General features: G+C 36.4%; 3 protein-coding genes and 1 long non-coding RNA gene across 11 annotated transcripts; 3 read left to right on the top strand and 1 right to left on the bottom strand.

Moving 5' to 3' along the window:
• Positions 1-24,851: 24,851 nt before the first annotated feature.
• LOC145074040 (uncharacterized) lies at positions 24,852-27,437 on the top strand. The gene is made up of 8 exons (XM_079020484.1): positions 24,852-25,864; positions 25,961-26,037; positions 26,107-26,275; positions 26,372-26,460; positions 26,524-26,688; positions 26,771-26,848; positions 26,935-27,038; positions 27,114-27,437. The coding sequence occupies exons 1-8, from the start codon at positions 25,252-25,254 to the stop codon at positions 27,217-27,219; spliced, it is 1,401 nt and encodes a 466-aa protein (XP_078876610.1). The 5' UTR covers positions 24,852-25,251; the 3' UTR covers positions 27,220-27,437.
• A 525-nt stretch (positions 27,438-27,962) lies between these two features.
• On the bottom strand, positions 27,963-28,974 carry LOC145075883 (uncharacterized). Its single transcript, XM_079021965.1, has 2 exons — positions 28,417-28,974; positions 27,963-27,971 (listed from the first exon to the last, which is right to left on the bottom strand). The coding sequence occupies exons 1-2, from the start codon at positions 28,972-28,974 to the stop codon at positions 27,963-27,965; spliced, it is 567 nt and encodes a 188-aa protein (XP_078878091.1).
• A 2,966-nt stretch (positions 28,975-31,940) lies between these two features.
• Positions 31,941-35,050, top strand: LOC145074659 (uncharacterized). 8 transcript variants are annotated; one of them, XR_013691970.1, is made up of 6 exons: positions 31,944-32,555; positions 32,740-32,958; positions 33,175-33,511; positions 33,656-33,691; positions 33,789-33,963; positions 34,687-35,050. It is a non-coding gene; the product is annotated as an uncharacterized LOC145074659 (long non-coding RNA). The 8 variants fall into 8 exon arrangements; XR_013691967.1 differs by having other exon boundaries at positions 31,941-32,555; positions 33,175-33,281; positions 33,432-33,963; XR_013691969.1 differs by having other exon boundaries at positions 31,942-32,555; positions 33,175-33,833; positions 33,912-33,963.
• A 17,793-nt stretch (positions 35,051-52,843) lies between these two features.
• Positions 52,844-55,016, top strand: LOC145075084 (alpha/beta-Hydrolases superfamily protein). Its single transcript, XM_079021395.1, has 6 exons — positions 52,844-53,165; positions 53,307-53,793; positions 53,896-54,202; positions 54,301-54,399; positions 54,492-54,612; positions 54,729-55,016. Exons 1-6 carry the CDS (start codon positions 52,982-52,984, stop codon positions 54,941-54,943), a joined length of 1,413 nt encoding a protein of 470 aa, XP_078877521.1. The 5' UTR covers positions 52,844-52,981; the 3' UTR covers positions 54,944-55,016.
• The last annotated feature ends 17,073 nt before the right edge of the window (positions 55,017-72,089 follow it).

The raw sequence follows: 72,089 nt of genomic DNA, 5'->3' as shown, positions 1-72,089 counted from the left end.
AGTGGATTTTACCTGAAGCACAACCACACTCTTTGACTCTCCCATCTTCTGGACTTTTCAGGCTCTTAGGGCATACTTGTGTCCAATGCCATTTCTTTTGGCAGCAAACGTAGGTCGGTTCTCCTAGAACGTCCTCGGAAGCATGGTCGGTTGACCTTCCCAACAAATATGCTCCATTGCTTTGCCAAATCATTTCTGATTCGGCAACAATGAGCATGTAAGTTAGGTCAATGAGGTTTGCATCATGATCCATCATATAATACTTTCTTTTGAACTCATTATATGATTCAGGGAGTGACTGCAAAACCCAGCCTATAGCCAACTCATCAAGGAATGACACACCCAACATTATCAACCTATCGATGTGTGATTTCATTCCTAGAACGTGGGCATACACGGGTTTACCATCTTCATGTTTCATTTCCAATAGGGCTTTAGTGACATTGAACCTTTCAATTCTTTGATCTTGTGGGTTAGGGAGAACAACGGGAGGAGGAGGAGGAAGTGAAGCATGATTTTCTTGTTCCTCGATCGAATCGTGGAATATCATCTTCATGTGGAATGCTTGTTCCACGGGATTTGGGAAGACCAGGATTGTCGTATTTTGACATCTACAAAATGGGAGAAAACAAAGTTCAAGTTAGTTGATTTATTGAGTCCTTAGTAAATCACCCAAATGATATACTAAGGCTAGGACCCAACACAATATGCTACAACCTAGAAAAGGGATGCCGTGATCTAGTTGCAAAATATTTGAAGGTAAGTGAATGACGATTCACTAATTTCCACCATAAAAAAACGAAAAATAGATTAAGTTTTAAATGTATTGAAAACTCCTAGATCCTATGAGATTCATTGAACTTTTCAATGGCATGTTTAAATCTCGATATGTCCCTCTAGTCTGTGACTGGGATGCCGAGGATCACAAAGCGGGTGTGAATAACCATGCAAATTTACATGGTGCCCTCACATGTTACAGTCACCTATTTGATGTGCCGGTAAACCACACACGCTCCACCGAACTATGATAAACATTGAGTCACCCTTTGCTACCTTTGCTTAGAACCATTTAGTGTGCCGGTTAACCACACACGCTCCACTAACGTCTTCGCAAGGGCACAAAGTGTAATTTCATGGAATTGCATCAATTCACTTTTGCCTAAAGTAACTAAGATTGGGAATTTTTTATGAAAAAATTTAGTTACTTGTATACTTCATTATACTTATAACGGAAGGTTTCTGTCCTATCCTACCCGTTCGGCTAACGACCCTCCACTAGTCAAGAGTGCGGTGGGTAAGAGTGGATGCCCATTCAATCGCCATTTTATAGGCAATTTCCTTAAACACCCCTTATAGACCAGCTTCGTGAATGAGGCCTACTAACGGTAAGACTGACTTTTACTCATACATATATATAATGTTAGGCTTTTAATGTTATATATAGTATAGGGTGTATTTTATACTTTTAAAATACTAGGTGTTCAAATTTAATAATTATACTTTTAATTTAATTAAATTGTAAACCAAAACTTTATGGATTTACTAAATCTCTTTTAATTATACACCTTGATTAATTAATAAAACCATAAGGGGGTGATTTGAACTTTTCAAAACAATACTAGTGTTTTAGAATTTAACATTTCAAAATTAAACTTTTAATCAACTTTTAAATTCCAAAACTTGAGGGCAAGTTTTGAAACATTTCAAAACATTAGGGGTTAGAATTTAAATATTTCAAAATCAACCTTTTAATCAAAAATTTAATTTCCAAAACTTGAGGGCAAGTTTTGAAACTATTCAAAACATTAGGGTTTTAACTATTTAAATTTCAAAACAAAACTTTTGAGTTCAAATTTAAACTATAAAACCTAAAGGGGAAAATTTGAAACTTTTCACAAGATAATTCAAATCTAAATTACAAATAATCAAATTTTATCTAATAAAACAAGTGATTATCTAAATTTTGACAATTATCTTCTATTTAGGTAAGGATAATCACCAAATATTGATAAAATTCGGATTTTATAACAAAAATATGTTAATGGTAATTATCCAAAGCTAAAACAGGAAGAAAATCGCGAAAATTAGTTGTGAAACGTTTCGACTCGTCGAGTCTGGACTTGGACTCGTCGAGTACACCTGACTCGGCGAGTGCACTAAGTGACTCGGCGAGTCAAACACTCAGAACCCAAAAAGTTTCGATTTTCAGTGCTGATTTCGATCAAATATGCATCAATACAATAGAAACCAATCTAGGCTCTGATACCACTGATGGGTTTTAGCCAAAAGACATCCTATGTGCTCATGCAAACCCTAAAGCTCGGATCTAGGTTTCTCTATTGTACATGCTTTTAATCCAAGATTTAAAACCCTAGATCTAATCAATATAAAATATGAATAAGGGTTTAGATCATACCTTGATTGTTATATAGTAATAACAATCTCAATTCCTTCTTGTATTGACTTTAGAAAGCTTAGAGTCACAAATGTCACTCCTCTAATGGCTCACAAACACCAAGAGCAAGAGGATGAAGAAGAGAAGAGAAGGAGGCTGCCCAAAACGTGTGGAAACCCTAACCAATTAGTTCACCACGTTTTTGGGGCTTAAGGGTTCCTTAAATAGTGAGGCTATTAGGGTTATCTAACAAGGAAACCCTAATTTGGATGCTTAGGCCCTAAGCAACCCATGTACTCCTTTCTTAAAGGCCATTGGACGATTTCTAATGGGTTTCCCCATAGAATTCGTCCACCCCTTTAATATGGAGTCCATTAGCCTAATTTTCAACTATCACACAATTGACAGTTCTAGTCCCTTAAGTTTAATTAATGTCTTTTAGCCACAAACTTAATTCTTATTAATTCTTGACTAATATTAATTAAACAATATGATTTCTCATTTAATATATTATTCGCATAATATTAATAAATCATAATTAATCCTTTCTCTCCATAATTCATCCTATCAAGTTGCTTTGGTGAAGGCAACCCAAAAGGACCATGCACCATCGGGTCAAGTACATACCAAAATAGTTATGGATTTAGACACTAATCCAACAGTTGCTTGCTTTGTGCTTATAGGGGTTCTAACTAACTTCAGCTAATTAGTGGACAAATACGCCAAGTTACATGTTATACGAATCAAATAATTTAGAAGGTTAGGTTTGGCTCTACTGCGCAACTCTTGTTTAAGTCCAACCGTTTTAAAGTAAGACCTATAATTCGAATAATTATCTAGTTAATTTTCGTAATATGTAACTGTATTCATGCCCTAGTTAAAGGAAGTTTGTGGAAGACATTTTGGCAGCTGAGGGCAGTAAGTGGGTAGAGTTGTGTCCTAGAGGGTGTCTAGGAAGAGATTAGTGCCAGGAGCCTTATCTGGTTTCAATTGTATGTTTGGATAGGAAGTGACCTAGAAGATTCAAAGGAATCCTCGAGGAAAAAACGAATAGATGTGGAAGGTAATATGGGCCCATACTACTAAAAGCAGAGGATCTGTACTCGATCTGGGGAGTGTCACGAGGAAACCAGGAGAGCTTGAAGACTGTGAAATCTCGCAATTTGTATGCATGATCATGATGGTTGTATGGGTTGTTTGAGAATGGTGATGACACGTCAGGGAGCAGGAGGTTATGACTCTGGGTCTGGTTCGGGTTCCGAGTCGTTTGATGATGGTCTGCAGGAGTTCATTGCATCTGAGATTACTAGAGGCATCCTTGACGTGACCCCGATGATTTTCAGGTCGGTCAAGGAGGGTATTATCGAGTTGATGGAGGATCACCTTAGGGCTTTCAGGAGTGATATGACACATGGCCAGTCTTGGACTCGCACTCTCTCCTTCAAGGATTTCTGGGGGTGTAGAGCACCAGAATTCTCCAGGGTGAAAGACTCCATTGTAGCTAGATGGTGGATAGCAGACATCAAGTCGGCTCAGCTGACCAGCTTCTGCCCGGAGGGGTCGAAGGTCAAATTTTTTGCAGGTTGTTTGAGGGAGCGGGCTAGGGACTGGTGGGAGGAGGTTAGTTATGCTTTGGGAGGTCCGCCCATTGAGGCCATGACCTGACATGATTTTATGACCAGATTCCGAGTAGAGTTCACTCCAATAGTGGAGATACAACACTTGGCCATAGAGTTTTTGGACATGAGACTGATGACAGAGACTATGGAGGAGATTACCGCCAAGTTCAGGAAGAGGGCCTTGTTGATGCCCTAGTATGCAGCTGATGAGGAGATGAAGAAAACTCAATATAATGACATGTTGAGAGCATACATCAGGGAGTTTGTTAGTTATTCGACATACCCAACCCTGGATGATACGATTGCCAGGACGCGGGAGCGAGAGATCGATATGGAGCACATTAGGAAGAGAAATACAGAGCCTGGTTAGACTGTTGGGGTTTCAGCAAAGAAACCCAAGGGATTCGACTAGAGGTCGAAGGGCCAGCAGGGCTAGGGCCGCTGTGGGAAATGCGGCAAGCCACATGAGGGAGCTTGTAGGTCAGGGGGCTCAGGCTGCTACAAGTGCGGAAATACTAGACACTTTAGCAGGGATTATACTACCCCTAGTCCCACCAATCATACATCAAACCTGATTTGCTTTCATTGTAATCAGAGGGTCCACAAGAAGGGCCACTGCCCGAGTCTAACATCAAGAGCATCAGTGATGGAGCCAGCTCCAACAACTCTGCGGATCACAGATGGCCGTCAGGGCAAGATGGATGCTCCAGTGGCGAGGAGTCGAGCCTTTCAATTCACCACCAAGGAAGCATGGGCCGCACCAGATGTGGTAACGGGTATGTTTCTTTCCCTTATCTTTTATTTTATGTCAATTTCGATACTTATATTTTATGTGTTTTGTTCTAGGATCGTTCCATGTGAATGATATTCCTGTTTTGGTGTTGTGCGTCTTGGGGGCCACCTGATCTTTCGTATCTCTCTCACTCAGCAAGAGGTTTGTCGAATGTCTGAGTATGTTCAACTACCCATTAGAGGTTGAGATTACAGATGAGCGGTCCATCCGAGCATTGAGGGTCCATCAAGGTTGTGTTTTAAGGTTGTGTGGAGAGTGTTACTTTATTGACTTGGTTCCATCCATCTGTGTGGGAACAAGGTCATAGTAAGGATGGATTCGTTAAGCCCTAATGGAGGAGTGATTGATTGTGAGCACCAGCTAGTGCGTGTGCGGACCACAAGTGGGGGAGAGTTGGTGGTCCAGGTAGAGGGAGCTCAGCGCGACCCCGTTTTATGTTCAGTTGCTAGGGCTAGACGCTATCTCCATCATCGTTGCTTTGGATTTGTCGCTTACGTTATGGATACTTGGGAGCAAGATAGAGCGACGATTGATGGGTGCCAGTTATTCGAGAGTACCCGGACGTGTTTTCAGAGGATTTACCCGGAGTGCCTTCGGAGAGGCAAGTGGAGTTTCGGATTGTTCTGGTTCCTGGTGCAGCCCCAATAGCCAAGGCACCATATCGATTAGCCCCATCAGAGATGCAGGAGTTGTCTATACAACTACAAGAGCTGTTAGACAAGGGATTTATCCGGCCGAGTAGCTCGCCTTGGGGTGCACCGATCCTATTTGTGAAGAAGAAGGATGGGTCGCACCGGATCTGTATTGACTATCGGGAGTTGAACAAGCTAACAGTGAAGAACTGTTATCCACTCCTAAGGATTGATGACTTATTTGACGTGCTTCAGGGGCCATCTTGGTTTTCCAAGATTGATATGCGCTCGAGATACCACCAGATGAGGGTCTGGTAGGATGATGTGTAGAAGACAGCCTTTCAGACTCGTTATGGTCGTTACGCGTTTGTGGTGATGCCTTTTGGGCTCACCAATGCTCCAGCCGCATTCATGGACCTCATAAACCGCGTGTGTAGGCCGATGTTGGATCGGTTGATGATAGTATTTATCAATGATATCCTGATCTATTCCAAATGTAACACCGTAAATATTCAAACAAAATTTTCATTTTTAAAAATCACATAATTCTCATAAACATAGTTCACAAATCTCCCAAATTTCAATTTATCAAAAACACATGTTCATAAATTGTTTAAACACAATCCAGGATCCTCAAAACATAACTCCGCCTCATGTGTACAATCAAGCTGACACCTTCCCGTGATCCTGAGAAGTACCTGAAACACATAACACATAACATGATAAGCACGAATCTTAGTGAGTTCCCCAAAATACTACACACATCTCATTAGCCTCTCATGGTCATACTCAAATAAGACCCTCCGGTCAATGTGTCTCAGTGGAACCCTCCGGTCCCACAACTCAGGTGGACCCTCCGGTCCTAACTCAATAAGCTCAGAATAATACACAACATAAATCACAAAGACATAATGCAGGATATCACAATACTCAATATAAGCACATAAGACCCTCCGATCACACAAAGATTACCACTCTAGGTAAGTATAATGAGAAGACTCACCTCGTAAGCAAGCAAATAAACCTTGTACACGAATCACTGATCTAACCTCCGCCTAACACATATGATAATTATCTCTAATTAACACTCCATTCACAACTCTAAATAACCAAAGGCTATTCCATCTCTCTCTTTCTTTCTCTCTCTCTCTCTCTAACTCTTGGAATGGGTAAAAGACCATTCTACCCCTCCATGATCTTCGTACTCCCTATCTTGACCAAACCCTAAAGCTAACTGAAGTCAACAATCCATGTTGACCCAACTCGTCGAGTGCATCTATGTGACTCGTCGAGTCCCCTTGTTCCTTCAGAAAAGTAGCGAAAACCCAACTTAACTCGTTGAGTTGTCTCATCAACTCGCCGAGTTTCTCATGTCCAGACTCATCGGGAAAAACCCTAGCCGACTCGTCGAGTCAGCTCATCGACTCGTCGAGTCCCTCCAGACCCTTTTCTCATTCAGACGTTTTAAGGCAGATTAACAACCCCAAACTCTAGATCTAGCCTCCCAAGGCTGATATATCATGTAAAGCTGCAAGCTTTACGTCCATGCATGGCACATAGGGCTTGAAATGCCAAAACAACTTCCATTAAGGGTCTTAATCATGAAAAATCTTCTATTAGTTGGATAAAGCTGGGAACTTTGCACTCCAGGGACCTCACAAGGTCCAAATCTGAAATCTTAATCACTTGATAAGCTCAACACACTTAAAAGCTCAAGGAAAGATGGAATAACCCCTAAAACTCCATGAAAACGAGATCTAATCATAACAATGAGCAAGGTGAAGAATTTTTACCTTCAACAGAAGCTATATATGAAATAACACCAGATCCAACAACCTCTTGTCGTTCCTTGCCTTGATACTCTCCTCTTCACTTCAAAAGGTGAACTAAAATGCCCAAAGATTAGCTCTGTTTCTCTCTTAGCTCAATATAGGCGATTAAGGTTTCACATAGGGGAGTAAGGTGGCTGGTGAGGCGAAAATGAGGGCTTAAGGTCCTTTAAATATGACCCAACCCCAAAGAATTAGGGTTTCCTCTCATAGCGCCAACTCGCCGAGTTGCTCTCTCCGACTCGTCGAGTTGGTTATAAAACCCACATGGTCAATCCGCCTCTACTTGACGAGTTGGGGCATCCAACTCGTCGATTTTCTCAAACAACTCAAAAATAAATGTATAAATGTTATAACTGGGAGTCGGTATATCACACCAAGACCCAGGAGCAGCATGAGGAGCACTTGCGAGATTTGTTGGATATCCTGAGGAGGAAGAGGCTTTACGCGAAGTTCTCCACGTGTGAGTCTTGAGGTATTTGATGGATGAGCCAAATCTGAACATGAGGTAACGTCGATGGTTGGACATGGTGAAGGACTATGATTGTGAGATCTTTTACTACCCAGGGAAGGCCAATGTGGTGGCTGATGCTCTTAGCCGCAAGGCAATCGCGCCTCTGATCAGGGATATCTGTATGTAGATGATAGTGGTGACTTTGCTTCTGGAGCGGATTCGAGAGGCTCAGCTGGAGGCTATGAAGGAGGAGCACCGGAAGAGTGAGCACATCGTGGGTCAGATTTTCACCTTCGATTATGATAGTCGTAGGTTATTGACACTTCACCGTAGATTGTGGTTTCCATACTCAAGCGGCGTACGCCAAATCCTAATGGAGGAGGCGTACAAATCCAGATTTTCCCTCCATCCAGGGGCGACGAAGATGTAAAGAGATCTTTATCCTGATTACTAGTGGCCCTGCATGAAGCGGGATGTAGCTTGTTACGTCGAGAGGTGCTTAACCTGCAGGAAAGTCAAGGCCGAACACCAGAGACCTCACGACAAGATGCAGCAGTTGGACATCCCCGTGTGGAAGTGGGAGGTGATTACCATGGATTTCATCACTAAGTTGTCGTGGACGGTGCGAGAAGTCGATGAAATATGGGTCTGTTGGATATAGTGTCTAAGTCCATAACTTTATTTGGTATGTACTTGACCCGACCCAGCATGGTCCATTTGGGTTGCATGGCATTGTAATACTTGGATAGACTAAATGAGAGAATAAGGCACTTATGATTATTAATATATTATAAGTTCTAATATATTAATAATAATGTTATTTAATTAGTATTGATCAAGTATTAATTTGGTGATCAAAGTGAGACTAATTAAATATATAGGGTTGATTATGACAATCATTAATTCTTTTATGGTGGATTAATGATCCATGGTTTATGGGTTATGGATGTAACCATTTGGAGCTCCATGGATACTCCATGGGAGTTACAAGAAATGAAGAGTCATGACAATTATGGGTCTTCTTAATGAAACCCTAATTGTGACACCACTATAAAAGGGACCCTTTGGCTAGCAAAATCGGTACTAGTGTTACTAGAGAGGGCATAACCGATTTTTGAGTGTAAGAAATATTCTCTCAAGTTATTCCAAGTTTTGTGGTGTTGTGTGAAGCATTTGAGGCACAACATTTGGGGTGCTAGGCTCATAAAGTCTTGAAGGAATCCAAGCAACAACAAGGTATGTGTTTCTACTAGTTTTTATATTTTATTTATTCCCCATGCCATGCTAGTTAGGAAATAACCTTGAAAAAGAAATTTGCATGTATATAGAGAAAACATAGATTCAAGGTTATTAGGGTTGCATGTACACTTAGGAAGTGTTAGAATGCTCAAAACCCATCAATGGTATCAGAGCCTAGGATTGTTTTCTGTGCAAAACTGCTTGAAAATCGAAAATTCTGCTCACTGTCGACTGGACTCGCCGAGTTCATGGGGAGGACTCGCCGAGTCCATGAACAAATTCATCCTACTCGTCGAGTAGGATAATGAACTCGATGAGTAAGAGCGTGTTGGGCAGCTTTTTCGTGTTTTGTTGCTAGAAATGGATTAAAATCATTATCCCAATCTGTTTTGGACTTGTAAAATCTGTTTTTCAAAATGATAATGATTATGTTAACCCATTTTTGCATGACTTTTATCAATTTTCAAGTATTGTATATGTTAATATGATTCTTGAAATTGCTTGACATGAATTTGTGTTCTTATGAGTTTTTAGAAGATCATAGGAATTATGTGTAACCTCCATGTATGTTTAATTCATGATCTTAATGACATTGATGGTGTCCATAACTTGTCCTCAAGTTATGGATAACCAAAAGTCACTTCTTTAAAAGTTGAAATTAAAGAATAGTAGGTTTCATAAAATGAAGAGTCTTCAACTTTATGAACCATTAAAACTCATAAGTTACAAATTGAAGAGACTTGGAATCGTTTCAATTCGTGCCCTCAAGTTTTGGAATTTGTAAAGTCTTACACTTTAATTCCAAATTATTATTTTTTTTTTAAAAAAAAATCAAACTTTATGGACTTCATTAAATTAATTAAAGTGTTTAATTAAAAGAGTTAATAATTCCATAAAGACATGATTTAAGTTTAATTAATAGATTAAACCACCAAGTATTTTAAATGTTTAAAATACACCCTTATACTATTATTATAATTTTATTATATAGATATGTATAAGAATAAGTCATTCTTACCGTTAGTAGGCATCATTCACGAAGCAGGTCTATAAGGGGGGTATAAGGTTGTTGCCTATAAAATGGTGACTTAATGGGTTGTCCACTCTCACCCATCGCTTCCTTGATCGGTGGAGGGTCGTTAGCCGAACGGGTAGGATACGACTTTAAATACTCATTAAAAGTATAATGAATTATAAAGTAACTATACATTATAAATTCCCAATCTTAGTTACTTTAGGAAAATGTGAAATTGGTGCTAGCCCATAAAATTACACTTTGTACCTTACCAAGTCGTTAGTGGAGCATGTGTGGTTAACCGGCACACTAACATGGACTAGTAAGAGTGGCAAAGGGTAACTTGACTTTATTATAGATCGGTGGAGCGTGTGTGGTTAACCGGCACATCGATTAGGTAATATTGTTGAGGGTACCAAGTAAATTTGTATGGTTATTCACACCTTGTTTGTGATCCTCGGCATCCCAGTCACAAACTTGAGAGGGCACAATCGAGATTCAAACATGCCATTGAAAGTTCAATGTATCTCAAAAGATCTAGGAGTTTGAAATCCAATTAAAACTTAATTATATTTCGTTTTTCATGGTGGAAATTGGTAAATCGTCATTTACCTACCTTTAACTATTTTATAATTTGGATTACGTCATCCCTCTTCCAATTATAAATAGGTTATTGGGTCCTAGCCTTAATATTTCATATTGGGTGTTATATTAAGGACTTTAAATCAACTAACTTGAATTTCTCCCATTATAGATGTCTAGTTTAGACAGTTATGGTCTTCCCAAATCCTTAGTAAGAAGCTTCCTAATGAAGATGATATCCCAAATGGCAATCAAGGTGAAAGATCAATCCCTTTGTTGTGCATTAGTGAGACTGAAAATCATACTTCACTTCCTTCAACTACTCCAATAAATATCCCTATCCCACAAGTTTCAAGACATGATAAGTTCTAAGTCACTCAATCCCTATTGGCAAACAAAGTCTATATGTGCTTAGGTCTTGGAGATTAAGTCACATATTGACAAGCCGGGAGAGTCGTGTGTCGAAGTCTCAAGGTAGCTGGCTGTTGACTTGGTCACTCCTTGATGACTGATCACGACATGACCCTTAATGATCTTACCTATTTGCTTGATGATGCTGAATCAGCAATGATTTGGAGCATTGGTAAAGCAAAATTTAATTGGAAGATCAACTTCCCACACTTCCATGGACATTGACAATGGTAACACTGGAAGTCCAGAAAAACTTTCTCTTCCCACTTGAAAGGGATTGGTCATAGTTAACTCGGTTGACCAAATGGTAAAGAGAAAGGCTAAGTCTGTGATAGTCCCGTGTACCGTTTCCAAAGAGTCCATATGTTTCTGTTACCAAAGGAAGGGCATTGGTTGCGAAGCTGCCTAATTTACCTAAAAGTCCATAAGGATAGTAAAGTCAAATGTTTGACTCTACTTCAGGTAAAGTCCATCGTCTAACTCTATTAAGTTTCTACTATGAGATTTTATTGCATGATGTGACTAGGTCACATGTTGATGTTTTAAGTATCAAAGAAGAGTGAAGAAACTTAAAGGAAGTATATGCTGATTTTGGTCGTGAAGATGGATTTCGATCGCATGGTTCGGTGATCAGAATTTTGAGTTGTTACTTAAGAGTTATGATATATTGCTTAGGAATAGATAACAACAAGTTTTCCATATGGATTGTAAGGATAAGTTTTCCGCAAAGTTTTAAAATAAAAGAAAATGGTTTTGATTTTATTTATTTTAAGTATCCTTACAATGGCATTTGTGAAAAAGGTTGTTGCTTATATGTTTCCATTGATAAGCAATATGGGTAAATGGATTTGATTCTTTCATAAGTGGTAGTGTCATAATTTACCAAATAAGGAAAGATTCTCATCACCCAAGTTTCAGTTGGATAGAAACTTGGAATCATGCAACTTGTATTGTATAATGAATGTGAAGTTTTCATCTTTGGTAAATTAAGACTAATTCCTTGTTCACATTCGCATGTGAGTCAAGCGAAGGACTAAGAGATTGGGTACACTTGGTTGTGTGCTGGTCAGGTCCACCACAAAGGTTGATAAGATCATTCATTATGATTTACTAAAGTTTAGTAAATATGGTTATGCTTACGAGTTTAAGTGTATATCTGAAACATTGGAAAAGTTTCAATGTATGGTAGAATGAATAAGAAGAATCAAATATGGCAGAAAGATAAAAGTTTCTCCAATCTAAAGAGATGGGAGAGTACTTGTATATTTTGTTTTATGATTATCTTAGTGATTATGGAACCATATCACAATTGATCCTCTAAGGACATCTTAGTGTGTTTGTTGCCTGAGGAGAGGAATCGTGAATTGTTGAAATGGTTAAAGCAAAAATAATTCATACTTCGTGCCAAAAACAAATCCTGGAGTTATACTCCAAGATTATAACTTGAGTGACATAGTCTTTAGAAAGTTCATAACACTTATCAAATATAGAGTAAGATGTGTCCTACTCTTGTACATTTGAGGTTGGTTAGTTGTGATGTTTTGGATAAAACAAAGACCAACTAAGTCCAATTATGGGAAGTGTTTAACTTGATAAGAATCTGCACTAGCTCTTGAATATTTGTATTGTCAAGGAATGGTTCTTGACAAGAGAAGTCTTATATGTCAAGAGGATAGTGGGAAGGATATAGCCTGATCAACTATATTTGTCCGAGAGCCGACTAACGTGTGCCGAGGAGTGTCTGCAGTGGACAACAAATTTAAAACTTACCAACAAACTATACAAAGAAAACTTTAACATACAAATTTAAAATACTATAGCAGTATTTTGCGTTACAATAGAACCACACACTTAGATTCTTCATATGCTTCTTACCCCTACTCTCGCATAGGCATATCAGCTAGACTTCATCTCCACATAGACCCCTACTAACCTGCCACCGAAGCCAATAGATGGATCAAGAAGGATCCAGAAGAAGATTTCGAAGAGTACCAATAGATGAAATACGAGGAAGAAGATTTCTGAGAAGGGACCAGGTGGAGAAAGAAGTTCGGGAGATACCATCAATAAACCTTACCCTATCAAGAGGAGTGTGAGAACCTCCACCTCTCATTTCAGGAAGCAACCCGCAATTAACAACCTAGCCACACATATAGATTGGAGAGGACAACCGATGATCCATAACCGACATAAACTCACTACACCATACTTCGGGCCATAGCACCCATAGACCGGCAAGCCGATCAAGAGAACATTACGGATCACCTACACTCCTTAGAAAAGGAGATAGTCGTTATAGGACAAAGAACCCTTACAGCTACAACCTGGACAGTCATCACAGAACTGAGAGCAGAGGAGACCACTCGCAAAATAGAATCATGCTGACACATGAAGGTAATCAGCATACTGGTGCAACACTAGTTCTATAAATAGACCCTATAACATTTCAAATTGCGGTAACAGCCGCCGTGACAGCAGTCATGGCACACCTCGGCGCTAACAACACAAACAAAAGCGGGAACAGCGCCGAAAGTTCCAATCGTAATAACAACCAGGGACACCTCGAGTATGTTCCTGCCACGACGCCCCAAATCAAGGACCTACCAAAAGACAACAAATAGTGAAATTCCATACCACCACCATCCCTACTACCTCAGTGCCGACAAGACCATATGTTGGAAACCTGCCAAAATGCACCAAGTGTAGCTTTCATCACAAAGGAAAGTGCAGGGAAATGCACTGCAAGAACTGTAATGAAAAGGGGCATACCACAAATTTATGTAGGGTGCCGGCTCAACAGACCGCCCAGAACACAAAAGCTGGGATGACTCGGACTTGCTACAGATGTGGAGAAGTAGGACATTTCATAAAGGAGTTCCCGAAGACTAAAAACAAAGACGTCAGGAGCGTCGGAAGTGTTTTAGCAACAGAGCGTGGGAAAGAAGTAATAGACCCCGCTGAGATTCCGGTACGTTCATTCCCGATAGCACATATGCATGGATATTATATAATAGCAACGCGGAGAGGAGTATTGTGAGTCGTAGATTTAATCAATTTCTCAACCAAAAACCTCAAAAACTTAAACGAAATATTTATAGCAGAATTGGAATAATCAAAAGCACTAGAGGCGCGTACATAGGGTGCACTCTAACACTAAATCAACCAATTCGTTCAAATCATCCTAACACCGGTCACAATAAAATTTACAACATTTTCATTTTAACAACGTATTAGTTAGTTTCCTCACCATACCGATATCATATATTAAGAAAAGGCCATTTGCCTAAACCCATCGAGTAATAGAACCCTCGTTGTCTATGGCGACAAACCGGACACAAACCCCCGACTCACCTTTTACAACAAGGCTCAGAAGTACTTACACAGGAGGTACCACGCCGTCCTAGCCCGTGCTGTGGATAAGAAACAAGAAGAGAAAAACATCATGGATGTTGAAAAAGCCCGTAACCTTCTCGATATATTCCGAGAAGATCTCCTGGGAATATCATCCGTACGACAACCCGAGTTCAAAAATCAACCTAAGTGCAGTAGTTGTGGAAAAGGGTTGTTGTAAATGCCATCTCACCCAAGTTAATCACCCCACTCAAGTAGAGACTATGGACCCATACTAGTGAATCTATGATTACTAAGTGTATATATTGGAGCCCTATATAATTAAGATTCTACGGACTTAGGGTTGGTAATTTCGCTTTAAATCCTTTTCCTTGTTTGGATGTGGGTTTAGAATAGAATCACCGATTCGACTGTCTTTTCATTCTTAATTATATATGACTTATAAATACAAAGAGATGATAGATGAATCAGTTATGAGTCATACCATGAACTCCATGACAAGTTACCCAAGACAGCGGATGGACACGCTACCACTTGAGCGAGCGTAGACAAATCAAACAAACCCACACACTTTCTACCAACCAAGGCTACAAAGAAAAATAGAAAAGCTGATAGGAGCATATCACAAGAAGATTGCGAGACTGCATAGTATACCACTATCTATCATTTTGGATAAGAGACAGGCGATTCGCATCGTGTTTTCAATAGTCATTAAAGAAGTCCTTAATATCACCCTCAAACTGATAGACAAAACGGAAGAACCATTCATCTAATCCTTATACAACAACTATTACATTAACATCAAAGTCGCGTCATTCGAAGCTCTCTACAGAAGCAAGTGTAGATCACCTCTGTGTTGGGCTGAGGTAGGTAATACGCAACTCGCTAAGGGACAAGTTCCTAACAACACTCTCACCAGCCCCCAGATCATACGAGAAACTACAGAGAAGATTATTCAAACCCGTGAACGATTTAATGCATCCCAGGATCAGAAGAAGAGCTTATCTGATGAGACTCTTGTTATTCCACCGGATGAAATTGAAATCAACGGGAGTCTAAACTTCATCTAAGAACCGGTGGAAATCATGGATCAGAAGGTCAAAAGGACAAAACAAAGTCGCATGCCCATAGTGAAGGCTCGTTGGAACGCCAAGCGAGGACCGAAATTCACTAAGAAGTGCGAGGATAAAAAAAAAAACCCAATTGTTTAGTGATATCCCGTCTACAAGTTGAATTTCGGGGCGAAATTCTTTTAACGGGGGGAGAATGTAACAATTGGTAAAAATAGGAACGATCGTACGATGCTATGTTTTGATTATTACGCAATATGAGTATTTCATCAAGAATGGTTGAAGGAATTTAACCTCTTTTATTTAAATAAGTTATTGTGAAATATAAAACAAGTAGCTATTGATAAATTTCGTTATGATGTATGGCTACGAACCATCACCGGTTTGTGAAATTAGCATATAACATCATTTGAACGCAACAAACTTAATTTTTGTAATAACATGTATCTAGTCGATAATTAAGTTAGGTTCTATGTAAAACGTGTGCTTAATAGTTGTGTAGGATCTAAATTCGACAAATATACGAACCAAAGTGACAAAAAGTGTTTAACGATATGGTTAACCGGTTAAATGTCACGAAATTATACATTGGTCAATAAATTTTATATTTAAATAAATTAAAATATAAAATGAATTATTATAAGGTATAATTAAAATGTATCCAAGTGTTTTTGAATAAAAAGAATAAAACATAAACATTAAAGTTCAAATACACAAAAACTACATTGTTATTTTATACTAAGTATACATGTATGCATTTGTACATATGTATTATTATCTAGTGAATGACTAGTTATGGGTCATTACCTAAAGTGATTTCATGTAAGGAATATGATTTCTAAATCAGTTAAGATAAGAGAATTGGTGGAGATAAGTGCCAACTTAACTAATAAGTGCTTAATCACTTAAGACATTTTACTAAGAATGCTTCTTAATCCCTCTTCTAATTTTCAAGATTAAGACCTTCCCTCTCCTTACCTAGAACTCCTAACTAACTAAATATCTAGTAGTTAGTTAGTTAACTAACTCTATCTCTAAGCAACCACCCAAGCAAGTGGCTAGACAATATCACATCACTTAAACTCACATCCCATCACAAGCTAGTCTAGGTTTTGTCCCCTTATCCTCTTCCACTCTTTCCTCCTTCATATCCACGAAATTTACTCTTCATTTTACCCTCATTTGACCAGCCAATACTCCATGGAATTACTCTCAACCTTCATCTCATTTTCAAGAACAAGAACTTCCTTCCAAAGCCATCAAAACCATGAACAAAAGGGTTGTTGTCCCTTTTGTGTTTCAGCCACCATTTCACCCATCTACACCTTCCTTTTTGCTTGATATTTTACCACAAAATACCCCTGGAAGTTACTTGTTATGATACTCAAAATTATTGATTCAAAACAGTGAGTAAACTACCCTTTTTCTTGCTCTTTTGCTGTGAAATTTTCGTGACAGCAACATAGCCAAAAGAGTGGCTGTTTTGGAGCATCAAACCAACAACCAAAAGTTCATCTTCAACCTTCCATTCTTCAAGTATTCACATAAGGTGAGTTCATACCCCTACATTTTCATGTTTTATTCAAGTTTTAAGGGGGGGAATACAAGTTAGAACACTAAACATAACTTAAATTTATATGACAGCTTTCTACAGAAAAGTTGAGTCCTGTTCACGGACTGTTTTGACCATCTTAAACATAATATCATTCAAAACTGTACAATATGCAAATAGTTCAAGTTTATACCTTTCTAATGACTACTCGCATGCGTTCATACGATTTTTCTACAATTTATGGCGATTTTTATAAAACTGCCTGTCATTTCAGAAGTGATTTCGGACCAGTCTGTGAATATGTTCATTTTCACACTAGTTTGAGACCACTAAAAATCATAATAAAAATTGGGAACAAAGTAGACTCATTTTATAAACTCTCAGTGGTGACGGATTCAGTTTTTGACTTACGATGATTTTTCTATGAGTTTTCTAAAAACAGGGACAGTAAAGGGTAAAACTGTCAAAAGTGGTTTATAGATTTATTAACACCTTCTAACATTTTTGAGCAATGTTTATACATTAAGGAAGTTAAAACACAATCATTTAAATATGTTTAATTACCATTTTTACAAAAGTGATAAGTACAAAAAGGTCTTTAGTATCAAACTTAAGGATTATTTCATGCAAAGTTTCTAATAAAAACGTAAGAATATGAACAACAATTACGAAACATACCAAATCATCTTTTAAAACTTATACATATATATATATATATATATATATATATATATATATATATATATAACACCATATACATATATATATGTTTTGTTTACAAACTTGTCTTCTACATCAAAAATTTCACTTTACTCGTTTTTATCAAATGAATCACTTGTGATTTATTACTACTATGTGAAAACTCTTGTCATACTTTGCATGCACTAGATTTATACAAAGTATTTAGAAATTCCAAAGTATCCTTCGTTGTTAAACCGTTTTAATGCATTTTAAAAACTTATGATTTATGCATTGTCAAAACATTGTGAGAAAGGATGATCTTTGCATACAAAACTATTACTTTAATACAGACTTAGTTGAGAATCCATGAGACATGTACATCTTCAAACACTGCCTTTTTGATAAAAGGTATCGCTACAAGTCCTGTCTATAACCAGAGTCTCCCGTTCGGAGAACGTGTCGAATGTGTATAGATCTATACGGAAAGTCATGATCCCGCGCCCTGACTGTTAGCTACAGTCCGTCTTTTGGGGTGACAGTTGTCATAACGCTACGACGCCTGAAGAACGTCGCTACAGGCATATTATGTTTAGTATGGTTATAAAACTCATCGGATATACAATTATTATGGTATTATGCTTTTATGAACGAGTAGCTATTAAAACTATTCTTCATCTAACAAGTGCGATCTTCGTATAGCTTTATTATATAAAACTATGCCACAACTTTTAAGCACGTCGGTTGCTTGCGATTTTCGGTCTTAGAGACTGCCAGTTATGTTAGGAAAATAAGGGTTTTTCCTGCATCTAAAACAAACAACTAATAGGAAAATAAGGGATTTTCTTGGTGCAACTATTTACAACTTATAACACGAACATTCATATGCATTTCATACTTTTATAAGAAAATAAGGGTTTTTCTTGGAAAGCACAACAAATCATATCTCAACTATTAGGGAAAATATGAGATTTTCTGGATCTAATACATTCATTTTCAACCCAATGAATCATAACTCTTTTCATTTGAAAATACCGCGTTGGAAAACATACATGAACTTTCGAATGACGTACATTTTCTCAAAACACTACTTATGAACTCACCAACTTAATTGTTGACACTTTTTCTTTGAAATAACTTGTATTCTCAGGGAACCGCTAAGCAGGTTTGGAAATCAACTTTTGAGGATTAACGTGCTGACGTTAATTACTTCTTTTGAAAGATGTTTATGTATTTATCTTTTGAACATGTAACGAATACAATTATGTAAACATTTTGGAAACCTTAATATGTATGGTGGTGTGTACTTTCCTTTCTATGAACTGTTATGATACTGAATATGACGTCCTCCGCCCCCGAACGTTTCCGCCGTTCTGGTTTGGGGGTGTGACAGATAGTTTGAGGTTTACCAAAGATTGGTTACTCATGGAAAATTGGAAGTATAGAGTTAGGACCATATTGACATATTTTGAAAATAGGCAACTCTTGTTCAAAAGTGATGGTCAAAATGGGAATATGGAAATGTTTCCATAGGTGGAAGTTACTCTTTGAATCTGTGTAAGATTAGAGAACTTAATGCAAGAAGGATGTTCAAAGGAATGTACTTTGAATTTGAGACTTCATTTCCATGGAATTGTTTTCCATTGGAATACTTTGAAATGTCTATTGCCAAGTCTTTGTGACTTCTGTGCATAGTCATTACAAGGGGATCATTGCATATAAGTTTAGAATCTAACAGATTACAGTAAATGGCAAGAGTTTGGTATTCTTGCAGTTACAACAAGGATTGGAATTGTGAAATGAGCATCATTGGAATATTGTCAATTGATCTATTTCACAAAGAGAGGACCATATGTAAACATAGTATGCATACTTGGAGTATGGCATAATTGTTGTTTGGAAAACCATAGTGTACATGCTTGGAGCATGGGACAACTAATGTTTTAATTCAAGCATAAAGTTGATTAATCGAAACATAAATAATGAGTAATCAATATAGTGCTTAAATAAAAGGTGTTTTATTTACACTCAAAGTGTTGGGGCCATATAAGATTAGTATTATTCTTGTATTTCACTTTGCATGTTTTGACTTCCAGAATAATTATGCTATGGTATATATCATATTATTCAAACCATCCACAGTCAGTCATATGTTGGAAGTAGATATGAATCAAGACTGTCATGAATTTGGCTTGTATGATTTGTCTAAAGTGCTTTAGACAATGCAATGGTTGCTACAACATTTATGAGTACTCATAAGGGCTGAGTATTGGATTCAACCCACGCTCACTTGCATCACTTCATGGAATTTATCTCGAGTGATCGTGAGACGGTAATATCATATAAATCTTCAAACCTAGAGATATGAGTTGTTGACTATGAGTTGGTTATTCATTGATTGTACGAAAACGCATTGGTAACTCGATGTTATAAAACGTGCCTTTGTGAGTAATTCAGCGAGTACTTAGTACAAGCATATCAGTCGAAGTTTATCTGTTCCTTCTAGAAATAGAAGCAATATCTGGGCCCCTCGATGATTTGGTTTTGTCCTATGTACCGGGCCCGGTCAGAACCTAATTGATATGTTCAATTTAGTTCTATGTCGAAACAAATCAGAGATCGAGAAACAAATGCTGGACAATAAGTAAGACCATGTTCCATGTGTTTGTCCGGATGATATCATGAGAACAGAGGATTATATGATCACTTATCTTAAATGGCGTATCATCATCATCTCAGTTCCGAGAGACTTTGAAAGAGCTACGATTGCTAGTCGGATTTTGAAGTCATATTTGCAAATATAGTTATTAGACTTATCCAAGTGTGAGACTGTTGGATATAGTGTCTAAGTCCATAACTTTATTTGGTATGTACTTGACCCGACCCAGCATGGTCCATTTGGGTTGCATGGCATTGTAATACTTGGATAGACTAAATGAGAGAATAAGGCACTTATGATTATTAATATATTATAAGTTCTAATATATTAATAATAGTGTTATTTAATTAGTATTGATCAAGTATTAATCTAGTATTAATTTGGTGATCAAAGTGAGACTAATTAAATATATAGGGTTGATTATGACAATCATCAATTCTTTTATGGTGGATTAATGATCCATGGTTTATGGGTTATGGATGTAACCATTTGGAGCTCCATGGATAGTCCATGGGAGTTACAAGAAATGAAGAGTCATGACAATTATGGGTCTTCTTAATGAAACCCTAATTGTGACACCACTATAAAAGGGACCCTTTGGCTAGCAAAATCGGTACTAGTGTTACTAGATAAGGCATAACCGATTTTTGAGTGTAAGAAATATTCTCTCAAGTTATTCCAAGTTTTGTGGTGTTGTGTGAAGCATTTGAGGCACAACATTTGGGGTGCTAGGCTCATAAAGTCTTGAAGGAATCCAAGCAACAACAAGGTATGTATTTCTACTAGTTTTTATATTTTATTTATTCCCCATGCCATGCTAGTTAGGAAATAACCTTGAAAAAGAAATTTGCATGTATATAGAGAAAACATAGATTCAAGGTTATTAAGGTTGCATGTACACTTAGGAAGTGTTAGAATGCTCAAAACCCATCAGGTTCATCGTGGATCGATTGACCAAGAGTGCCAATTTCATTTCGATACAAGAGGGTATTTCTGCCGAGAAGCTGGCAGATATCTATATCAGGGATGTTGTGACTGGGCACAGGGTGTCGGTTTCTGTGATTTCCGATAAAGACGTGTGGTTCACTTCCAGATTTTGGAAGAAATTTTATGATGAGTTGGGTACTCGTCTGCACTTCAGCATGACCTTCCACCCGCAGACGGATAGTCAGTGCGAGCGGGCCGTCCAGACATTGGGGGATATGATGCGGGTGTGCGTTCTGGATTTCGGTGGTAGCTGGGATACATACCTTATGTTGGTTAAGTTTTCTTATAACAATAGCTACCACACCAATATCGACCGGCCTCCCTTTGAGATGCTTTATGGGAGAAACTGCAAAACCCCGATATGGTGGGTTAAGGTTGGTCAGCGAGTCATAGGGAGTACCTAGGTGGTACTCAAGACGACAAAGTTGACTCAATAGGTATGGAGTAGACTCTAGACAGCTCAGAGTCGGCAGAAGAGCTACACCGATAGGCGCCGATCGGACCTAGAGTTCCAGGTCGAGGATATGGTTCTCCTGAAGGTGTCACCTTGTAAAGGTGTCATTCGCTTCAAGAATCGGGGAAAGTTGGTCCCCGGGTATATCGGACCCTTCAGGATTATAGCCCGAGTAGGCAAGGTGGTGCACCGACTAGACCTTCCATAGGATCTCAGGTATATCCACAACATTTTTCATGCCTCGCAGCTGCGGAAGTGCTTAGTTGATGATTCTGCGGTGATTCCTTTGGAGGACATTTAGGTGGATGACCACCTGAACTACATAGAGAGGTCAGTAGCAATTCTCGACAGGAAGACGAAGGATCTGAGGAACAAAAGGTTCAAGCTGGTAAAGGTGCAGTGGTAGCACCGTAAGGGATCAAAATGGACGTGGAATCCAGAGGACGAGATGAGGGAGCATCACCCGAAGCCATTTCCAGCAGCAACAACAGACTTCGAGGAAGAAGTCTAATTCAAGTAGGGGAGATTTGTAATGCTTGAGTTTCCAGTTATTTTCTTTTGCTACTTATTCAAATAATAATAATATTATGAATATGGGAAGGGGTCGTACATTGGGCGTACATAGTGTATGCACGACGTACATTGGAGAGGCGCGAATAGGGGGAAGACCCTGCATATGATGGGCATAGGCTGGCCAGATGTAAACCCTAAATTTTAGGGTTTGCACTTTATTTAAATATCTTAAGTCCCTCCCAATCCTTATTCTCTCAGCCTCTAATGTCCCTAAAGTGTTAAACTCGAACCTTAAGCCTCTTGCATACATTTTGAGCTTACCTTGCGCATTTTTGGTGATATTTGGTGATTTTGAAGAAGAAGGAGTTTAAAGAAGGAGTAAGGATGTGAAGAAGGCTTGTAGATCTAGAAGTTTGGCGTCATTTCTGACTTATTTGAGGTATAAAGCTTTAAACTTGACCATTGCATGCTTAGATCTAGTTTTTGGGTGTTTTATGTTATATTTTGGTCCCATAGTTGAGATCCCTTGACTTTTAGAAGTTCTTGTCCATATGAGCTATCCTTTTACACTCTTGGAGGTGTTTGGAGCCATAAAAATCGAACCTTGATGGTTTAGCCTCAACCATGTAGGTGCTAGATAGCAACTACGTGAGCTTATGGACTTAATTTATGTCTTAATCCCCATCCATGCATGCAAAAGCATAAGGTTTATAACGTTATGGTTTAGGACGTCTTTAGGGGTCTGGATCTATGTGTTGGATGTTAGGGCTTAACGGATTAAGTCACAAGGAAGTTCTTAAGATGGTTGGCTAGTACGTTAGGCGTACCCCTTGGTACGCTACGCGTACTGGGTCAATCTTTCGTATCTGATCAAGGCCAGCGTATGTGTCTTGTGTACGCATGCAGTGGATCAAAAGTGGTTTTTGGGCTTTAGGATTTTAGGCCTGGAATTATTGGGCCTCAAGCCCACCTGTGGACTAAGGCCTTTGGGCCTAGGCCTAAGATTTATGGTATTAGGCCTTATTGGGCCTTAAAGCTTAGTTGGTTGGACTTAAACATTTTATTTTGAAAGTTGGGCCTTGGGAGGAAGAGGCCCAATAGGGCAAAGATTAGGGAACCTTTGCCTTATGTTATGAATCAGGGTTTAGACCTTAGGGTCAGGTTTAGATCCAATATCTAATTAGGAAGTTTGTTGTGCTATAGGGAGAGGGGTCCTGAGTCATCCAAGGAGTACGATTTGACATTCACAGTTGAGGTGAGTCTCCATTCGAGAAAGTTACGAGTTGAAGGCACCAAAGTCGTCCCTTTATTTATTGCATAATATGATGGTTGTTTGTGTGATAATTATCATCGTTTATGTATTGTTTGATGATTATGTGATTTATGTGTGTTATTATGTGGTAGGGGTAGGGGCGAAATAGACCCCGTAACCGGTTGAAATAAACCGGAAGGTAGGTCGGACACCTATATATGCCTGATAGGGTAGGTCGAGCACCCAGATATGCTCGGCAGGGTAGATCGAGCACCCAGATATGCTCGACAGGGTAGGTCGGGCGCCCAGGTATGTCTGACAGTATGTTGGTGTTGTATGTGGTATGGTGGGGGAAACTCACTAAGTTTTGTGCTTACTGTCTCAGATTGTGTTTCAGGTACTTCCAGCTCGAAGGGGAAGGGGCTGACTTGATCGCGTCGCATCACACTATGATTTTCCGCAATAGAGATTTTGGGACTTATGCTATGATAATGTTTTTCTACGGATTGTCTTGATTATACACTATAAGTATCTTGTGTTTTTCATGGTTTTGGAATCAATGATGTTTTGTGTTTGTGAATTTGATAAACTTAGAAATCAAAATTTTGAGTCGTACTTTTGGGATGTTACAAGATGTGTGACCACTAAGTGCAACATGTGTGTCACACTAGACGTTAACCCAAGTACTAATGCAGACAAGGTATATGGCTGTAGCATCAAGGGGAAAACTCACTTGATTGACAATACATGGAGTCAAAAATCGAGAAAAGGGACCGACATGATGTTGGTTGTCATTCTAAGCAGAGACAAAGTTGTCATCATCAATTTTGGGATACAATGAAGTCTCTAATCTTATTCTTCTTAATAAGGATATTTCGTCAACCCCAACTGGTACCACTCTTAATTAGGACATCCCGTAAGTTACAATCGATGAGTTTGTAAGAGAATATCCATTTGACCCAAAAAGAATCCTTATTAGTAAGGTTCATCTAGATATAGTAGACCATACACATAATATTCCGGATAGTCAGAATTTTTAAGCCAAACCTGCCTTGGGTCTTAAGGAGACACATGATTTTCCAAAAGATTTTCACTTAAATTTACAATCAAACATAATCAATTCATCGTCTTGACAGGAAAAATTTAAGATAAATAATCACAAATTTAGCTTTAACTTTACAAAATTTCAAAACAAATAAACTGAAGTCCAGAAACCAAAATACGAAATTAAGTTATGAAGTGTATGTTAATAGAAGTATTTATGGGCGATTGCTCTTATTAAATAACTAAAGTTCTAAAATATTAATTAAAAAGTATATTCATTAATGTTTTTATAAGTATTGGTTTAAAAAAAGAAGAATGTCAAAAGATAGGTTGTTCCGTGGCTGTCGCCGTATATGTTCAAGATGCTTTTTCTCTTGCCGTCTCGTCTTTCATACACGGTCTCCTCTGCCCGCTTCACTATTTCAATCTCATTGATCGACCATCCTTTTCAATATCTGTAATTTAATTCCACTTCATAATCTCAAATCGCAACAAAGAACCCTAAACTTCTCCCTTCTCCTAATAATCATCAAACAATTCATCATTATTCAAACCTTTGACTTTTTATTTTTTCCATATATCATCGCAATCATGTCCTTTTCGGTGTAAATTTCTTCAGTATTTCGATCAATTTGAGGAATTTGTAGCTCTAAGATCGTTGAACGTGTGCAGGAAGAAAATATTAAATTTGACGATTAGGGTTTTACTTTTATACACGATTGATGGAAACAGTGGGTGTTGGTGTTGCCACGACGAATTCTGATAGCTATACTGGTAATATTTCAAACTCAGTCTCATCAGATTCTTCATCTCCGACGACTAGGGGCGCCGGTGGTGGCATCAGTTCTTCCCGAAGGTCGACGTCGTCTTCTGCGTTTCCTATAGTCCGCTTCTTACAAGCTCCTGTAACTACTTTATTTGAATATTCGGGTTTTCTACGACCTAGGTCAAGCAACGATAATCATGAATCCGAGAGCTTGATTCCACACCATCATAATCATAGTTCGAGTGATTCCAGTACGGCTTCTAGTAGCGATGGTAGTAATAACGAAGGGGAGGTTTCAATTCGGATAATGGGTGACGGAGAGCAAGAAGAGGGGCATGGTGACGACGGTGGAGAATCCGCTGTCATAGGCGGAGATGGTGGTGGTAGAGAGAGGGAGATGGCCGATTCTAGTGATGTGGATGTCAGGAGTGGAGCTAATGGGAGTAATAATAACAGTGATTCATCAAATCAACAAAGGTATGACTTGCAGCAAGTTTCGAGGTGGATTGAGCAGATTCTTCCGTTCTCCTTACTCTTAATTGTCGTGTTCATTCGTCAACACTTGCAAGGTACTCAAAGCTGAAACTAACCATATACTTTTCTACTTTGATTATCTCTTCTTTTCCAAATACCATTACTGATTATTCATTCATAATTGATTTTAGGTTTCTTTGTAACAATCTATGTAACTGCTTTCATGTACAAGTCAAATGACATTCTTCGAAAGCAAACAGCTTTAAAGGTATGAATACCACCAACACTAAACGATCACAAAACACCCATTAAGCTTAATAATCGATGAATTTTACAGGGGGAGAGAAAACTTTCTGTTCTCATAGGCTATGGTATAATCTTTACGCTTCATGTAATTGGAGTATACTGGTGGTATCAAAACGATGATCTTAGTTCCCCATTGTTAATGGTTCCCCCAAAATCAATCCCACCATTCTGGCATGCCATTTTCATAATAATCGTAAATGGTATGAAATTCATTCCATTATTGCATCTTTAATAAAGATTTTATGATGTGTAAAATGAGTATCTGATGATTCTTGATGAAAATTTATTCCCTTTAGATACAATGGTGCGACAAGCAGCAATGACTTTAAAATTAGTACTCCTTATGTACTATAAAAATGGCAGGGGTCATAATTTTCGTAGACAGGTAACTTAATATACCTTCAATTCAAGTTTTGAAAACTTTCTAATGGCATTTTTGGTATTTTAGGGTCAAATGTTGACTTTGGTCGAATATGCCCTTCTGTTATACCGTGCGTTTTTACCTGCTCCAGTTTGGTACAGATTCTTTTTAAACAAAGAATACGGGAGCTTGTTTTCTTCTTTGATCACAGGGCTATATTTGACTTTTAAGCTTACATCAATAGTGGAGAAGGTATTATTGTCAATAATTATCAATCATCTGTCTTTTAGTGAAAATGGGTATTATTAATGTATTTCCTGTTTTGCCCCTGTAGGTTGGTTCCTTCTATGCTGCAATGAAGGCTTTATCACGAAAAGAAATGCATTATGGATCATATGCAACATCAGAACAGGTGTCACTTTACAAAATCATTCATTTATTAAATTAAAAATAGAAAAGTATGTTTTTTGTTTTGATATTTTTAAGGTTTCTTACTAGGTAAGTGAGGCAGGAGACATGTGTGCTATTTGCCAAGAAAAAATGCAAGCTCCAATATTGCTGTGTTGTAACCATATTTTCTGTGAAGACTGTGTTTCAGAATGGTTAGATATACCTTTTTATATATACATACATACATGCATATATACATAGATGTTGATGAGTTGTGATGTATGTAGGTTTGAAAGAGAGAGGACGTGTCCTTTATGCAGAGCTTTAGTAAGACCAGCTGATATACGATCATTTGGTGATGGGTCAACGAGTCTTTTCTTTCGATTGTTTTAAATGTTGTTCATCAACATACAAAATGATCATGAAATGGGTTTCTTGTTAATTCTTTTTTGGGAATTTTTTTTTTTTCATTTAAAGTTGTACAGATGAGGGTTTTAATGTTATTTACTGAAAAATATATATGTTGTGATGGGATAATATGCAAGGGGATTCTTTAATGCCCTTTTACTTGCATTTTGTTAATATTTTATTTTATTTTGTATCTTGGAATACCTTTTGTTTGTGTTTCGTAAGTACAATAATTTCTTACATATTAAGCATATCATACCACAATGAAGAAAAAAAAAAAAGAGTGGTTGGTTAATGGGTAAAGGTAAAATAATTAGCTATCTATGAATACACAAATAATGGAATGGAAGCATATAATCGAATTAAATTCATTTATTTGTTTGTAACATACATACATTCTTACATCGTCATATTGAGTCCAAACATATTCCTTGCTAATGTCAACTTGTCTACACTAAGACCATCCGTTGTACCCACCACATACCACATATGTGGTGGGTGCGACATCAGCACCACATTCCACTACCATTAACATGGGATACCTACCACTAACACACTACTCCACATCATTATTTTTATTTTTTTAATTCAAAAATACAATAAAATTACTTTTTTTAATTCAAAAATTACAATAAAATTACATTTTTTATAATTAAAAAGCATTCATTTTTTTAAAACTATTTTTTCATTAATTATAAAAATAAAATAACAACTTTAAACTACATTACTTAGTTAATCTAGAAAAAAAAAAAAAAAAAACATTACATTAATAAGAAAACGAACAAACGTACATATAAAAATCATAATCGTCGTTCATGCTATGTTGGTACAAATGTTCCGCGACATCTTCTCGAAGATTGAAACACGTTTCACTGTTATGAGTTTCAACAACTCGCTCTAAAAAAACATTCGTTCCGGGTACGAACTCCTCAATTGGAACGACAACGTCGTTCGGATCATACGTGCAAATCGTTTGACCTTCATCTTCAATAATCATATTATGCATTATAATACATGCTAGGACCATTCGTTTAATTTTTTCTTTATCCCAGAGTTGTGTAGCATATTTCACTACATGCTATGTTTGCTTAAGGACTCCAAATGCTCTCTCGATATCCTTTCTCGCCGATTCCTTTTTTTTGTAAAAAATTTTGCTTTTTCACTTCGAGGAACCGAGTATGCCTTCATCAATGTAGAATAATCCGGGTATATCCCATCACCAAGGTAGTAACCGTATTTGTACGCGTGCCCGTTTACCGTGAACGTCATATCAGGTGCTTTGCCGGTCCAAATATCGTTGAAAAGTGGAGACTGACCAAGAACATTAAGGTCGTTGTTAGACCCCGCTACTCCAAAAAAGGCATACCATATCCACAAATCTTGAGATGCAACAGCTTCTAGGATGATAGTTGGTTCACCAATATCTCCTCGAGTGAACTGACCACGCCATGCAGTTGGACATTTTTCCCAAGCCACATGCGTACAATCTAGACTGCCAAGCATACCAGGAAATCCATGCCTCTCTTCATGAGCCGAATATAATCTCTCAATATCACGTTGAGTAGGTTTACGCAAATATTCTTCGTGAAAAACCTCATAAACACATGCAGAAAACCAATCTACGCATTCAACTGCGGTCCTCTCGGATACTTTCAAGTATTCGTTAGATGCATCAAATGCTATACCGTATCCCAAATACCTAAGAGCAGCCGCACATTTTTGTATACTACTAACACCCATTCTTCCTCTAGCGTCGGGTTTTTGTTTGAAAAAATCATAACGAGATTCTAAAGCATTACTAATACATAAAAATATAGTCTTATTCAGACGGAAACGACGTTCGAACGAGTCGTCATTATAAAGACAATTATCGGCAAAGTAATCACGTACCAATAAGTCGTGTGCGGCTTGGCGATCACGATTGACGACCGCCCTTGTACGCGCTGCATTCGAACTTTCTTCGGCGTGAACGTGTTGCACAACATTGAAAACTCCATATGTATTGTGGGATCCATGTGTATGTGTTTTGTGGTTTTAGAGAATAGAATGGGGTGTAAATTTTGGTATAATAGAAGTGTTATTTATAATTAGTAAATTGTGTTTGAAAAAAAACGGCCAAAATAGCCGTTCAACGGCCAAAAAATCGAACACCAATCAGTTTTCTCGTTTGAATCCGTTGTCGGGAACACGAAGAACCATGACCACGCCCGACCACGGAACGTCGGGGTGGTGTGCACGATCCGTGCTCGTTGCCACATAGACCACGAGTGCCTTCGTGGTATGTATACCACAAGGCCTAAGTCAATCCAACATATCTCAATCTTGTTAATTCATATTTTCATTTTTGTAATAAAAAAAATAATCCCCTACTTTTTGTTTCTACTTATATATAATAATGATATTTGAAATCCATTAATTCACTCTCTTAATCAATTCTCTTGATTTTGATACTTTGTCTTGATCTAATGAGTAAGAAGATGAATATTAACAAAAGATAGGAAGATATTTGATTTCCCATTTGTAATTTGATAGTGGTTCATGGAGCTTTTTCTTGTACATTTAAATGTGTAATCCTTAATAAGCCGTAAGCATCTTCCAAAATCCATAATTGTAGCTGTCAAACTTGTCAAACATGTCAATCTCCACTTTTCCTTCTCTGATCATAACTTTAATATCAATTGTTATCATTAAAATTGGCGCGCACACAAACAAATTAAGATGTGAGGAAATAAAGGAACGCAAATTAGTGTGATTCACACGATTAGGCACACGATTAGGCGATTGTGTTACGTATAGAACTAGGGGATGCACACCCCACACGTTGTTGTGGAAAGTTTATGTATATAACAATGCATTTTTGGTTTGTGAGAACGAAGATGTAAAATAAATATATATGTTTTTACAACCCTACATGCATGAAAACGAATTTATAAAAAAAATTGAAAAAATGTTACCACTAACCAACGAAAACAAAGAAATTCATGGTTTTCGGCCAGAACCCTATTTCGCCCAAATTGTTTTAGAAACCGAAAAAAGAATATGTTTAAAAAAAACGCACATGGTTCCACATGTATTTGGTTGAAAAAACATCAAATAAGTTGTACTTCTTACATCTTTAGGATACAATGGACCAAGAATTATATGGGCAAATATTGATTTACTTTAGCTGACCGTAGAAAAAACTTCTTATTTTTAAGAATTGGAAATATCTTTTTTCCTTTTTTGGTGTGTTCCTCATAGAAAGTTGCAAAAAAGATGTAAAAAGTTGTTCAAAAAATATAAAAGATAAGTTTTAAAAACATAAAATTCAAAGTTGTAGAAAATGAGAAAATTTGTAAAAAATGGTTTGGACGAATTCATAAAAAAAAAAGATGTAAAAAAAAAGTCAAAAGAATGTAAGTTTTAAAATAATAGAAAAAGATAAACTAATATAGAAAAACTTGTGGAAATTTTGTATCCTATAAATTGTTTTTAACCAAATTGTAAACATGATTTAACATTGGGCTAAAATTGTAGAAGTAGTAAACCAAGTTCGTAAAAATAATTAAATGTTAAACGAAACTGTAACAAAAAAAAAAAAGGACTAAAAGTGTAAAAAAAGTTAGAGAACTATAAATGGGTCCGGAACTAGGTGAGTCTAGGGATGGCAAAAAAATCCGAACCCGACGGGGAAACCCGAAACCCGATCATTTCGGGTCGGGTAACGGGTCGTTATTGAGTTTTTTATCGGGTTCGGGGCAGAGAGTGGGTTATCCTCGCCCTGACCCGCCCCGTCCCGATTATATATATATGTTCAAAAAACTTTGCTGTTAATTGTACACGTTCAAATATAAAATACTTATCGAGGACAATTTTTTTAGTTATTAACAATCTGGTGTTAATGATCATTTTTATGTGTTTTGACGTATTAAAAAAAACTTAAATCAAATAATTTTTAATATAACGTCCAGTTTATTTTATTAAAATGATGCATCATGTTTTTAATTTAAAAGAGTTGCTAGAACATGTATATTTTATAAGACATTGGGGTACCCTAAAAGAGAATAAAGATTTCGTTATCAGTTGTTGTAAACCCGATAAGATACCCGGAACCCCACGGGGAAACCCGAAACTCAATGGGGCGCCCCGATAAGATACCCGAAAGTTATCGGGGCGGGTTTGGGAATCCATGCCCCGCCCCGTTGCCATTCCTAGGTGAGTCTAGTTGGGTGGGTTCGACCGGGTTGATGGGTTCGAATAAACCCGGTTTTTTTTACCCGCGTCTAAAAAAAGAAAATGTAATCTTGCAACTTGCAAGGGATCAAAGTATCAAACCATTGTCCCCTTGTCTTAGGGGTGATGTTCTTAACTAATTCCATTTTAAAATTAGCACAAAAAATGATATAAACAAATGTCGGAAATACTTTGCAAATTGTAAGAGTTATATAATGTGATTCACATGATTAGAGTGATAGTGTTATGGAATTATGTCTACAACGGAACTAGAGTGAGATTCCATTCTATTATTATATATATATATATATATATATATATATATATATATATATATATATATATATATATATATTAAATTTATTGTATCTTAACTACAGTAAAATTCATTCATATGCTTTTCTCATGTTTCCCCCTTTTATTTATTTCTTCTGTTTAATTAGTCCTTCTAATAGTAAGTTGTTTACTTTACTAACATCAGTGTTGCGTCTCCTGCATGTACCGGCTGTGCCCTCCCATGGCTTATTTTTTATATTTTTTTGTTTCCTTCGTAATCGTTTATAGATGCAACGTGTTTGTCACCGCCTCTATCGGCCAATATCTATCTTCCATTTGTTCCTCCACCTCTTCACCGCTTCTTTGTATGGATTTTTCATCTCTTTTGTCATGTGGTTACTGCAGACGCTCTCCACTCATGGACCTCAGTTCTTCTTCACCGACTTTAGACGTCTGAAAATGCACACGGTATTGCCTTCGGTTTCTTTCTTCCTATCATATGTCGTCTCTATGACTTCTCTCATGCGGATTGTAGATGGACTAGGTCCGAAATTTCCTTCATTTGTTATTTTCGTTTCTCAATTTGGTCACCACTCACTCGATGCTTTGTCGGTGACGATTGTTGAAGGAATGATTGGGGGTCAGCTAGGTCGACGACTTTGGAAGTGTCGGATGATTCTTTCAGAGCATAAGAAGGATTTCAAAGCTAGAAGGTGCATTTCATACGATAAACTTGATTACAACCCTAATTTCGCCTCTTCCTTATTCAATTCTCATATACGAGCAATGAAAATCATCGTTGGGTTAAGCAGAAGATAAAGGATCGAGCGAAGGTATGATTTCGACCTCGATTTTTTTTGTTTTTGTTGATTTTTTACACAATTTTTCCAAGTTTACAATTGGGAATTTGTTGTTTCTTTTGAAAGTTGCTCAAACTAAAGAGAAAACGAATGAGACTTTGCCAAAACAAGTTGTTAACATCGCTTACCGACTGGCTTTGATTTCTATATGTTTCAGTTACTTTCAGTCGGCAAGAGCAGATGTCGGACTTATATTGAATCTATAGTTTGAATTGGTTGGCAGTTGAAACCGAAGAGGGTTTCAGTTTCACCACCACCGCCCACCACCCTATACGATGCAACACCCTGCAATAGTAATAAATTAAAAACCATGATTACACTATACTTAAAGGATCAAACAAAACTCAGAGGTACATAGAAGGAAAATAGACAACACGTAAGTCTCTCTCGCACTACCGCCATCAAAATCTCTTGCTCTCTCCATCATCTCCGACAATATATATATATATATATATATATATATATATATATATATATATATATATATATATATATATATATATATATATATATATATATATATATATATATATATATATATATATATATATATATATATATATATATATATATATATGTATGTATCCCCTAGGAAGGATTAAATGGTAGATAAACAGAAGCTTTGGCATGAAGAAGACAACCATGAAGCTTTGGCAGAAGCTTTGTTGAAATGGGTCACCAGAAATGACAGTTGGTTTGGTAGAAATCACATGTTATTGCTAATTTCAGATTGTGCAGTGTTTCTGGCTATTTGATTTCACTTATTCTCTTCATTCTATATTCATATATACATTTGTTATCTGTGATGAGGTTTTTGATTAGTTTTGAATATCATTATGATTTGGGCAGTGCAGTAGGAAGACTAAATTGGTGGAGATTCATGCGACACATCCTAGATTTCATGTTATATTTAACTTCCTTTATAACAGGTAAGAGTGGTCGCTCCTTTTTGATGATTTTCGATTACCAAAAGTTATAATAGCTTATACCATTTTAGGTTCATTTTTTAAAATAAGTTTTAGAGATCAAGTTTGAAATTTATGACTGGTTGTGTGTTTTGTGTTTATGAGCAGAAATGGAGTAGTTCATTCCATATTAACAAACAAAAGGTTTTCCACATTCCACATTTGTAATCCAATACAATACAAAATTTGATAACTTTCACTAACTTAATGGATCGATAAAGATTTTTCAATATAATGACAGGTAAATGTTTCGAAGTAGCACGTTGTAGTCGGACACAATTTAACAGTAAGATGATATAGGAAAAATGTACATGAAAGTATATTGCTATTTTCTGGACAACTTATCACTTGAAAGTTTCTACAGGTCTTAACAAAGTTATCCTGCATAGAAGGATGGAAGTGGCATTCTTTACGAGGTGTGTTTGATTGAAATTTTGGATCTTTCCTAATTTACCCCTATGTTTTATATCATACTGCTTCTATTACAGAAAAATAAAATCCGTTTAATACACTAATTTTTTATCCTTTCCTAAGTTACCCCTGTCTTTAGTATCCTACTGCTTACATTTGGTTCACTGTGTGATAATTTATTTATTTTTTGTATTGGAATTTACTGTTGTGATTCTCTTGAAAAAGTTTACTATTTGAAGGATTGGCCATCCTGTTATTGGTATTTCAACAATCCTACTGATTTCTTTTTTCGTAATTTTTTAATCATTTACTACAGATTAAACTTTCCATATATACCCCTCTCATAAAATAAGCTGCAGGATACTCTCATGCCATGGATTTATGCTTTTTAAACATTTCCTACTTTACTATTGTCTCTAATTTAAATATGAAATTATTACTGCTAAGCCTATTGAAGAAAATTTTAAAACAGTTAACGCAAATAGCAATGTAGAGATAACAACCATTATGTTTAATAAATATATATATATATTTTTTTTCATTTCTAGCTTTAGCTTTAATAAATTAAAAAAATTCTGATTTGTGTTTTAATGTCTTAGAAGAAGGCATAGCCTATTGTTAACAAAAACATGCATAGTCATAGGCTTTACTCTATTCAGTTGATGACTGATTACAACACGAAATATGCTTTTTTTACAGTTTTTTTTGATAGATTGTTATTGTTTCAGTTCTTTGAGCATGGAATGCATGGACAAAGGAGAGAATTGACTGGAAAGCTATTGGGACATATTTTGACACTTACTCCTCAAATGTATGGCTGTTAAGTTATTTAAAAGGTAAAGTTTGGTATGTGGGAATCACATAAGGGATGGAATAGGACATTCCGTTTCCATTACAGAATTTTGGTTATTTTTTGTTTAGTAGTTGCTTCTTAATTTCCGTGACTCGGACCTGGTGTCCCCCTATTCTTCACATGATTTTTTCCCTTAATTGTAGTATGTTTGTATAGTAATATGCCAACTATCTGTAGTTTTATTTTATTTATATATATGATGTCGTTCAAAAAATAATTGATATTATCTTTATTTGTAATTGTGTATATATATTAAAGTTTAAACACAACAAATTTCCAGTCTTAAAATCAGTTTTTTTTTTTTTTTTTTTTTTTTCTGCATTTTTTGCTGACCATTTTTAATTTGGGTAGTTTATTGCATTTTCTCGATTTTTTATGGACACGCGTTCATCAAAAGGAAACAACATTGAAAGCTTCTGGTCCCGCCGTAGCGGGGGTAACCTTTCTAGTTGGTTATTATTAGAATCCACCACTCAGCCATATACATACATTATGGGAACGAATACTTTTAGTATATTGATAACTTATACTTTTTACATGTTTTTTTCATTTATATCAGTTGGATGGTAGGGATCAACACACAACATGATCATTTTTTATTCATACTATCAATGAACTTTCCCACAACCACTTTATATATATATATATATATATATATATATATATATATATATATATATATATATATATATATATATATATATATATATATATATATATATATAGGGTTGAGTTCATGTGAGACAATGATATTTTGTGAGACGTGGGGACAAAATCAGAACCACTAATCTATAATAATCTATGGGTAGAATTAACTCAAATTAAAACAATAGAGGCGGTGTCAATTTTGCAATTTGATCAAACTTCAGGATTAGAGGAAGGACACGGAGGGGTATTTTTGACAATATACCTTTTATCCGTCAAAATAATCCACCGTCATTCAATATATCTTCATGTTACATCTTGCTTCCTCCAAAAAACCCTCTTCATAGAAGAACTCAAATTTAATCTCGATTCAGATTTGTGTATTCAAAACCCTAGAAACTGATTCATAAATCTTTCATCTCTTTCTAAATTCAACAATTTGTTTTTGATTTTAATATGGTTTGTACTTCACCATGATAAACACATTGAAACAATCAGGGAAATGCCTCATTCTACATAAGCATATTAAGATTATACACTACTTCACTTCGCAAAACAGGTATTAATTCAAACCTGTGGAGTTCAGATTGTGTAATTAACGTGCTGAATAATTCTTGCTCTACATATTCTAATTTGGAAAACCCTAGTCGGTCAAATCAAAACCCTAGATCGTATCCACATTTTTAGCCATTCTCCAAATCAACTCAATGTTTCTCAAAAAGAGTTAATTTCGCTAAGTTTGTGTCTTCTCCTTCACTGTTTTAATTTATTTTGAGGATTAAATCATATATATGTTATTTTTATTCATCGATCAAATGAGTTATGTTTTTTTATGTGGGAATCTATCTTTTGTTTGATTATTTCATGTTAAAATAGAATACATAGGCTTTAATCATCGAAAATGGCTACATCAACACGTGATTCAAAATCTACACCATAAGATCATCTTGAGGACATTATTACCAAACCATGTCAAGATATTACAGGTATTTCAGCTATAACTTCATATCAAATTTATGTTTTTGTTAAAACCTAATTGTTTTGTGTTTTGGGGACTTGAACTTTCTTGTTTTTCTAAAACCAAATCTGTTATTTTGTTTGATTAATTACATGATTTGGCAAAACATTTAGTAAAATAGTTTTTGATAACTTGATATTCTAGGTATTCTGATTTTATAAGTCAAATGTTAATTTCTAATTTAGTTTCAGATGTTACTTTGTTGGAATAATTATATGATATTGTAAAAAAGAATTTAGTAAATTATTCACCAAATCTGTAGAGATATTCTTGGAATTTGAATTATAATTTGATTCAATATCTTAGTTTGTTTGGTTTATCTTATTAGTTTCATACTTCTAGTGTCAATTAGGTGTTTGGTAAATTTAGTGATCGCCCGCTAGGTGTTCGACATAATGCACTCTGTATTGATTTCATATTTTCTGCAATAAAATTGTTATTGAAAATGATAGAATATTATGCAAACATAACTTGCTTCATATATTGATTTTATATGTTATTTTGTTTGAGTAATTGGATTATCTAGTAAATATTTAGTGAAATGTTGTTTGATAATTTGATATTATAAGTATTCTAGTTTGATAAGTAATATGGTACTTCTTATTTGATTCAGATGTTACTTTGTTTGATAAGTTAGATGATCCAGTAAAAATATTAGTAAAATAGTCTTTGGTAACTTAATATTCTAGGTATTATGATTTGTAAAGTTATGTGTTACTTCATAAATTTGATTTAAGATGTTATTTTATCAATTAACCAGATGTTACTGTTTACTCTGATAAGTCAAAACTAAAATACATTTTGAGAATTTGTTATTCTATCCTGACATAATTGAATTCATCTATTTATGTTTTAGTTTGATAATATTAGATTCAGATTTAGATTCTAAATAATGTAGATTCTAAATCATCTCTTGTAATAGGCTTTAGGAAGTTGTTAAACAATTTATTCTAATTTAGGAATTACTTTTCTGAAATTTATATTGTAGCTATGGTTAGTGTTTAATGCAGATTCACTATAGCTTGGGCTAGAAATGAACTTCTTTATTGTAGTTTCGGTTAAATACTTTTGAAATTATTTACTGTAGCTAGGATTAGTGTTTGATACACATTGAAATCTAATGAAATTTATTTTGATGTGTTCTTAATGCGATTCCGATGTGTGCTTAATGCGACAGATGGAAATTTATTCTAGAACAGCAAGTGGAAATGTGAAATAATGACTTGGGTAAAGAAGGTTTTCTGCAAAATAAGAAGCATACAAAATAGTTATGCTTTGACCAATCAGATTCCAATTCCATAAGAAAGTAAATGACGAAGCAAAGGAATAGGGAAGGGTTGATAAGGATGGTCACTAAAAATGATGAAGGAATGGATCGATGCAAGAAACATACTGGAAGGACATGAATAATTTTTTTAGAATATTTGAAAGTCTTAGATTATGAATGACATGGTAGCGTTTTATTCGTTTAAATATTGGTTATCTTTTTTTAGTTTTGAACAATAGTTATGGTTGTTTCAATGGCCAGTGAATGTTTCACAAAGTAATAGTCCTGGTTAAAAAAATAGTTATGCTTTGACCAATCTGAAATATCATACTTTTTATGATCAAATATTCATTTTTTGTTATAGTTCATGTACAATATTCTAATAGAGTAATGTTATAGGTTTTCTATACATTTATAATATTATATTAGAACAATGTTAAATGTTGATTTTACATTACAATAATATTTTAAAATTTATAGATATATGTAATGTTAATAAAACTTACTTACTGTGTATATGAGGAATATTCTAATAGAATAATTTTATAGGTTGTATTTTCATGTATAATAATTTTATTTAAATAATGTTCTATGTTTTAGAATATTAGAATATTACATATATTATATTTTTATGAACACTGAAATATTATAATATTTTACTAGAGAAAAGTGGTCACATGGTCTTACTGTCTCAAAAAAATTGACATTTCGAACATTCTATTAGAATAGTGTTAAATTTTGTTGGTTTTTATAGATTTATATGTAATGACCTTTTTACAAAAAAAAAATGATATTATAATTTATAGATATATGTAATGTTAATAAGACTTAATTATTATGTATATGTAGAATATTCTGATAGAATAATTTTATAGGTTGTATGTTCATGTATAATAATTTTTTTGGAATATTGTTCATGTATAATAATTCTTTTGGAGTTTGAAAAATGTGATCAAGCAAAACATCTTGGAGCAAAAAGGGAAGAAATGGAATGACGACTATTGAATTGATAAAATATTTAGAAGTGTTTAATGGTTAATAAATATAGATTATCCTTTTTTTGTTGAATTGCAACTATGTTTTCTATATTTTGAACAACATGAACAGTTGAATCTTTGCTAAACAGTAGTTATGATTTAAAGGTTTAAAGATTGGTGAATGTTTAATAAAATTATCACTACAAGAAAATAGCCCTTTAATGACGCACAAACAATGACACTCGCTGATAGACGATGCGCATTTTTAAGTGCCCTAAAAGATAATGTCAGTTTTGCAAAATTTGAAGGATAGAGGGCACACATTTGTGTGCGCCCTAAAATTAGTGTCAGAAAAGAAAAAAAAAGAAATGCGAAGGACGCCTTTCATAAAATTTGCGTCATGTAAATGTGTCGCTTTATAATTTTTAAGTGAAACACGCGTTTTAGGCGGGAAATAAAATCGACGAAAATTACCCCCGCCTATTGAATCCTAAAAATTAATCCCTCGCATCTTCTACTTAGCAAGAAAAAGCCCTAGGTCCTTCATCTTCATCTTCAGTATCATCAAACATCTACTCGATCTCCTTCTTATAAGTATCATCAAACATCTCGTTCACCGCCTCCGCCCTATCTGTAACAAATCTCTCTCTATCTCTCTCTCTCTTCCGTTTAACCACAACAAATGGTTTTTCGAACACAAGTCAGGGAAAACCTAGGTCGATTCAAAGTCATCTTATAAAATCAACATTCCCTTAATTTCAATTTGATGCAGGTAATACATGACCAACTACAAGTCTCTCTCTCTTTATCTATCTATCTCTCTCTCTCTACCCCTTACTGTTCGACAACAACCTAGGCACCCACCACCCCTCGTCTTCTCTCTGGTTCACCACCACCACCAATAAAGCCCCATTATACCACAAGATTAAAGAACAAAACATTGGGTTTGTGTTTTTGAATCCCAGATCCATGAAACATAGTCCTATATGTTGCTCCGTTTTGCTGCATCCTGTGTAATCCAATAAACTGTGTAATCCGTTTTGCTGCATCAGGTCTTAAGCTAAAAACTTGTACTTGGAGTACTTGGAGTCCTGCTCAGTATGAAGATCTCCTTAAAGGAGGTGAACAGGTTACCTCTGTTCTTGAAGAGATGGCTAACCTTGTAAGACATGCTTTAACTCCAACTTCAAATTCCTTACTTTATTGAATTTCTCTCGTTGTGGCATTTCATCAGTCATTTGGTGGGCACATGAAAAAAATATACTTATACTTCGATTTTACCCAAATCGTCAAGCATTTGACTTCGTAGAATTGATTTGGAGACCATTTCATTTCATAACCATCGTAATTGCAATTCAACCCAATGTGTATTTATACAACAGTTGGAAGATGACCAAATGGATGAAGAATTTGAGGAGTTAGGGTGCTGTTGGCTGCACAAGGCGTGATTGGAAAACGAGTTGATCAGATGGAATCAGGCTTCATGATGACATTAGATTATATGATCAATCTTGCAGAAAAGGACCAAGACGATAAGGTATTTATTCACATCAAATCAAAGCAATCAACCTTCTTCTCTACCCAAATAACGATCGTCTACATAATTTCAACGCAAGTCTCTGTTGGAGGTAATCAAGGAAACAATATTATCCCATCTTACCAAAAAAGGCCCCCCGCATGTAAGCAAATTTACATCTTTTACCAGTTTACACTCACTGATTTCTACTACTTATCTCATAAAATTATAACTTTCTTGTTTTCTTTTTCTTTTTAGGTTTAAGTTGTTGGGTTGCTAAGCAGAACCCCTCGGAAGAAAGCAGACATGATCACATATGCATTGTATCTTTATTTATATCTTTTTTTTCCCATAACCAAATTATACTTTTTCTTGTATATCCAGGGAGAAAATCTAGTTATGGCAGTTGATGATGATGGCTGCTTTATAGAAAAAGTTACCGATTTCATTGGTCGATATGTCAAAGAGGCAGATAAAGATATCATTAAAGCAGTGAAGGCAAGAATAGTTGAATGTTATATAATTATCAACAGGGGCATTTATGTAAAATGATTATTCCTTACCTTTTGTTATGGATGTCTGCAGGATAAGGGCAGACTGGTCAAATCTGGAAGCTTTACACATTCATATCATTTTTGTTGGAGATCTGATACCCCTCTCATCTACAAAGCAGTTCCCAGCTGGTACATCTTTTTACTTGTCTTTTCTGCAAAAGACATGAATGCCCTTCTCATCTTTATTATCTTTAGTGGGATAACGTGGTATCATGATTAGTTTATTCATGTTTCTTGGTCAAGGTTTGTTGCAGTGGAGAAGTTGAAAGATCAATTACTTGAAAACAATGAGAAAACAAAATGGGTTCCTGCTTTTGTTAAGGTAGGTCATTTATAGTGTTAGGTATGATTTAGTCAACAAAGGAATGGAATGACTCATTCCATTACCATTTCCATGTCCACTCCGTTCATTTACAATTCCATTCCATCTAGGAAAAACAGTCTCACAATTGGCTGGAAAATGCAAGAGATTGGGCCATTAGTAGAAGTAGATTTTTGGGCACTCCTCTTCCAATTTCGATCAGTGAAGATGGTGTAGATATTGAAGTTATTGGTTCAGTTGAAGAACTTGAAAGACTTTCAGGGGTGAAAGTAAGTATAAATCCAACATGTAATTACAATGTACTTTAATGGTTGTTTTAAAATATATAATATTCTTTCTTAACACAGGTTACTGATTTACATCGCCACAAAATTGATCACATCACAATTCCTAGCCCACGTGGTGAAAAGTTTGGTGTGCTTCATCGTGTAGAAGATGTAAGAAAATCATATTTCATTCTCACAATAAAGAGCAATATCATTTTCTTGATTGATGAATTAATATTATTTGTTGCATGATTTCGAGTATTTGATTGTTGGTTTGAAAGTGGGTCAATGCCATATGCATATATTCACTACCCTTTTGAAAATCAGGAATTCTTTCAAAAGAATTTCCCTGGACATTTTGTTGCAGAGGGCTTAGATCAAACTCGTGGATGGTTTTTTCTCTTCTCTTTCATCTAGTTTCATTGTGATATAAATTCACAATATGAGCAAAAGAATTTCCCTGGACATTTTGATCATTATTTTATTTAAATAGGGTTTAGGAAGTCTTTAATAATTGATGATGTATTATTGTTTAATGGACTTGACCCATGCTCAGGAGTCATGCCTTGCAAGTGAAATAATAATATAATGTTGGGGTTTTTTGTTATCATAATGAAACTAATCATATTTTACTTACTATTATGAAGGTTGGGCTACTAACCAATCGGTATATAAGGGCATAATTGTAATTTTCTATATTTTGTAAATGTATGTGTCTGATATGCAATAATACTTTGTTTCTTTTTTCTTCACATTAACAGTTGAGGCAAAAAAGCACTTGCGGATTTACTATAGATGCAATCAGTTCATGTAAGTTAAAATTCTAAATTTACTGTAGAGTTATTAGATAATTATTATTATCTAGTTAGTTAGGAATTGTTTCCTGATGCTTCACTTCCCCCTGTTGTAGATGGTCTTCTATGGTTCATAAATGAACTAGGCATACAAGTGATGGATTGGAAAAACATTGTTACCTGTTGTAGATGGTCTTCTTATGGTTTATTTATTTATGATATAATGGGGATGATCATGATAGGAGCGGGGTCTTCTTGGACATCTGGAGTGAGACGAAGCAGCGTAATTAAAAGGAGGCCTTTGGAATATTGGAAAGGAGAAACTCTTATATGCTCGAGTCCATAACAGTAAGGGCACATTGCACTTCGTTTTTAACATATCTTATTTCTTATCACTTGACATAAAAAATTGAAGTGTATATATATATATATATATATATATATATATATATATATATATATATATATATATATATATATATATATATATTAGTAATTATGGAACGAGGTCGCTATTTTATGTGAAAAAAATGTGGATGGGTTGGTTGCAGGCCTGCCTTACTACTTGTTGGCTTTGTAACCAGCAAGCAATCATGGATTAGGGTTTCGTGAATAGAAACTGGGAAAAATAGGCATGCAAAAATGTTGGTTTTGATGGTATGCACTCACATTCCACTTTTAATTTCTTGCTTTTCACAATGATTATATATATATATATATATATATATATATATATATATATATATATATATATATATATATATATATATTATAGTTTACAAACTGTAGAATGTGTTCAGTAGTGAATCTCATAGGGACAAAATGGTAAATCTGCAGGTGGTTCAATCAATGTCATTTAGTAATATTTGGAATTACAGCCTCTGTAAGTTTGACTAAAACCTTCTGATTTTGTTTACTTTTTAACTTTGTTTTTGGTTTCGTTTAGTAATAAAGTATCAAATATCAACAATTATGTGGTAGTAATCATTCTGAGGGGGTGTTTGCAAGGCTGCTTCTTTCAATGTCATTAACAACAGTAGTAAGTAAAATCTTACTATTATGAAAATCTTTTGCTTAAACCTACCTTATTGACCTATAGCTGATTAAACATTAATATAATTATATAGGTTTTGAATTTTTTTGATGGAAAAGATTTGTTTTAATACTCTTCATAGAAAGTATGTTGGTAATTTAGGAAATTTGGCTAATAATTTAGTTAATTATATAAAAAATGTTGAAATGTTACATTTGTCTACTATTGGAATGATTATTTGATGTATTACATCTGTCTGCTATTGGAATGATTATTTGTATGCCATTAACTTTTGTGAAATGTATTGTATTTTTTGTATTATGAGACATGAAACGCAAATTTAATTTGAAAATCAGTAAATCTATAAATAATTCTGTTTAAAAAAATTTAAAATTACGACACGCAAAAATGTGTGCAGTTTTCATTTATGACATGACCTTTCTTGACAAGGGCTTTCTTGATACGCATTGCGTGTCATTAACACGCGTGTCGTAAGGTTACGACACGCGAGTGTGTGTCGTCTTCCTTTATGACAGGGCCTTCCTTGACACGCATTGCGTGTCATAAACGCGCGTCATAATTGCGCGTCGTAAATGAGTGTCGTAAATGCGCGTCGTCTCTCTTTATGACAGGGCCTTCCTTGACGCGCATTTGCGCGTCGTCTGAGCCTTTTACAACGCGCAATGAGCGTCGTAAAAGGCTGTTTTTCTAGTAGTGTATATTATGGTTCAAGAACGGTTATGCTATAAATAATAATACATGAAATTTGTAGTTGATGTCGTATAATGTTGGTAATATCTTTCACATACTAGATAAGCTTAAAATTAAAGTCTGTATGTACAATATTATAGTAAAATAATATTATATGTGTGTCATTATAAAAAGGAGATGTATGTTATTCTAATAGAATAATGTTATGTGTTATTTGCTATCAAAAATTATAGGCTAACTGCAAATATATATAAAATTAGAATATTCTAAAAGAATAAAATATGTTGTATGTACATATAGAATATTTTTACAAAATAATGTTATAGTTTGATCGGTAACAATGCACCAAAAACCATAAAAAATATTACATGTTTGTGACATATAAAATCTATTACATATTTATTAATCTTGACTCTTCTAGTTGAAAACTTATAGCTTGAAATATTCAAGTTCCTTTCAAGTTGAGCTTCATCAGTTTACAACTATCTGCAACCATAAATAAAATAATTGTTAGAATCAAGTATGGATACAATCAAAGATCTGAAAATGAAGTCTATGAGTGATTATACATCATAATAATGTATTATGTAATGTAATTGATCATACAAGACACAATGTAAACACTGACAAAAAATACTCTGAATTTAATAATCTTTCTTAGTACATCCCCTTACTGCACATTAATAAGAATAATAAACATTGCTAAAAGAGACATCCAACCTTTTGTGTTTGATGGAAAAAAAAATTAAAAAAAAACTATAATAATGATCATATTCTAAAAACATCTGATGTATATCATGCACCTGAATTTACATATGGTAAATTTAAGAGCATATAGTCTTTTCTTTAGCACAATCCTTTTCTACAACTTAAGAAGAGCATATTCAAACCAAACTATGTTGAAAAGACATCTCCAGTATTTTTATGTTTGACAAAAAAAAACATGTTTTAACATAACTATGGTAAATATAATAAAAGTAGTTAACATTACATTGTTTTATACCAATTGTGACTCATATTTTAAGAAGTATACTCCAATTCTTAAAGAAGACATTAGTCGTGGGAAAGAGGAATGATACATCAAACTTTTTGTTCATTCTGGATTTTCATCAAATACATAGAATGCATGTATAGTTTAAGAGAATTTGCTAGAGAACAGTAACTGTTTTGTACATACATTATTAGATTGAAAATTTAAGATCTAGGAGTAAAAATCAAAGCTTGAAGGGGCTGAAAATCGATCTCGATCTGATGACGATGATGATGAATATTTGAAAGAGCTTACCAGGAAGCAAAATCGAAGCTTGAAAATATTGAAAGCGATATGAATCTTATGATCAATTGCTAACATCGGTTTATGTAACTTGATGAAAGCGTATTTTGGTGAAAAATCAATTTCAATCTAGCTCTGAAGTTGAAAATCATCAAATGAAGGGGATAAGATCTAATTCCGATGAAACCTCCAATTGCTGAAAACGATCTCAATCGAAGATATCAATTGATGATCAGTCGCCCGTGAAAGCTTGAAATCGATGCGAACTACTGATTAATTGTTGAAATCTCTTTCAATAAGCCTGTAAAATCACAAATCATCGCAGCGTGAGTGACAATTAACGTACAAAACTCAAGTTTTTTGCTTCTCATTCAATCAACATATTGTTGAGATTGAGAAAACCATATGAGGAAATCAACGGATGAAAGAGCGAATCTGATTTTGTTACGTTGATTAAGGAAAGATCATGTAAATCAGGGGATTTCATTATATGATTAAAAGCTGACTAATCTACCCTTGAGTGTTTAATTAAGCGCTTTAATCAGGGTTTTTTTGAACCACAAGATCAAATTTGATCAATGATTAAGATTTGGTCTCTATGTCTCACAAAATATAGGTGGTCTCAAATGAACCTCTACCTTTATATATATGGAAAAGTTCAATAGAGAACCATTATTATTCAAGTAACCAAAGAACCAATCCAAAGCATCGGAATTTAAAGTGATCAACGGCAAAAGGAAGGGTTGTAAATTTTTATAATGGACGGACATGTACCGGATTATAACAAAACTCACTTCCTTTTTTTCATTTAAAATTTTTTTAGGCCAAGGTTTTTATCGAAAAAAAATCCGAATATACCGTTGTTCATGATGAGCTTCTCCTAGCCATGCATGAGAGTAAATTTGGAAACTTTACGTGACCTTGCAGCCTTTAAGGACCAGATCTGCATTTTGGGGCTTTGTATTGACGAATAAGTGATTATTGATTAAGCCTTAACGTTTTAAGCTTAGGGTTTGGGTTCCAAACCCATTAGGATGGTTCTTACGGGTAAAGTTGTAAAATTTACCATTCTAGACGTTATTTCAGTTAAGATCAGAGTGGTGGACCTTTTAGTTTTGAGAATGGTAACTTAATAGATTAAGAGGTGTGTTTCCTGAAAAACTTGGCAAGTTCATGGGTGAACTCGGCGATTTGGATCGACTTTTCTTGATTCTGGTGACTAAAGGGGAAACTCAGCTAGTTCATGGGTGAACTCGGCGAGTTAGATCGACTTTTCACAATTCCGTTGATTGGGGGAACTCGGCGAGTTGAGTCAACTTAGGCCGTTGACTTTGACTTTGACTTTAGCCTTTGACCAAGTTTGACTTATTAGGGGTTTAGGGGCATTTTGAGCGGTGTCTAAGGAATTGTTCTGTTTAAGGGCTGAATAGAGCTGATCTTCGGAGTCAGGATCCATTCAACTACCTTTCTGTATTCGAGGTGAGTTTTCGTCACTAGTTTAGCGAGTCTAAGGCACTAAGGCCGACCCTCGTTGATTATGTTAGTATACTTGTTGTCTGTGTGATACTTGTATGGAATTGTATATTTATGTTTGTTGGGTGGGGCCTGTTATACGAGTGTAGGCAGGGCCAGTATCTCAATTCTATCCGAGTGTGGGTGGAGCCCTATAACATCTATAAAAATCATGCCAAATTTAAACTTTTCAAAACATTTCAAAACCATTAATTATTACAAAACTTGTTTTCAAAATAGTATAATATCAGAGTATCCCATTAAGAAATTATAAACATGAGGAGTTGTACGATCACACTTTTTCCTTCCCGCGATCATTTGATGTACCTAAAACAAATACTGAAATTGTAATCTCAAAGCTTAGTGAGTTTCCCCTAAAATAACAATACATAACAACAATACACATAATAACAACATGTAATGGGTCCAAAAATCTACATACTGGATTACCCCCTGTGCCCACAGTGTGAGTCTGGCTTGCCTTTCGGGCCCACAGCTCACATCTGGCCTGCCTCCGAGCCCACAACATAAGTCTGGTTTGCTTCCAATCCCACAACTTATGACTGGCTTGCCTCCTGCAGTCCTAAGACTGAAACATAACTGATCTACCCTTAGTATGAGTCTGGCATACCACTTGGTCCTCAGCTTGTATTTGGCATGCTAATGAGTCTGGTATGCCTTCCCGACCCTCAACTCATATTTGGCATACTCCAGGGCTTGTTGGTCACTGCACGAGGCAGTGCAACCTCAACCCTACCCACACAAACATGTCTACATATACAACTAATTGCGCATACAAATAATCAAACGGTAACACAGGTAGTCCTACAAATCTACCTAACTGGCATGGAAAACTAGCATGTATAACTATCTCATACTCAACACATCATCAAACAACTGAGATATCAAATCCAATGGGCTGGCCTTGGTGCCTTAGACCCCTTAGTATAGTGAGGATAACTCACCTCTCAACTGTCGAATCGATGTGATAAATCAAACTCTCGAACCACGGCCACGCACTCCAACACCTATAATTACCATAAGACCCTTTCCATAAATTCCAATTTACCAAAATACCCTAGAATTCAACTAGTCAACCCTTGGTCAAAGTCCAAGTCAATGGTCAAGGTCAATAATCCATGTTGAACCGACTCGTCGAGTACAATTCACTGACTCGTTGAGTCCTTCCTGAACTCGAGAAGTCATGAAATTCCCAGTTGACTCGACGATTTTCCCTGAAATTCGCGAGTTCATGCATGTCCATATGTCGGGGAAACCCTAGCTGAGTCGCCGAGTCACCCTACTGACTCGTCGAGTCCATGCAGAAGTCCTTGCACACCAATCTTCATTGGACTCACCGAGTTAGACATGCAACTCTTCGATTCCCTTCAGTCCTTTCTCCATCCAGATGATTTTAAGCCATTCTAAAGCTCCATAATGCAGATCTGACCTCCTAAGGCATACTTCTTACGTAAAGTTCAAAAACTTTACGTACAAGCAAGGTGATAATGACTTAAATCAAGCTAAAGAAGAGATTCTAGGCAAGGGAAATGCTTTAGCATGCTAAAGGATGAAACTTTGTGATTATAAGGACCAAGATGAGCCTAGATCTAAAGTTGCAATCTCAGATCTTGGTTCATCACTCGAAATGGAACACCAACATGCTAAAATGGCCACTAAAACCCAAATATAGAAGGATCTAGCTAGAAGGAGATCAAGGTAACAACTTGATACCTTCAAATGATGCTAAAATGGGGTAGACTTCCGATCCTCACACGTTTCTTGAGTCAAACTTCTTGATATTCAAGCTCCTCTCACCAAGATCCACCTTTCAAGCTTAAAACACACAAATATGGAGAGAAAACATGATTTAGGGTTTCTGGACTCACAAGGGGTTGTAAGGGAGGCTAAGGGAGGTTAATGACCCTTTAAATAGGGTGCAAAACCCCAAAAATTAGGGTTTCATTCTCCAGCTCCAACTCGTCGAGTCATGTCCCCAACTCGAAGAGTTGGTCATTTAAAACACGTGGCCCCAAAAGTTCCTACTCGACGAGTCAGGGCATCAACTCGTTGAGTAGACCTTCCAATACGAAAATAAAGTTGTAAAAATTAATACCTAGGATTCGGGGCGTTGCAGGCCCGTATCTCACTATCATCCGAGTGTAGGCGGGGCTCGTATCTCATTCGGCAGGGCCCGTTATCCGAGTGTGGGTGGGGCCCGTATCTCACTATTATTCGAGTGTGGGCGGGGCCCGTATCTCATTATTGCATGATATGTATGGTATGTGGTATTTTAGGGAAACTCACTAAGCTTGGTGCTTACAGTTTTTAGTTTATGTTTCAGGTACTTCTGGTTCAAAGAGAAAGAGCTCGAGATCACTGCATCGCACACACCATTTGGATTCCGCACATGATGTTTTACTCTGATTTTATGATAATTGATACATTGGATTTATTTGAGATGATTGGATGATATTGGAATTATTGTTTTATCTATTATTAAAAAAACAAAATTTATGTGACCACATTTCGGATGTTTCAAGTTGGTATCAGAGCCTTGGTTTGAGGGATTCAAGCACACTCTCGAGTGTGTCTGAACTCAAACTAAGGATTTGGTAGAATTTTCAAAAGAAAAACATTTTTATAAAAAGGATTTCTAAAAGAGAAAAGGGTGTGGTGCGTTTAGCCGAGCTCAAGTAAGTCATCCCAAAATACCCATACATGTTTATTTATGATATGAATTGTGAAATTGTGAATCACATGCTAGATTAGGGCTAAGGATATGGGAGAGATGCCTTTGTATACCTATTATATGAGCTTATAGATTTGCATGCTAGTACTGATCGGTCAATGATATGATGGTCTGATTAGGTTATGCTCAGTTCTGATTACATGATGCTTGAATGTTGCTTGCTTTGTGCTTTTAGGAGTTTCTACTAATATCAGCTAGTTAATAAGCGAATATGCTAAGCTACATATTATGAAAACTAAATAATTTCAGATGGTTAGGTTTAGATCTATTGCGCAGCTCTTGTTTGAGCTCAACCATTGTAGGGAGAGACCGCTCATTCGAAGAACTATATAGTCTTTATAACATGTAATTGTATTCGTGAGCTAGTTAGAGAAGGTTAGTATGAGTTCCCTCTGCAGCTGATGGCAGATAGTGGTGTGAAGTTTTCCCTAGGAAAGCCTGGGATGAGATTTAGTGTTAGAAGCCTTATCTATGAGGAAATTATCGGTTTAGGGTGACTTGGATGAGTTAAGGAACTTCTTGAGGAAAGTAAGGATAGATGTGGAAGGGAGTATGGGCCCGTACTACTGGAAGCAGAGGATCCGTACTCGATTCAAGGAGAGCTGCAATGAAGCTAGGGAGCTTGTGTAGTTATGTTTTCCCCGATGCATGTTTTGATGCTTATTCTGATAGTTTTATGGTCTACTTTCAGTATGGTGGTATTGTGAGGTAGGCCAGTAGGCAGTTCTAGTGTCGGAGAGGGTTCAGGCTCAGGTTTTGGAGCCGGGCAGCTTGATGACCAGACGAGGGAGTTTATCTCGTCTGAGATTACGTGTAGTATCCTTGATCAGACTCCTGTGATTTTTGGTACAGTTAAGGAGGGTATTCTGGAGATTCTTGATGAGAGGTTGAGCGCCCTTCGCGTTGAGATGGTATCATTGATCGAGGCGTGCTCCCTGACCTTCAGGGAGTTTCGGGTATGTGGAGCATTAGACTATCATGGGGCTTAGGATCCCATTGCAAGCAGCATATGGTTGGCAGATGTTGCCAACGCTTTTCGTACCAGTCATTTCCCTGAGGGGGACAAGGTCAGACTCACTTCCTACCTCCTGAAAGACAGGGCTCATGATTGGTGGGAGGAGGTAGGGCATGCTATAGGAGATGATGTTATTGATTCGATGATTTGGAGTGATTTCTCGACCAGGTTCTGAGTTGAGTTTGCGTTAGTGATCGAGGTTCAATAGCTAACGTGAGAGTTCCAGGATCTCCACCAGACTACTGAGACGGTGACTGAGATCACCGCTATGTTCCAGGAGAGGGCACTTCTAGTTCCGTGGTATGTGGTGGATGAGGAGATGAAGAAGGCCCGATACCATGAGATGCTAAGGAGCGATATTCAGCAGTTTGTGAGCCGATCCACCTGCAAGACATTGGAGGATATGATAGCGAGGGCTAGAGAGAGGGGGATTGATCTGGAGATGGAAAGGAAAAGGAAGCCAAATTATGTGTCCAATGTTGAGATTTCAGGCAAGAGGCCCAAGGTGGCGGATTCGAGAGGGAAGGGCCAACAAGGTCGAGGCCGTTGCGGCAAGTGCAGCAGGTCGCACGAGGGGACGTGCAGGGTGGGTGGTTTTGGTTGCTTCAAGTGCGGTCGGACTGGTCATGTCAGCAGGGATTGTATTGCTACCACCACCATCACCCCGATATCTGATCTAATTTGCTTTCAATGCAATCAGAGGTGCCGCAAGAGGGCCCAATGTCTAAGTTTGGCTGCAGCAGGACCAGTATCAGCTCCTGCTTTTGCGACATTGAGGAATACTGACAGACGTCTAGGTCGGGAAGATGCGCCAACGGCGAAGAGCAGGGCATTCCAGCTGACCGTAGAGGAGGCGCGTGCAGCTCCTGATGTTGTGTCGGGTATGTATCTTCTCCTTATCTCTTTATCCATAGTTAATTGTTGCTTGTGTTTATGTGTTTTATTTTAGGATCGTTCCTTGTGAGCGGTATCTCTGCTTTGGTATTGTTTGATTCGGGGGCTACACGATCTTTTGTATTGCTTGCGCTTAGCAAAAGATTTGTTGGAGCTCCTAGCGAGCTGGATCGTCCTCTTGATGTGGAGATTGCTGATGATAGGACGATCAGGGTTGTGAGGATTTATCGAGATTGTACCCTTCAGTTATTCAGTGAGCGGTATCGGGTTGATCTGGTAAACAACATGAAGTGATCAAGTAAACAACATAAAATACTCAAAATTACAGCTTCTAAATGTGAAGAAACGAAATGATACCATGTCATACAATAATAAATTTTCACATGAACACCACAATAAAAAAAATCGTACCGATGAACATAAAAAATCGCACCATATGTTTGATTCAGTTTAAAACTGACACCGAACCGGTACAAACTGAAACCGCATTCGAAAACCGCAAAACCGAACCATTGAAAAACTTCACCCAACGGTTTTTAGAATTCAAAAACCGCACATTGTGGTTTGCGGTTCGGTTTGGCCCTAAAACCGCACCAAACTGCACCATGCTCACCCCTAGATAAAAACCCACAATATTTGCCTGGGTTTCCCTTGGGCCTAAAAGTCGGGCTTGTTTCGGGAAATTTTATTTTTGGTTTTTCATTTGTTTTAATTTGTTTAAGTGTGATTGTAGTTGGTTAACTTATATATCATTTTACTCTAATTTCTATAATGTATAAATAAATAAAACACAAGTAAGTGAGAATATAATGCACAAATAGTTGAACATATGTTTGCTGTTACGATACAAATAAACCATCTTCCGATTACTTTTTTATACAAAAACCATTCCAACTTTCCAAGCCTTTTACTTAGGACATTATTGTACAAATAAACCATCTAATGTTACCTTTTCTATACAAATTAAAACAAACAATCTATTAGCCTTATCCATATAATATATAATGCTTAGGCACACCTATAAAAACCCAATATGTTTGAAGAATTGTAGCCGGTATGTCTATCTTGATTGACTTGGTGATGGTCATAACCCGTTCGCCCACACGTCGAGTCCGGCTTCTATGGGGTTATTTACAGAAAAATCTCAAATTTTTTTCAAAGTTTCAATAAATTCTAAAGGTTTTTTTTTTAAACAGAAAAGTCTCAATATATTGAAAAAAATCATATAATCCATCATTTGCTGTTCAAATATAAAAAAAAAAAAAAAAAAAAAAAAAAAAAAAAAAAAAAAAAAATTCGTTAATTTAGGTAAAACACCAAAATATTAGGACTTTTCTATTAAAAAAAAATTACAATTTTATTGAAACTTTTGAAAAAAAAAATTTAAGATTTTTCCGTAGATAATTGGATTTTGTGCACTTTGTGCGCTTTATGGTATTAAGTCCAAGTATGAAAACGACGTCATTTAGGCGAAGAATACCGTGGAGTACTAAACGGCCTTATAAACCAAATCTTGGACGCAGAAGAAGCAGCATCGGTGGTAGGTTCCCGCCGAATTGTACTCAGACTCTTGATTTTGGTTGTTGATGCAATATCGTTTGAAGAATAGATTCAGTTCCCAATGATTGCGAGCGTATCTGTATTATATAATCAGCTCGTGTTCCCGGGCCAGCCGGCGCATCTAAAGTTCCCGATAATTAAACTGAAACCATCGGCGTTGCAGTGCGGACTTCACAGAAAACGTCATTCAACTATCATAACTGCAGCATCTTCTTCATTCGTTGGCTCCGGCGCTGAATATTCTGGTAATTTCTGCTCCCTCAATCTCCATAAATGAGTTTTTTGCTCAAATTTTGAAAATTAGGGATATCTTTACTTCGTGGAGACGTAAATTGCTTCAAATCGATATAATGTTAATTAATCCATTACAAATTAGTCGTTTCCAGAGCCATTTCCCACAACACAGAAGAAGAAAGCAAGGAGAATAGTTGGCATAGACCAGGATGAATTAGTGGACCCCAAACTTTTGGCTGATTCAGACAGTTGTTTTTGCGAGTTTGAAGGATTACAACTACACCATAAGATATGCGATCCAGAATCCGAATCACAAGACTCATTACATGATGATGCAACTTCTGATTCATCTCTCCTTAAGGAAAAACTTAAGTTCCCATTGATATTATTACATGGATTTGGAGCCTCTTTGTTCTCTTGGAAGACAGTTATGAAACGTTTAGCAAAGGTTTCTGGATCAAAAGTTTTATCATTTGATAGACCAGCATTTGGGTTGACATCAAGAATAGATAACCCTTCAAATCATACACCTTCTAGCAAAGATGCAAAGCCACTTAATCCATATTCCATGGCATTCTCTATACTTGCAACTTTGTATTTCATTGACTTCCTGACTTCTGAGAAAGCAATTCTTGTCGGGTAATTATACACAGTTTCTTTGACTTTCTCTATTAAGCTGTACTTTCCGTATTAAGTTAAAAAGAAACAACACCTAACTTTAACAATGGCAATGAAATGCAGTCATTCTGCTGGCTGTCTTGTAGCAGCTGAAACATATTTTAAAGCGCCTGAACGTGTTGCTGCAATGATTCTTGTTGCCCCTGCAATTATAGCTCCATCAACTTCCTCCAAGAAAGTCAAAGCAAATAACCAACAAGAAAGTTCAAATTCAGATAATCCCAAAACTCCATTTTCCAATCTGTTAAATATTGTTTCAAACTTCTCCAGATTCATACTGAATCTGTTCAAAGGAATGGTCAATATGGTCAACTCCCTGTACAAGAAAGCTTTATCTGCTTTCCTTCGATCCCATATTGCAGTAATGTTGGTAATGAGAATGAGACTACTCTAACACATTAAATCTCATCTTAAATTGCAAATCTTTATGGTTGACCTTGACCATGTGATTTGTTTGACTTTTTTTAGGTAAGGATGGTTATTGACAAATTTGGGATATCTGCCATTAAAAATGCTTGGTATGATGCAAGCAAAGTTACTGACAGTGTTCTTGAGGCTTATACAAGAGTAAGCATGTTTATTTTTCCCCAAAAAACAAAAAAGAAAAAAAGAAAAACATTTTGCATTTTGTGTTTGATTTATTTGTGATTATTTTGTAGCCATTGAGAACAAAGGGTTGGGATAGGGCTCTTGTGGAATTCACTGCAGAGATGCTTAATACTTCAGTGTCTGAATCAACTCCACCGTTAACAGAAAGATTGAATGAAATATCATGTCCAGGTTTCAATACTTTCCTTATCTTTTTCATTTGATGTTTTTTTCTATATTTTTCTTTTCTTAAATATAAAATAAATTTATGTAAATTATTAAGGCTTAATGATTTATTATTGAAACAGTTTTGATCATAACGGGTGATAGCGACCGTCTAGTACCTTCTTGGAACGCGGTGAGGCTTTCACAAGCGATTCCCGGATCTCGTCTTGAAGTAATAAAGAATTGTGGGCATTTGCCTCATGAGGAAAAGCCACATGAGTTTTTGACAATTGTTGATAACTTCTTGACAATTGCTTTTCGTAGAATAGAATCACAACCATTGCAACAAGCAATATAAAATTTACTTATAAAATGTATATGCTAGATTTTATTATTTAATGACGTTATATTGATGTGTATTTATTTATTTATTTATATTGTTAGAGTCTCGTATCAGCTAAACAAAGTCTCATTCACTCGAATATATGTTGGAATCTACCATGTCTTCTAAAAGGAAATGTTGGAAAGAAAATCAAGGACACGACATACCTTTTATCAATCTAACTAATTTGGTATGAACCAGTGTTCTAAAAGGCACGCCATGGCGTGAGGCGTGGTTCCGCTGTTACGAAAAGCCTCATAACGTTGCTGTTAGGCGTGGCGCGTGGCAAGGCGTGATATGGCGCGCCATGGCGCGTTATGGCGTGTTATGGCGCGTGTTTTTTCGTTTGAGACACGGTTTTTTGCTCTTTGTCATGTCTTTTTTCTAATCGGAGATACAAGTATTGTGGTTTTTGTTAAATTTTTGTTACTAATTATTGATCTAACACTTCTAAAAAGTAGTTATATTTAATATAATTTTATATTTATTTGGTAATATAATTTTAAATTAATACAAAATCTCCGCCTTACATCACGCCTTCAAAAACGCCATGGCTCGTTAAGCTTGAGGCTTGACCTTGCCGCCACGCCGCGCCTCACACCATTTAGAACCTTGGCATGAACACATCGACTCTAATCTCATCGGGCCTCGGTCTAAGGAGGCATGTTAGAATCCCACATTGGCCACACATGGACTTGCTTATGTTGAATTGTGGAGAAAATGAGTGCTTCTTGACTTTATCGTTGCTATTGCAACCTTCTGTGCGTCTTAATACATAATATAATTCTTTTGTGCATCTTAATACATTATTATGATAAATAAATTAGATAGTTATGTACGATAACAAATAAGAGAGAAAAAGACTAATAAGACTAATTTTAATTACCGTTTTCCAATAAAAAGTCGAATAAGGCTAGAGGGTGTGGCCGCGGTTTGTGCCACCTCAGCCACGCACACTGCCCCCAGACTACGGTTTTGGCCGCACTACGGCTCGAGAGGACCGCGACTCGTGATTGGTTGTTGAATCTTTGACCATTGAACGGTCCTCTTTGTGCATTAATTTTTTTTTCTTTCTTTTTTTCTTTCTTTCCAATATATACACAAACATTTCATTTATTTTCAAACAATAAAAACCCTTCTCTCTCAATTTTTTTTAAAAAAATTACCAATCTCTCTAAAAAAATGTCATCTTCTTCATCTTCTGAAGAATTTCAGACTATTTTTTATGTCACTGTAGCGTGTGCTCAAATGGCGGAACAAACATACGATGCTTTATGCAATAACGCAACTGCAAGTTCTCAACGGAGAACACGAAGATATATTTTTAGAAATCGTGAAGAAGCCAACCAACGTTTGGTACAAGACTATTTTCAAGAGAATGCCACTTATCAATGTATTATTTTCGTAGGCGCTTTAGAATGTTCAAAGGTTTATACGAACGTATAGTTGAAGATGTAACAAGGGAGTGCAGTTTTTTTCAACAAGGCTATGATGCTAGAGGTACACCCGGTTTCACTCCCTTACAAAAATGCGCAAACACACTTCGTCAGTTAACATATGACATTCTGCCTGATGCGTTAGACGAAAGTTTTAGGATGTCTGCTAGGACTGCACGAGACAGTCTCCACTATTTCTGCAAAACTGTGATTCGGTTTTATGGTCCTAAATATTTACGTAAGCCTACACGTAATGACATCTTGCAATTGCAAGCTCATCATGCTAGTGTGCATGGGTTTCCTAGAATGCTAGGAAGCTTAGATTGTCTCCATTGGGCATGGGAAAATTGACCTATGTCATATCATGGGCAATTTACCCGAGGTGATCATGGTCACCCAACGGTAGTACTTGAAGCAATTGCATCACAAGATCTGTGGATTTGACATGCTTTTTTTGGTTCTCCTGGTTCGATTAACGACATCAACGTTCTTAATCGTTCACCTATATTTAACAACATATACGATGGATCTGCACCAGATTCTTCTTTTGAAGTGCGTGGAACGCCATATAAGTATGGTTATTATCTGGTCGATGGAATCTATCCTGAGTATGTTGTGTTTGTTAAATCATTTACGTGTCCACATGGTTCTAGACGAAAAAAATTCAAGAGAGCTCCGAGTTAGGAAGGATGTTGAGCATGCTTTTGGAGCTTTGAAGAAACGGTGGTTCATATTGAAAAAACCAGTAGTTAATTTAGGTGAGGAAATACTTCAAGAAATCATGTATACATGTCTCATATTACATAACATGATTATTGAAGACGATGGAAGAGCGATATGTGTGTTTGACGAGGAAGAAACCATACCAGAGACACAACCAATAGAAATTAGTGGCGAAGAGTATATGAACATGAGAGCAGAGATACATTGCACTGAAACATTTCACAATCTTTACAATGACTTGGTGGAACACATTTACGAGGTTTAAAACATTAACCTTAATTTGGATCCACCGGATGACTTCGAAGACGAGTTCTCGGAGAACGACTTTATGTAGTTTGCTTTAGTTATTTTATTTGTGTTTTTTTTAAGTTTCTAGAATTATTTTAATGTCATGTGTGTGTTTCTTCGGTTTTTTTGTGATGTAATGTAATGTTTTTTGAATTTTCAATGTAATGTTTTATTTTATTTTTTTTTTATTTTCAAGTAATGAAAAATTATGTTTTTTTTATTAAAAAAGAAGTTTTAAGTAAAATAGCTAAAAAAACAAAAAATAACAAGGAAAATAAAAGTGTGGCACCACTCCCTTAGTGTAGCAAGAAACCACACTTGTGTGGTAAAAAAAGACATGAAGCTTATGTGGCGAGGTTTCGGTGGCACCATTCCCTCCAACCTAATGGACAAATAGCAAAATAGTCACCATTCCATAGATGTCTTGTATGATTTCATCAAATGGGCTTAAAATCATCAATGAGTTGAGAAAAAATCATATTGAGTTTTGAAAAAACGTTATTGGGTTGCGAAGTGGATCACATAAAAGACATTTTGATTTCATATTTCTTTATTTTTATCATTCTTTTGGAAAAAACTGTAAAAATGGTTACTGTGATATGTATTTTTTTTGGGTTTAGTCTAAGCCTCAATTTTTTTGGTTTTATGGTCTTTTTAAGGTAGTTTGTTTGTGATTTTGGTCCATCGCTAAACTGAAATGACTGTAATGCCTTTCTGATATATTTTTTTTTATGTTTTTTTATTTAATTTAAATAAAAAAGAAAATAATTAATTAAGTTGGGCCTCTCTCTCTCTCCCACTGAATGAGGTTTAATTTTTTTATTGTAAGCTTTTCACCTAAAAAAGCACCTTCTCTAAAAAGACGTACTTCATCATGTTCAACATCACTGTTATAAAAAGGAACCCAAGTGTTCATCTGACTTTCTGTAACGCCCGTAGATCAGGGCTAGTCAATTTAGAGACGATAAACGTCAAAAATGAATTTTTAACAGAATATTATTTAGAATGAATAATCTTAACTAAGTTGTAGTATATGTTATAAGGATTCCGTATATAAAGAACATTGCAATCCGAGTTATAACGAAGAAGTTATAACCTGTCGAAGTTTCGCGATAGAACCGACACGACGTTGAATGACATAAAATATGAATTTAAGGTAGAGCGATATCTAGCCTTAGTGATCTAAACGAAAGTCGTAGAATATGTTAAGCCGAGAGCGTGCATAAAAAGAACGCCCAAATCTAACTTCGTATGAGGAAGTTATGATTTTATGAAGTTTCGACTTAGCGGTATGCAACCCGAATACTCGAATATGAGATCGAATGATTTTTAGCCGAAACAATCTAAACGATAATTGAAGATCTCGTCGATAGTAGTCCAACGGTAAAAAGACAGACGAAAACGGACATCGGATGAAGAAGTTATGAATTTCTAATGGAGTTTTCCCTTTCCCGGCCTACTAAAAATAATATAAAAGTAATATATTTATAATATATTAAAAATGAAGTCAAAATTAACCAACAGATTCTAAATGAGAGTTGTAGAGCATATTCTCACCTACGTGTCGATATAAAGAACGTCGAAAACGGATTTCGTATGCGAAAGTTATGATTTTCTGAAGTTCGGGCGTGAACTCCAAAGCTGTGTCAGTGGCCACGATGTGGAAACAGTGCCCACGACGTGGCATGTTTTCTGACGCCTCCTGGAGTCTGCCACACCCAACTTGCGATGACGCATGCAGTGACGACCAAGCCCACGACGTGGAAGATGAGAAATTTGCCCTATAAATAGATTTGAAGGGGCAGCCGGCCAAGGTTGCTAATTCACCATTCTCTCACCCATATTACCTCGATTTACGTGCAAAGAAGTACCCCCGAAGCCCCGGTATCATCCCGAGACCTGAAGCAAGTCCCAAAGCCTGAAGATCCCGAGAAGAAAAGAGTTTTCGAGCAGAAGCTCTGCCTGCAAGAAGTCCGGTGTGTGAAGATATCCCGGTTTCACCGAAGAATACTACTCTTAGAGCTGTAGTGCTGTCCGAGCATCGTCTAACCAAGTGAGTGTGTGGTTACTTTCTTCTAACACATAGATATGAAGTATTTGCTATGAAATACGTTTTATGTGTTTATACATTATTTGTTTACTTGAGATGGATGTTGAATAAATGTTTTATACGAGTTTTTAAATAGTTTTAAACTATATATGTAATTTATATCTACAAATATGTTGGCTAGAACATGGGTGGATGAAATAGTTGGTGTGTGATGAAATAATGTGATAAGAGATAGGTGAGGATATAATGGTGATGTTAATTAGGTGATGATAGATAGGTAATGAATTACGAGTCCAAGCGATGTTGTGGCTGCGTATTCATGCGATGATAGTCTAACCCTTATTATGAATTACGAGTCCAGACGATGTTGTGGCTGCGTATTCATGCGATGATAGTCTAACCCTTATTATGATTTACGAGTCCAGGCGATGTTGTGGCTGCATAATCATGCGATGATACCCTAATCCTTACTAGACACATATTGAGGGAGTGATCCCCGAATTAGTATTGTTTATGCGATGTAGGCGATGATCTTTAGGAAAAGTTCTTAGGAACAAACATATAAGGAAATAAGATGTAAGGAGATGAGAGGTAAATATGATATAGGAGATGACCCTTAGGATAATATCTGTGACAACCCGAAATTTTCTATTGCTTTGAATGCTCGGTCAGTCAACTCAACTCAGTTTCAGACTCATTCCTGCTATCATTTAGCACAATTTAGAGTCTGTTTGAGCGTTCTGAGCCTAGTAAACTTAAGGGATAAGTGTTGGGGTTTATCTGCTGAAGCTATAGTACAATGATCAAGCCTAAATCACCAGGACCATGAGTTCACGGCCACCACACTGGAGTTTACGGCCGTAAACTCCATGTGGGCCGTAAACTCACCCTATATATTCAAGTGTTGGCCATTTCTTTCATTTCTTTCCTTCCTTGGCCAATTTTCCCTCATTCTCTCTCAACTATCATCCCGATCTTCACCTTAGATCTTCAAAACTAGTAAGTATTCTTCTTTCATCCATAAAAATCATGTTTTCATAGATCTTCAAGTTTCACCAAGAACACACACTAGTGTTCTTGGCCAAAATCGGCCATTTCAAGCTTCTATATCGTAAGTCCTCCTCCCTACACTTCATATCTAGTTAAGACTCATGCTTAGAACCTTGAAAACATCAAGGATGCAATACCAAAAGGAGTTTACGGCCAAGGATCTCCCAAGGCCGTAAACCCCTATAAAGGTGCCATTTGAGCCCTAAACCCTTCCTAAGGCTTGGATTTAGATCTAGATCTGACATTTTCCGATGGTTTAGAGAGAAAAAGTAGAAGTTGATGAAGTGGTTTGACGGTGTTCACGGAGATATGAAGTAAAATAGAAGCAAAGGAGGTTGACGTTGCTGGTGGTGGTTTGATGTCACCTGAGAGGATTCACAGAATCAACGGTGGAGGCGAGAAATCGGAGGTTCTAGATCTGCAATTTCGACAACAGATGTAAGTGTTATCTCCGATGATACGAGGATGCGACAGACAATGGACAAGGAAAGTGACGGTGGTGGGCCGGTCGTCGGTGGTGGAGAGGTTGCCATCAGTGGTGGTGGTATTCATAAGAGGCTGTTGAAATAAATGAGAGGATATTATTTTGTGTTTTGAAAAATTGTAAGAGAATAACATTAGATCTAAACTAATAGATCGTAACTTATGGAATGTGTTTTAAAAAAAGACCATTATGCCCTTTTACCATTTTTTCATTTATAAAAACTTTTAAAAAATAAAAATATTTGAAAAAGAAAAAAAAAAGCTTAAAGAGGGTGGTTCTTAGGATTCTTAATCTTTAGATGGTCTCATCTGATCTTTACATATATATATATATATATATATATATATATATATATATATATATATATATATATATATATATATAGAGAGAGAGAGAGAGAGAGAGAGAGAGATAGGTTCAAGTATTCTTACTAATTATTGTGTGGATGTAGAAATGAATATGGACCAATCAATTTCTAACAAATATTAAATAATTAACAAATTGTTTAAAGGGTATAATAGTAATGTTTAGTTTATTTAATTTTAGTAAATATCGAAAACATTTAATATCTCCTTTTAATCAAGGAATTTAGTTTAAAACCCTACAATCAACATCGACACAATCTCCATCCCCGCCTGCCTCATCCCTCACAATCATCTCGCTACATCCACTAATCCCATCATTATTCGATGCCCGAACAGTGCTCAAATAATCGACATTGCCACCACTCCACCACCACTCCGTCACCGCCTCCACTGGCCACCACCAATCGTCGACTTGTTGGTGTCGGTTGTATCCTCCATGTCGTAGCAAGGCAACGACACAGAACCCTATTTTTGGGATTAAAACCCTAATTGTGATTTGATGAACAAGATGCGGAAAATAAGAACAAACACAAATATGAAGATATGTCGAATGATCACACGATCTATTCAATTACGAAGAAGATATTACACTTTAAGGAATAAGAATCTTACTCTGCAAGAAACCTCACAACGTGGCGACAATATTTTGCCTCACTCTTAACCCTAATTATGAATAATACATGACTATTTATAGGGAAAAGACAAGTCTTAGGCTTTTAACCTACACATCATCAAGGGGGCCCATTGCCATAATCAATGGAGTACTTTGAAACCCTACAATCTCCCCCTCAAAGTATGGAATGGATGACAATGCTTCAACTTCCAAAGCAAGCATCTAGCAAATAAGAAATGATCTCGCGATGAGGAATATCTGAAGCAATCCACAAATCTTGATTCTTCAATAGTCTTCAAAAATGGGTTGTAGGATATATGAACTAAGCACTGAAGTAATGTCTTTGAACTTCATTTTCTAATGTAATCCCAAAGATTTTCAAGAAAGCCAAACTCGCCATAAAAACCCATTTCAGAATTACGAAACCGAATCACTTCTGGTCTTTGAAGAACTCCCCCTCCAAGTCACAATGATCTTCAAATAAGCTAATGATATAAGCCATCAAAAAATATCATGTAACAACCCAAATTTTAAGATTCGTAATGCCACTTAATCGAGAAAATACTAGAAGTCGGAGATATAACAAGTCCTTAGAAGAGCTCAATGAAGAACTGTTACTGTAAATGATACTTCTCTGTAAAAGCTTTAGAAAAGCTCGATGAAGAACTACTACTGTAAAAGCTACCTTCATAATTCTACCACAAGCTTTATCAAAAATCTTCAAATTTGAAAAGTCACAAATCCAATTTCGAATAGCCATACCAAATTCTCCCCCGATTTATAATCAAAAACATGATTATAAAGCCTTCAAATGGTCATGAGAATGATCTTGAATGGATAAAAAATTACTATGCTCCCCCACGACAAAATGATATAAACGATGAAGTTTAAAATCCGAAATAACTAAAAAAATTTGACATCATTGCGAAAAACGACTTTCCGAACCGCCAAGACTTGATGGAATCCTTAATTTTCTATTCACGAAAAAACTATGTGCATTAAAGAACTCAAAACTGTTCACCAGCCCTCAAATTTGTAAACTTTTCAAAAAATGGGCTGAAATTGTCACTTTTCAGACATTCAGGGGACAAAATTAATAATTATGCACCATATTCCCCTTTATTTGTAACAAAATCTGGAAATGGTCCAAAAATGCCAAACTGTGAAAATAACAAGGACCAAAAGTGCCAATTCGTTGGAGTTATAGGGACCAAAAATGTAACATTGTTATCTTCTTCCCCAATATCTGATAAACGAATACAGTGACTCAAACGAACGTGAAACCTCTAAAATCAACACCCACTTTCGTATCATGAGAAGGTGTTTGGCTTAGCTTTTCAAACCCCAAAAGTACTTTTTGGAAAAGTTATAAGAAGTCAGGATTTCCTGACTTTTCCAAAAAGTTCATTTTCCTTATGTAAAAACTTCAAAAGTAGCTTTTAAAACTAGTTTTGCCAAACATCTTTTGCTTTTTTTTCTTTTCCAAAAAGGACTTTTGGCTGTGAAAAGCTAAGCCAAACACCCCCTGAATACAAGAACACAAATCCAAACCAAGACTGATTTGCACTGTCGCTCCAAGCACAAGGTTCGTTTTCAGTCATTCGTGTCTATGGGACTCCGAATCCGAGTTTAGTGCCACCGTTCGTTCCAAGTTCGTTGATTGTACACCCAAAGCGAATCTCCCCAAAAACAAATCCAATCACAGGTTCGTTGCCCTCACTGTCAACAAAAGTTCGCAGGCAAGCGTTCGTTCATAGTTCATCCCGTATCACAGTCAATTTAACTTTTCAATTGACTCACAAGAACATCTGCTCATTCCGAATTCAGGTCCAGATTTACTGTGCGATCCCAAATGATCGTTCGCAGGTAAGATCGTTCGTACCATGAGATACATAATTTTAATTTTGACTATCAGGTTGACCCACAAATGACCCCAATCCCAATTTCTTTTCTGATTCTGAATGATTCTTCTAACGAAATGCCAGTATGGATTCTGATACCTGCACTTCAATTCCAAAATTAACTATCAATGGTGAACAAGGATTCTGTTCGGAACATCAAACACACAGATCACAGTCATTTCGATAAAGCATTCGTTTCCGAACAAATTCGCATGTGAGACCATCCTTTACAATCTTGACCATAAAAATCGGAACCCAGTTCAGTTCATTGTTCTTCATCCATTCTTTATCGATCTGTAACGACCAAAATTTTCAAAACAATTAAAACTTTTCAGAAACAACCCTTTTTAATACCGATGTTACAAAAAGGTTTTAATACATTATTCAACAGAGTATTTCCCAGGTCCATTTCATAAAACACCAACGCGAGGAACGGTACGATCAAGCCTTTGCCTTGCCACAGTCTCCTGAGAACCTGAAAACATAAAACCACAACTGTAAGCCCGAAAGCTTAGTGAGATACCCCAAAAATACCAACCACATATACGCCCTTCCAGGCCACGACCTTCCGGTCCAAAACATATTGCCTTCCGGCCCATAACATATTGCCTTCCGGCCCATAACATATCGCCTTCCGGCCCATAACATATCGCCTTCCGGCCCATAACATATTGCCATCCGGCCCATAACATATTGCCTTCCGGCCCATAACATAAAATGCCTACATAACATAACAGATCATAGAACAGCCATGCATATCGGGTCAAACCCCAGACCAAGCAACCGTGCACATCACATATAATCATATAACAGTTCACAGTCAGCAAATCGATCAACAGATCACATAGCATATCATTACCCTAACCAAGATACCAACCTAGCCAATCACTAGCATAACTTCACCCTACGTCTCAGCCCAAATACTACTTACGCACATATGCCTTTCCAGGCCATGACCTTCCGGTCCACATAATATATAATGCCTTCCGACCCATATCATAATGCCTTTCGGCCCATATCGTAATGCCTTCCGGCCCATATCAAGCAATACCATAACAGACAACTATCCGGATTTCCATCCGATAAAGGGTCGGCCTTGGTGCCGTAGACCCTGTCGATATAGTGATGATAACTCACCTCGTGATTGCCGACACTCTGAACCGAAGAAGCAGACTCTCGAACCACCAACTCACCGCAAATCCCAAACTAACCAACATAACAAGCATAAGCATTAGGTCAACATACTTCCACTTATCAGGCCAAGACCAAAAGTCCCAATCTCACACAAAGTCCAACATTGGCCCAATTTACCAAATTGGGCCCACCTCACCAAATGGGCCTAGATCCAATATTCATAATATTAATTGGACCCAAAATACTCTATTCATAATTTCCAAACTTGGCCCAAACACCAACAACCCACAAATGGCCCAACACAAAGGCCCAAAAGGAAGTCCACAGGAGGAGTACGCGGGGCGTACTCTCCTTGGTACGCGGCGCGTACAGCAATGACTCGCAAGGGAAATGGAACATCGGCCCGTTACGTGGGGCGTACTACACAGTTACGCGGGGCGTAACTGCCAAAACTATTAACTCCTTCTTACAGCTTAATGGCTTAAGCTCTTAAGCCCAAACTATAGATCCATGTGCCAAATATGATTAGAAATCATAAAGTCTCAGGCTTTATCACTGGGGACGTCCTTAAGCTCTTAATCCATTAAGACCCACATAACTCATACATAGAATAACTACAGCCCTTGGGACCTCATTTTTATCACTCAAGACCTCTCCAAAGGTCTGAAAGGACAGATACATTTGATCAAATCGGACTATGCAACAAGATGAAGACTTTTGGGACAAGAATGATAACAAAATTTCAAAATACATAGATCTATGCAATATGAAGGTCAAGCAAGAAGCTTTATACCTTAAACCTGCTCCAAAGGGTGGTATTTCTTCAGATCCACAAGTTCCACACGTTCTTCTTCTTCTTTGACAACTTCCCTTTTCTCCTTCAAGCCCTTCTTTTGCCAATACAAGCTTCTCAAGGTCAAACACACTCAAATATGGAGGGAATACAAGATTAGGGTTTCTCTGAGGTTGAAGATGAGTGTAAGGAGGCTGAGGGGTGAACCATCTTATTCCTTATATAGCGGCTGACCCTAAAAATAGGGTTTGGGATCCCTGTGAGTACGCGGGGCATACCTCCCTGGTACGCGGGGCGTACTCACCCGGCCAACGCGCATCACTCATACACTTACTCTGGGCATACGTCCAGCTTACGCTGGGCATTCCCAGCCACCTTTCAACCAACTTCATGCATGCATGCCATGCATGCATGGGACCATCTCCTTCTCATTACACAGAGGGCTATGAACAACGTTCAACTTCAAAACACCTCAACTCCTCTAATCTAAACCCGCTCCCAAATAACTTCACATTCATGCGAAGGCAACGAGAAGCCCCAATACTTCTAACACATACACTCGCCCGAAACCTTCTCGGATGAAACTCCTTTCTCGAAAAGGACCAGAATTACCTTTCTCTTAAACTTCAGGGACTTATAATTGAACACTCGAAGAACGGGGTGTTACACGATCCTTCAAACAATCAGTTCATCAATAAGAATACTCAATAAACATCGAATCTCTAAATCATATTTATCTTCTCACATCAATACAATCAAGAAACAAAATCGATTTTGGAACATGATAGATTAGATCGACTTAGGGCATGTTTGGGTTAACTTTTTTTTTTTTTAGCATAAAAGTGATTTTTAAGAAAAGTGCTTATTAGCTTATAACTTTTAGGAAAAGCTAGTTTTAAAAAGTGTTTGGATAAGAAAAAAAGCTTTTTAATAGTAAAATGCTTAAAAAGCTAGGATTTTCCATCTTTTTGAAAGCTTTACTTTTTCTTATCCAAAAAACTGTTTTAAAAAGTGTTTTTCAATTACACAATCACTTTTTTAGCTTATTAGCTTTTTGAAAAGCTAAAAAGCTAATAAGCTATTTTAAAAAGTTTTACCAAACACCCACATACTCAAATAACAAAACCAAAATCGATTTTAAGAATGATACTTTTTAGAAATTTTGACTCAAGAATAGAAATCGATTAATAATTCAAATAAGAGTAGTGAGCATAAATCGACTCAAGACTCGCTTAATTGAGCAAAGGATTTCGAGATACAAGATGAGTCGACTTGCGTTATTCAGAAGAACGATTTCAAAGAAAAAAATATGTGGGCTAAACCAATGAACAATATCAACATCTATGGGCAAAAAAAATGAATGAACAGTGAAAAGAAATAATCAGGATCAGCTGAATGCAAAGTAATAAGATCAAGAATACGGATAAAAAACTTTGCGCAATACGATTTGGTTTAGGGTAAGAAACTAGATCAAATCCAAAAACAAATTAAGAATAAAAAGAGAATTGGATCGAAATCACCATGATGAATAGTAACAAACTTCATAAATCTCTATGAACAGTAGCTTGAACTTGAAGCTTGATTCCAAGTCGCCAAAACACCAATAATCTTCAAAAACTTGTGTAGAAAATCATCAAATCAAGAACCGGTACTTCCAAAATCAATAGATCTTCAAAGACCCGATCTAATACCACTTGTTGGGATTAAAACTCTAATCGTGATTTGATGAACAAGATGCAAAAAATAAGAACAAACACAAATATGAAGATATGTCGAATGATCACTCGATTTATTCAATTATGAGGAACAAATTACACTTCAAGGAATAAGAATCTAACTCTACAAGAAACCTCACAACGTGACGACTACATTTTGCCTCACTCTTAACCCTAATTATGAATAATACATGACTATTTATAAGGAGAATACAAATCTTGGGCTTTTAACCTACACATCATCAAGGGGGCCCATTGCCATAATCCATGGAGTACTTTGAAACCCTACACCTATACCCACCATCGTCGCTCTATTGAAGATCCCCATACCTCCACTACTTCCGTTTCCACTTTCTAGTCACCACCCCTCTGCGACTTCAACGACGACACAAATTCTCTATCATGTAATTTTCGATTTTTTTCTAGGAATTGCCAAATTGGTCTCTCAGTGAGTCGATATTGGATCTTGTTCAACAACTCGCTAATTATAAGCAGCTTAAAAAGGGTGCCAATGAAGGTATACTCTTTAACCATTGTAAATCTTAGTTTTTTCGATCGTTATATGCAATATTGGGTATTCTTTGTTGATTATAATCAGATGGGTCAATAATTGAAGTTTGTATATAGGTCAAATTCTGCAACTTGTTAGGTCAACATCCAATGATTTTTGTATATAGTTTTGCACATAGATAACATACAATACAATCATATGAGTCTTAAATATTGTGAATTTGGATTTTGTGAAGTATTCCCAAATTTATAAGTCCTAAGAATACCTATATCTTTTGTTTTCTTCAAAAAAGCTCTTCGCAACTGGTCAAACACTCAAAACATGACTTAATTATCTTGATATTCTAGATGGGTATTTTTAGATGTTAGCTGTTTGCTAATTTATGTTTTGCCCTTGATTCACAGCTACAAAGACCATTTCTTTGTCCAGCAATCGACAAACCTGACACCTGTGCACAAACTTCTTCCAAACCAGTTAGTGAGTTGGAGCAAAAGCCCATTTATGTGAGAGTGTATAAGTCTGGATGCACAACGTACCACTTTGTCTGAACAGTGAGTGCACGATTATGTCGCACCCCAAAACCAAGAACGGAGGAAACGTTCTGGGGTGGAGGACGTCATGTACAGTATCACAACAGTGCAAAGTAGTAAACAAGCAACAACAACATCCATTGCATTATAAGTAAAGTTTTAATACATGTGTGTTCTTTTGTTGTAACAAGACACCAAAATATATAATCAAAATAAAAGACGAGTCTTGTCTGAGCTCCGTCTTCTCAAAACCTGGCCATCGTACCTGTCTACTGGTGACCTGAGAATACAAGTTATTTTGAAAGCAAGTATTAGCCTAAAGCTGGTGAATTCATAAGTATTTAAGTGTCATTGTCTTGTTTTGAAAAACTGTTATGAATGCCATGTAAATCTTTAAATGAAATAGTTGATATAAGTATGAAAAACCCTAGAAAATCCCTTATTTCCTACTAGTATGAAATGTAGTCTTCTACCAAGACCCAAATGTTTTGTAAGTAAAATGATAGTTTTTCCTTTCTATTGACTAGTACTAAAAGTACTTAGTCTAACTCCTCGTTTATGTGAATGTATCACAAAATAAAGTAAATAGGAAAATGTACTAAAGTAAGTGTTATCCTTTGGTACTAGGACTAACACGACATCACGGTAAGCGAAATGTATAACCTAATGAACATCCGAAGATTGTCCAATTGTCCTCTGTAGCAGCAGCAGGGGGTAGGAAGGGTTAGTCCCGTAATCGATGTTCCTAATATAAGTATTAACCGTAGACATTCGTAGATGTTCATCAACCTCTATAGCGAACATTAGGCTCGAGGAATGGTTAGTCCCGTAGCTGACTCCTAATATAAGTAGTAACCGAAGGCATCCGTAGATGTTCATTGCCCACTGGTGCTAACACTTGGGCTCTGGAATGGTTAGTCCCGTCTAGACATCCCGTTGAACTAGGATAGGCAGGAAAATTTACACAGAAGGTACTAATAAATCTTCCTCGTAACTCTAGGTGCAAGTATCCATGTAAGTGTATACAGGAAAATGTATCTATGTAATAGTACTCATGTATGGTATTCATGTAAGCATATTCAGGTAAATGTATCTATGTAAACGTACTCATGTATCATGTAAGCCTAGGTAAATGTGCTCATGTATCATGTAAGCATATGTAAGTGTACTCATGTATCATGTAATGTACTGGTATAGACTCATGAATGAACTAACTCTTGTGTGATTCCTTGTAATAGGAATAATGTTTTGTATCTTCTAACTATCCCTATGATAATTAACTGAAAGGTAATTGGTTGTTCAAGTAAGTTTATACACCCTTGCTACACAAGAGTGTGGGAAACTGAATGAAGGATGAAAACTATGACATCAATACATATATAAGATCATATGTGTATAAGTATAGTTTGGTTCCAGAAGGTAAAAATGGTTTTGTAAAACATCTAAGAGTTTTGAACAATAATTAACAATGACTTGATGTCATTTTAATAAACATTTCAAAAGTAATACATTTGATAACAAAATATTTTTAAGATAGAAAACCATTTCATGCATCACATTTTGTAGTATGTGAAATCTGTTGAATGAAAACACAGTTATAAAATACATATGAATGATTTAATAACATGTTGTTTTCTACTTGTATTCCCCCCCCCCCATTAAAGCATTTAAAATCATTTAAAACATTGATTAAGGGGTCACCTGTAGATGGTGGTTTGGATGAACTGAACGGTGTAGGATTGTTAGGTGTCAAGTGAGGACTTGTACACACACTATGATCCTAATGAACATATAATCACACATATATGCACCCAATTAGTCTTAAACTACTAATTGTAAATGTTAAGACATCCTAGAACATGGTAAACACTTTATATAAGTGTTATAATCCCTAAGGATTACATCTAAGTTGTTGTGGGACAAGGCAATTTGGGTTTAGGGTTCCAAAGGACCCTATACATGAGTTTACTCTTCCATAAACATCACACAAGGAGTTTACGGTCGTAAACCCTTGTGTTTACGGCCGTGAACTCCTAAGCTTGGTGTTATTTTGTGCTTTGAGGTTCTAAATGATCCCTAGACGTATTCCAACTTGGTGGATTAATTCTTGGAAAGGTTTAGGGCACTAATACACTCCTTTGAGGAGTTTACGGCCCCAAGGCCAATTCCTTTTGAGTTTACCGCCGTAAACTCATATGGAAGGGGTGTTTTTTTTTTTTGCTTTCAAGTCCCATGTACATGTAGGATAGGTTCTAGACATTTATCTAAGGCTAATGAAGGCCTTAGGCACACTTTGGTGCCCTTGATTGATGTTCACGGCCCAAGAACCTTATTAGGGCCGTAATCTCACTTTGGGAAGGGTTTTTGATGTTTTAAAGAGCTTAAATTAACTAGGAGTAAATCTAGGTAATTGTCCAAGGCTTTAGGAGTGTTAAAAGCACTCTTTGGTCCTAGTTTTTGGAGTTCACGGTCCAAGATCTTCTTGGGCTGTGAACACCTAAACTTTGGTGTTCTTGGGGTGATTTCAAGTCATATACACACTATTATACAAGCCTAAGGTAGTTACACATCACGGGGGAAAGGCTAGGCATCATTTCGGGAGTTTACCGCCCAAGAACACCTTGGGGAGTAAACTCCTAAATCTAGTTGTTTTGCTATGTAATCTATGTTATTAAACACATTATAAGCTATATAACACAACTAGAGAGATACTTACGATTTGGGATGAAAACCCGAAGATCCGTGAGAGAAAAAATGGCTTTTCTCTAGTTGTAAATGTAAATAATGAATGAAACTGGTTCAAAATTCTATATATAGTCCTGAGATTTTTGGGGAGAAAATATTTTATTCCCGAAATGATCTCTAATATAAAAGAGTTTTGGAATAACAGATTTGCACAAAACCTTAGTGCATCCACTCTCCTAATATCTCCTGAAGTGGAAACCCTGAATTACTCAAACTTATACGGAAAAGTCTGAAAATTTATTGTGACTGTTATAACTTCTATTGAAGTGATATTGTTAATACAAAATGGAAATTTCGGGTTGTCACAGATTATTTGGATGAAATTGACAAGTTCACAGATTGGTTCTAGAGGAGTAATGTCTATCGTTTGCAGATCTATTTACACTTTTTTGACGTTTCTACCCCTAGCTTTGTCTTGCATCAACGGAGTGTTTTCTTGTTTAGTTTCTCTTGTGTTTATAGAGTTGTTGGCTTGAATTCTACTTCTTTGTTGTATGGTATTAATGATGATTTTATCCATTCATGTTGTTGTTATCATGGATTTTCGTTTATATGTATTGATTTGTAACTTACAGATAACCATTGAAGAGCACATGCAAAGAAAGTATGGACAATATTCTTTAAGAATCGAATTTTTAGAATATTCTTTTAGAACGAGGAAGAACAATATTCTTTCAGATTAAGGTATGGTGATATTCTTCTCATACAAGTGTATTTGCTTAAGAATTATATATTTAAGAATGATATTTTCTAAGAATTTTATTCATTTTTGATGACATTCTGT

This window comes from Lactuca serriola, chromosome 9 (genome assembly GCF_051521515.1).
Source record: "Lactuca serriola cultivar US96UC23 chromosome 9, Lser_US96UC23_V15, whole genome shotgun sequence".
NCBI classification, from domain to species: domain Eukaryota; kingdom Viridiplantae; phylum Streptophyta; class Magnoliopsida; order Asterales; family Asteraceae; genus Lactuca; species Lactuca serriola.
The sequence above is the reverse complement of the archived record's forward strand: the minus strand, read 5'-3'. Positions and strand labels throughout refer to the sequence as shown.

Excerpts from the sequence above, each read along its gene's own strand:
- LOC145074040 (XM_079020484.1), top strand. The coding sequence starts at position 25,252 with ATGGAAACAGTGGGTGTTGGTGTTGCCACGACGAATTCTGATAGCTAT. Across the intron at positions 26,849-26,934 it reads CATATGCAACATCAGAACAG|GTAAGTGAGGCAGGAGACAT; the intron begins GTGTCACTTTAC and ends GTTTCTTACTAG. Across the intron at positions 27,039-27,113 it reads GAAGACTGTGTTTCAGAATG|GTTTGAAAGAGAGAGGACGT; the intron begins GTTAGATATACC and ends TGATGTATGTAG.
- LOC145075883 (XM_079021965.1), bottom strand. The coding sequence starts at position 28,974 with ATGGGTGTTAGTAGTATACAAAAATGTGCGGCTGCTCTTAGGTATTTG.
- LOC145075084 (XM_079021395.1), top strand. The coding sequence starts at position 52,982 with ATGATTGCGAGCGTATCTGTATTATATAATCAGCTCGTGTTCCCGGGC. Across the intron at positions 53,794-53,895 it reads GAGAAAGCAATTCTTGTCGG|TCATTCTGCTGGCTGTCTTG; the intron begins GTAATTATACAC and ends AATGAAATGCAG. Across the intron at positions 54,400-54,491 it reads TTCTTGAGGCTTATACAAGA|CCATTGAGAACAAAGGGTTG; the intron begins GTAAGCATGTTT and ends ATTATTTTGTAG.